The following is a 72,089-nucleotide window of genomic DNA, read 5'->3' as shown; positions in this document are numbered from 1 at the left end:
AGATTTTCATTATGGCGCAAGTCCAATCTTGGGTTTGGTTGAAACACAAAGAAAAGAAAGTTATCTTTTCCTTCTCTGATTGGATATTATCACCATTAACCTGTGTCAACATGGTAAGTAGGTAAGGGTTTAAAAGTGTTTTTATTTTTTCATATGATGATGTATGTATTTTACAGGAGCTATCTTAACCATATTCATATTATGAATGACTGGTTTGGGTGTGGTAGTAAATATGCTATATTTCTTTCAAGAGCATGTTTTTGGACTTTGTTTTGCTTGTTTAAGCCTGTTTGAGAGGTGGGAAAGGTGGTGTTGATGTGTAGGTATAGCTGAAGGGGAGCAAATTATTAATTTAAAAAGAAGATGGAAGTGTGAAAAGATGGTGGTTTGAAGATGTTGTTGTTTCACGAAGGTGGAGATTTTAACATGCTTTATATCACTCTGGAGCTAGATAAAACCAAGAATATCTTTGGTGGTTTTGCTGCTACCAATGGTGATGTTCAAACAGGTGGTATGATAGGTCTTGGTTTTACTGGTGTTTGCTGTTGGAGTTTGCTGCTGCACAAAGCATGATTTGTTAGAGTTTGTAGTAAATTACTTTTGGCTTTAGAATGCAAGTGGCTTTGCTGCTATCGATGGTGATGCTCAAATAGGTGGTATGCTTGGTCTGGGTTTTATTGGAGTTTGCTACTGCACAAAGCATGATTTGTTAGAGTTTGTAGTAAATTTCTTTTTGGCTTTAGAATGCAAGTTATAGCAGCTGGAGTGTGAAGATTTTTGGGATATTGTATTAGAGTTTACCTATTTTGTTGTCAGGACTAGATGGTGTTTAGAAGCATAAGACTTTGTAAGGGGTTTTAAACATGTTTTTTACTTGATGCAATAAGGGGTATGTTTTGTACAGACATCTTAGCCCAGCTTGAATGAGTTTGTATAAGGGTTGGGACACCCCTAAATTGTCCCATTTATTTTATTTCTTTAATTCTTTGCCAAAAAAAATGGTTGCATTCAAAACAGAAATTTGGTCTTTCCAGTGTTAGTTCTCGTGTTGTCGTTAAGAATTCATGTCATGCCCATAACTTGTTTGATGAAATTTCCCAACTAAGTAATCTGTGAACTTTCTACTACTTATGAAGAAAACACTATTGTGGTCTTCTATGTCACGCTAGTGAAAAGTGTTTTTTAATAAAAATAAATAATAATGATTAAAAGAAATAATGTACCCAATTCGAAAAAGTAAAAATGCATTTTTAGTAGCAATTTGGTGATAAAACATCTGGAGTAAAAACAAAAGTGACCTCAGTTTGTGGGTCAAGAATTGGTTGTCCATTGAATAAGGTCACAACGGTAAGCCTCCAAAACTCAAAGGGATGTGTAAAGTGAACAAATACAGTGCAAGATTGAGAATCCTTTAATTTGAAATAACAAAAACAATAATTTGCTATAAACCGTGTTTGGATGGTGAAAACAGTAAAAGGGTATGCCCAAATATAACATCAAAACACTATATTCAAATAAAAAAAAAGTAAAAATATGAAGTTGTGACCATTAGATTAATTTTAAATATATACTCATCGTAGTATCTGTTACGTATATCTAAATAAAAATAATATATTGAATTTGTAATAAATTCTTTAAAGTAGTATTAAATTTAAAGAAAATAAGTGATATTATTATCTTGAAAACTAAACGGTTCTTGATATAAAATAATAAATTTAACTATCACTTTCCTTTTATATATATTACTTTAAATATATGTACGTAGTATCCGTTATATATATCTAAATAAAAATAATATAATAATATTTTATATTAATATTAATTATATTGAATTTGTAATAAATTCTTTAAAACAGTATTAAATTTAAAGAAAATAAGTGATATTATTATCTTAAAAACTAAACCATTCTTGATATTCTTGATATAAAATCTTATTAAAAAGAATAAAATAATAAATTTTACTATCACTTTCCTTTTATATATATATTAGTTTAAATATATATACTAATAGTAATATCCGTTATGTATATCAAAATAAAAATAATATAATAATATTTTATATTAATATTAATTATATTGAATTTGTAATAAATTCTTTAAAGTAGTATTAAAATTTAAAGAAAATAAGTGATATTACTAAACGCTTCTTGATATAAAATCTTATCGAAAATAATAAAATAATAAATTTTACTATCACTTTCCTTTTATATATATTAGTTTAAATAATGATATTTGGTCTTCTAAGTCATATTTTTCTTTCTATTCTCATTTTCTTCATTCATTTTCTACTCAACAATGGGAGAATTAGAACAATCTTGCAAGAAGCTGGTCATAAAAATTTATTCTTCATGTCCTCAAAAGTGTGAAGGTGTATGTGAATTGAAGAATAAGAAGGGTTACGCAAAAACAATATGGGTTGATACAAAAATTCCATTACAATCTGGTGCCAGAAATCAAGAAATTAGGTACAAGGGGTGTGATGAGAGAAAGAAGAAAGAAAGATTGCGCATGGAGTGCAAGAAAAGGGAGAAGCATGCAATGGCAATGGATAAACACAAAAAGATGCAATGTTGGGCAATGTTGAAGCGTTTAATGGTTGGAAGAGATGCATGGATTTTCAAAAAGAGTGATCTTGTTGTCCATAAGAACGTGAAAAAGAAGACAATGAGTTTACGGAAATTGAATCAAAGCTAAAAATATTGGAGTACTCAAAAGTTGATGAGTTTGCGGATGACATGGTGAGTGTCTTCTCTTATCCCTTGGGTTATCCTCCAAGAAGTGAGATACACAAAATTGCAACAAGAATCACTCAATCTTTTGAGTTCACTTGGAAAACCATGAAGAAAAGGTGGATAGTTGAAGAAAATCTTTAATCAAAAAAGATTTTTGTAGAAACTTTTAAAGTTTGTTATATTAGCTATTTTGTAATTTTGGCTACTCAAGAATTGATCATTGTTAATATGTAATTCGATTTTCTTGATCTTATTACTCTTTATCTTTGTGTGTTTAGTCAATTTCAATCAAAAGTAATTACAAAGTTATAAACTTTTACCAAAATATTTTTTGTAGGGTTGTTTACTTCCTATTGCAAATATAATAATGTTACAATAGTATTCTTTTTGAAATCTTCCTGTTATTATTATGTATAAATTTTTAAAATATTATATATAAAAGAAATTATCAAACCAACTCAAGATTCAATGTAATAACAAATTATTTAAAAAAGAAGAAGCTATATATAGATATGCAAGTTTTAGATTATTTATGATAATATTAAATTTGAATTCATATAGTATGTTTACGAAACTAAGTATGAAAAATAATCATATTTTCTTTTAATACAATTAAACTGAATCTAAAAAGTAAAATTGTAAAAGAAATGTTTATTCCCATTAGAAGTGAAAAGTGAATTAAAAATTAAAAAAATAAGGACATTTGGCATTAACTGAATAATAGCTTATAGCCAATAGATCCGTTTAAATCTTTAACTTCATAACAAAAGAAAATTAAGAGACATTAATTTAAAAAAATTCTATGAGTGCTGTCACGCAGCAATCTTTAAAACAATAAAGACGCAAACATCAATAATGAGTACATCAAATCAATAATGAAAGATTTAAATAATATTTTAGTCCTTCAAATTGCTTACCGTAATATTTTTCCTTCTATTAATTTTTTTATAATCCCTTTTTTATTGAGTCTATATTAATTTGGTAAATGGTGGTTTGTTAAGTACTTGTCACTTAGATTTAATTAAGTCACATTTTTTTATAGTTTAATCAATTTTAGTTGACTACTAGTATAAAAAGATAATATTTTGTTCATTTATGACAAATGAGTTAAAAATTCAAATAAAAAGAGTGATCAATAATCATCGTGACTGTGCAACCCACGGTAGTTCTTATAAAATCTTAATTTTAAATTATAATATTAAAAAATTATTAGAAACTATAATTTAGATATTATATTAAATTTGATATTATAAAACATAATATATGTTCTACAATAATTAATAATTTAAAGCATTTAGAAGAAGTGAAAATTACATGAAATATCAATTACATGAAAGAGCAATAATTCTTTTTATATTTTTTTATCAACACAGAATAAATAAATAAAAAAGACACTTCAGGGGTGTCCCAACCCTTATAAAAAAAACAACTCAAAACAAGTTTCCTATCACCCTATCAACTAAGGATCCAACAAACACTACACTACAAACCAGAATAATAAATCAGCTCAAGATATAGAAACTCAACATATACATATAAAACTTGACATCTTACTATGCTCATACCTGAACTACAACAAACAATTTAAATTTAAGAAACATGGAAGAAAAATAATTAAAAAATAAGTATTTTACCAAAAGTAAAATAGTTTGATATTATACTATTAAAAAATTATAATTTAGATATTATATTAAATTTGATATTATAAAACATAATACAAGTTCTAGAATTATTAATAATTTAAAAAATCTAGAAGAAGTGAAAATTACATAAAAATATCAATTACATGGAAGAACAATAGTTAAAAATTAAGTATTTTACAAAAAAGTAAAGTAGTTTGAATTTTTTTTTTAAAAAGCATCAATTATATTTGCATGAAAGAAACTAAACATAATAAAAATCATATTTGCATAAAAGAAATTAAATATAATAGAAATTAGTTAAATAAATCATAAACATTAAGCGTAAACTTAACTTGTTCAAGTGTCAACAACATGAGACATGAATTTAAGTAAATCATTCTTTAAATTTCAATAAAGTAAGAAACAATCATTTTTCACAAAAGAAAAATTACTCGAATTTCATTATTTGTTTCATTGATTTGTGTTTTAGAGATAATCTTGTCACCTCCTTTAAAGTAGTTTAACCTATAAAAGTTGTTCCATCCATTTTCAATATATTTGAGAATTTATTATTATATAATTTTAGAATAAAAATATATAATATAAGTAATAATAATAATTATTATTATTCTTATAATAAAATTTTCAAACAAAGGAATATGTATTATCATAGTTTTGTTGTTTGGTGTTCAGTAATCAATATGTATGTGTTTTAGATCATCATATTCAATTTAATATTTAGAACTCATATAATTAGGAACAATGTAACATGAGTTTACAAATTTTGAACCCTAACATGAAGACTACTATTAACTTATGTTTGAAACAAATCGAACAACACATTTATCTATAAAAAAAGAAATACTATTACAAATCTATAATCACTACAAGAAATTTGATATTAGGATTACATACGGATTTGGATCCGTATGTAAAGTGAGCGTTACATACGGATTTTTACATACGGATCCAGATCCGTACATAAAGTTAACGTTACATACGGATCGAAATCCGTATGTAAAGTGACGTTACAGATTTTTACATACGAATCAAGATCCGTATGTAAAGTGAGCGTTACATACGAATTTTTACATACGAATCAAGATCCGTATGTAAAGTGAGCGTTACAAACGGATTTTGACATACAAATCCAAATCCGTATGTAAAGTCAGCATTACATACGAACTTTTACATACGGATCCAGATCCGTTTGTAAAGTGAGCATTACATACGAACTTTTACAAACGGATCCAAATCCGTATGAAAAGTGAGCATTACATACGGATTTTTACATACGAATCCAAATCCATATGTAAAGTAAGTGTTACATACTGATCTTTACATACAGATCCAGATCCGTATTAAATTAAGTGTTACATACAGATTTTTACCTACGGATGCAAATGCATATGTAAAGTGATAATTACATATGGATTTTTACATACGGATACGGATTTTTACATACGGATCCAGATCCGTATATAAAGTTAGCATTACATACGGATTTCGATCCATATGTAAAGTGAGCATTACATACGGATTTTGACATACAGATCCAAATTCGTATGTAAAGTCAGCATTACATACGGAGTTTTACATACGGATCCAGATCCGTATGTAAAGTGAGCATTACATACGGACATTTACAAACGAATCCAGATCCGTATGAAAAGTGAGCATTACATATGGATTTTTACATACGAATTCAAATCCATATGTAAAGTATGTGTTACATACCAATTTTTACATACAGATCCAGATCCGTATGTAATGCTCACTTTACATACGGATCCAGATCCGTATTAAAGTAAGTGTTACATACCGATTTTTACCTACGGATGCAAATGCATATGTAAAGTGAGCATTACATATGTATTTTTACATAAGGATTTGGATTCTTATAGTTTTTTTATGAGAATTAAAAGTAATGAACAAACTAAAATAAAAGAAAAATAAAAATGAAAATATAAAAGAAGGTCATAGGGAATTGAAATAATTTTAATATTTATTACGTTGTTAGAATTAAATTAGAAAATTAATTTGAGTTTAATTATTTTTTTATTTAATTAAAGAAAATTATAATATTTAAATTATAAAAAAATTAAAAAATGAAAAAAAATATATAAATATTAGTATCAATAATAATATTAGTATACATAATGCATACAATATGATCTTTCAATTATGATTCTCACACATCATATTCGATTATAATAGATGGTAAGCATCAATTTAGATGCAATTGGAATTATGCTTTTGGTAGATGTAACTGGAATTAAATAAATTATATTTAAAATAATATAAAAATTGAGGTAGTCAGGACTTATTCGATGTTATTGACGATACAAATTGAATTATATTTTTAGATAAAATACAAAAAAAGTGAGGTAGTAAGGACCTATTCGAGTGACATGGATTTACGAGGGTTTGGTCAATGTTACACGATGGTGTGTGTGGACTATTAGTGAAATCGAATTACCATGCGAGCCCATTTTCCCTCTTTTCTGTCTCGTCTGTATTATCAATGAATAAAAACATATGACATTTCATCTTAATTGACATTGATGCACATATATAAAAATCATTCATGTTGATTTCTCGCAAACAAATGTCTCCTAAATATCAATTCCTCAAATATTTTTAAAAACTTATCATTATGAACAAATGTTATAAATAATTTAACATTTAAAATTTATTCCTAGCATTCAAATATGACCTAACTGGGTTTGGGTTAGGTGACATCTCTCTCAAGCGAAATATTGCTTGCTTAATCGAGTTTGACGAGAAAAAACTCAACTTCACTGGAGTGAACTCGCTTGAGTCAATCTTGGGCGAGTTCCTCTGTAGTGATCTTGCTTGGGTGAGTTTTCAATGTTCCAACTTTGTCTTTATATATTCTCTTTAAATTGGTCGTTCTTCTTTAGCCCTTTTATCTCCATTTTTTTTCTAGAATCCTGAATTATGACACTTATCAGAGGCCAAATAAGTTGGGGTTATAATGGATGCTAGTTTTGAGTTGAACCTGTATCATTGATTTAAAATGCAAGTTCATTATTTGTTTTGATGAGTTCTGTCTTGGTTACTATACATCTTAAGATTGGATTGCGTTTCTAATTTTCAATGCTTGTATGTCTTTGGATTCAATTGGTGTGGAGGTTGTGTAAAGATTCTGACAAAGAGCTAAATAGAGTTGAAATCCCGACCATCATAAAGGTAAGTTTGAAGAGTTCATTAATTGGAATTTGTATACATCACTTTCTTATTCTCTCTGCATTTTATCTTTTTAAGAGAAAGGGTAAGCTTGTATGTGTTGAAGATGAGAAGCTTTAATGTGTCAAATCCTCATGAAGCCTGAAACTGTGTGATATTTTAGGTTTAGGTTTTGGTTTGGGGTTTAGAATCTTTGTAAGATCAGTTTTGAATCTCAGAGAAAGCTCATTTTCAATTAGTTTTAAAGATTAAAATGTTTTTCCATGCAAAGGGAAAAACAACCGAATAAAGTGTTGAGATAATCGATTGTTTGTAACTTAGCTGGCAAAGAAGGTTTTAAAACTGTTTTATAACTGACAAGAGCATTCAACCGGTTAATTTGTGGTTTTAACCGATTAAATGTGTGTCCTTGTAACAGCTTTTTGAAAATTTGTTTTAACTGATTTGATTGTTTAGATTTTCTTTAACGTTAGCATTTCAAGGATTATAAATGTTTTTGATTCAAACGTTTAAAGATGAAACAAAAACTTTTGATACTCTGAGTTGAGATTTATTTGAGAGATTACAAAACTGTTTTAAAAAAGTTTCTACCAAGTTTTTAGCAAGATTGTTTTGTGTTTTGCTGTCTTTCAAAGAACTTATCAATAGGGTGTTGGTGTATTGTGTTTTACCAGGTGTTTTCTAATTCTGTTCAAGTTCTTGTAATTGTTCATATAACATTCTGTATAACTGTGTAAAATCCTGTAAAGTCAGTGTGATTCTAGCTTGAGGTGGTTGTAATGTGTAAGGAGGGTGAGTAGGCTTTGTGGGATTCAAAGTCACCTTCTTGTGTGTGGTGTTTGTGTAATCTGTGATTGGTTGCATAGTGAAAACTCAGTGGTTTGACTGAGGACTGGATGTAGCTCTGTGATAGAGTGAACCAATATAATCTATGTTTGTAATTCTCTCTATCCCTTCTTTTTATATTTGTTTGTATTTTTCGTTGTCATAAACAACTGGTTAAACTGCTATTTTAACCGATTAAATTTCTACTTCTGTTTCTGTTTGGTAATTTGATTAGCTTTCTGAATTGCTTTTCTGGGTTGATTGAAAAAGTTTTCTTCTAAGCCAAGTATTTGTGAAAATAGTTTGAAAACAATCCCCCCCCCCTCTTGTTGTAGCCATCAAATCTAACAGTATATGCTTGAAAAAAATTCAAAAGAAAACTTGGCAACTATATAAGAAATTGATATGTATGTTCACATCATGGTTGAACCCAAGCTATCAGCGTCCCTTCTAGCGATGGCTAAGCTCACTCTATTAGCGTCCTTTTTAGTAATGACTGAGTCCACTCTATTAGGGTCCCTTTAACAAGGGATACACATCCATTTATCAAGAGTTGAGTCCACTTTACTATCATTCCTATTAGACTGACACAATTGTCTTAACTTTCACGTATATAGCACCCTTTTTTGCCCACACAATACCAACACAAATTTATACTTGGTGTCGATTTTTTAACATTTTAGACTTTTATCAACCAACTCTAAGACTAAATTTTTTTTGTAGTGAATTATAATATTAAAAGGAGTTGTGACTTAGGCACTTGCTTCCTAAATGCCCATGAAAGTAATTATTTTTTTTATAATGTTGAAAGTGTCTCCATGTACCACACACATGCAAGGTTTTACTTTCTAAACATTTAACGTTATATATCTTATTTTTATAGACAATGAATAAATTAAATGACTTGAACATTTATAGGATGTCCAAACCCTAGCATATTACGAAAGTGGACTTTAAGCCTAACTCAACCCCATAAAACCGGCTCATAGGGTTGAGGTTTGCACCCACTTATATACAATGAAAGACTCTAATCTCTAGTCGATGTGGGATCTCCAACAACTTGAAAAAAAAATCAATATAAAAACACAATCCCCCACATTGTTTTGGGTTTCCAATATAACGTTGTATACATAAATGCCAAATTGGATTGTCATATTCAAATTGATGATAATATTTATGTTACTAGTAATGTGACCGTTGTTGGCAATATAACAATTTCTATCATGTGCATATTGATAGTAATTTTGGTAGTAGGGTTGACTTCTCTAAAATGCTTTACCTTTATAGTACTCTTAATTTAGTGGTAAAAGATTTATTTTCCAATGAATATGTCTTATAGTTTTACTGGATCTCTTCCAATGAATGTCTTGTAGTTTTACTGGATTCAAAAGAAAGTTTCATTTCAACTCAAGTGTGTAAACAATAAATTAAATTCACACACAAATATATTTTTGGGTTAAATAATGAAACAATATATTTTTGGGTTAAAGAATGAATGTATATTTAAATTATTATTGATCTCGACTTGTAAGTAATGTAAGACTATTAGATATACTAGAAGAAGTCTCCCATCAAGAATTAAGAAAACAAAACCTCATCTTTAAAATAATTTTTTCATTTTTATAGATGATATCAATGTTCCAATAACATATCCGATAATATCTTCAAAATTAATCACCATATTTAAAGTATTATACAAATAACTTTTGAAGATTAAGGAAAGACACTGGATCAGAAGGTCGGTTCGAGAACGCAGAGGATGGAAAGAGGGCAACGCAGAGGCCGATTGGGTCAGCATGAAGACGAAGGGGTTACATCTTTTTTCTTTTCGAACTTCCCTACCGGAGTTGGAGAGGTAGAAATGTTCAGGGTGTTCCAAAAATGGGCTCGCGTGAAGGATGTCTTCATCTCCCGAAGATTAAATAAATGGGGAAGGAGATTCGGTTTTGTGCGGTTCTACGGAGTGAGAGATGCGGGACGCTTAGAAAGAGAGTTGGACCAGTTATATGTAGGGAATAAGAAGCTCTTTGTGAACATCCCAAAGTATCAGAGGAAGATGGAGGAACAGAGTAGGTTAGAGGGGAGGCTTCGAACGACCCCTTTTAGGGCGCGGCAGAACGAAGATAGCCCTGACCTTAAGAAAGTCACGGCGGCAGGGGGAGAACAGAGAAGGAAGGACATATGGGTGGAGAAGAAAGGAAATAGGTCTTATGCAGAAGTTGCTACTGGTACAAATACAGATCAGTGGAAGGGGGTAAGCTTTAAAACACAACAATGTGTATTACCGTGGATGACTGAGAGTGCGGTGGGGAAACTTAGGGGTGGTAAGAACGTTGATCAGCTGGTGGAGGAGTTGGAGTAAGGGGGCATGAGCACGTTGCGCGTAAGAGCTCTAGGGGACAATTTTGTTATGCTAACACCAAGAGAAGGGGAGAAAATGGAGAATTTCATAAAGGTCAATAATGAGTGGGTTGACTCTATGTTTGAAAGCTTTAAGCCTTGGTTAGCCTCCAGTGGCCCAAGTCATAAATCAGTTTGGGTGAGGTGTTACGGACTGTCGCTCCCTCTGTGGAATGAAGAGTGTTTTACCAAGTTGATTGGAACTCTTGCTCCGTCGGCTATGCTGGTAGGCATTGACAGTTATACGAAGTCTTGGGAGAATTTGGAATTTGCGAGATTACAAGTCCGGATCCTGAAGTGTGAGAGGGCTAGGATGGCAGAATGTGTGAGGATCAACAATCAGTTGTGCAATATCCTCATTGAAGAGGAGACTCCAGGTTGGGTTGGTGACTGTGGTAAGAATGTAACTCCGTCATCTGTGTCGTCGGAGAGTGTATCATCCTCAGAAACCTACATAGAAGAAACAATTTTCACGGGGATGAGCGGTGAGGATGAAAATAGGTTATGGAGGGGGGAGGAGCATTTGTCAAAGTGCGAACGGGAAGGAAAAAAGGCGATGGAAGAAGATGATGAACAGTATCCGAATGAGACAAAACGGCTATTTGTGGGCTCCCCTTCAAATATAAGAGGCTGTCAGTGGAAAGGTGGAAAAACCTTAATGAAAGGAGAAAGTCATGGGCAGAAAGGATGTGCTGATGTTGATTTGATATCTTTCTCTGATGAGGACTGTGGGGTAGTTGGGTACGGCAAACCAATACAAGCTGAGTTGGCAAAATTGGTGATAGAGCTGGAATGTGGAAATTGTTCACTAGGTACATGTGGGCCAACGAACCTTGAAAGGAAGAAAGAGGCCCCTTTCGTAGGGGGCTGGGACGCACACTTAGCCTAGTCGAAAGCGGGAGATGACGTTGATGGAAAGAAAGTAGATAAAGGGGAGTGTGGTTTAAAGGATGCTACACTAACTAGCTTGGTGGATCGAGTAGGCCTGTTAGGGGACCCAGGGGCGGCCCACGGTGAAGTAAAACGTTCGGCCCTCATACACGAACCAATAGAAATAAGTCGTGTGCAGGACAGTGGGTCTTGCTCTAAGAAGGAGGAAAGCATGGGGGAACAAGATGGGTCTCGAAAAGTAACGGCGAGAGCACCATCAGAGCCACTTTCGGGGATGGAGAGAGAGTTCAGCACTGCAAGCCAAACTCACTGCAACGGCTGAGTAAGAAAAGAGAACCTGGTGGTGTGGGGGAATCACGATCATACCCGAGGCAATCGGCAAGAATCAGTGAAAGACGCTCCCAGGAGAGTATCTATCCTTGTAATAGAGCTGGGTTATCTATAGCCTCAATTTCAGATAGAGATATTAGGAACTGCAATTCTCGCATGGTAGCTCGTAGTAACATAGTGGAATCACCGGAGCTGTGGGCAATTGGAAAGAAAATTGGGTTGGGGTGTCGAGAATACGAACAGGAGGTCGTTAAAGATTATGATGGTATGGAAGTACGAGATTCGGAGATGATGCCTGGGCATAAAGAAGGGAATGAGAATAGTGTCTTATGATTATTGTGACCTTCAATATAAGAGGAGTGGGGGGAGGTACTAAGTCTAGGTACCTGAGATATATTATATCGTGTGAAGGAGCTGAGTTTGTGTGTTTGCAAGAAACAAAAGTGAAGTCTATATCTGATGCTAAATGTTACTCTTTGTGGGGGGATAATAAAGTGGGTTGGTTACACTATGAAGGGGAGAATGGAGGGGGAGGAATGTTATCTATGTGGCATCAAGAAGCCTTTATATATGAAACTCATCGTATGGGAAACGGGTACATTGCGGTATATGGCAGGCTCGTTAAAGATAACCTGAGATGTGTTATGGTCAATGTCTATGCTGCCTGTAACTTGAGAGATAAGAAGACCCTGTGGATGGAGCTATCGAATATTAAGTCTAGCTCACATGAGGTGTTATGGTGTTTCTGTGGTGATTTTAATGCGATCAGAAGTCATGATGAAAGTAGAGGTAGTACGAATAGAGTGGATTATACAAGTGAGATTAGAGGTTTTAATAGCTTCATTGATGATAATCTGTTGCTTGACACTCCTATTATGGGGAAAAATTATACTTGGTTCAACTCTAATGGGTCGGCAAAGAGCAAAATAGATAGGGTGCTCGTTACGGAGGAATGGATGGAAAAGTGGCCTACGTGCAAACAGTACGTACAACGAAGGGAAGTCTCTGATCATTGTGCCATAGTGGTGAAATCAGTGGTAAGAGATTGGGGACCTAAACCCTTCCGAACCATCGATGCGTGGTTGTCAGAAAAAGGTTTTGGCGAGATGGTGGAGACGAAGTGGAACTCCTATCTAAATAGGGGGAGCGGGTTTATAAAGATTAAAGAAAATTTGAAGTGTTTGAAAAGGGATCTAAAACTATGGAACAAGGAGGTGTTCGGGAACTTGAACACAAGTAAGAAGAGGATTCTGCAAGAGATTGAGGACATCGACTGTCAAGATTGTAGTGGGATTATGACGGAAGAAGCCAGGTTTAAAAGGTGTGAGTTGTTAAGCCGTCTCAAGGAAGTTGATAGAAAGCTTGACTCGCTTACGTGCCTGAAAGCGAGAGCAAGCTGACTCAAGAATGGGGACTCTTGCACAAGGTTCTACCATTCGACTCTTAGATGGAGGAGTCTAAGAAATGCAGTGAAGGGTGTTGAGATTGGAGACCAGTGGTGTGAGGAACCTGGTACGGTGCGAAGAGAAGCGAAGCTACTTTTTGAGAAGAGATTTACAGCAACGAAGGATTTGGGTGTAAGACTGGATGCAGTTGATTTTAAAACCCTTAGTGGTGAGGAGAACCAGTGTCTTATAGCTGGGTTTACTGAGAAGGAAATTAGAGATGCCGTATGGCAATGTGAAGGCGCAAAGAGTCCAGGCCCAGATAGTTTCAATTTTAATTTCCTGAAGAAGAGCTGGGAAGTCTTAAAAGTGGAGATTGTAGAAGCGGTGAAGCAGTTCTATGAAAATGGGACTATCCCAAAAGGATGTAATGCCTCTTTTGTTGCTTTGGTACCCAAGGTCAGGGACCCTTCCAGGCTCGAACAATACAGACCTATATCGTTAGTAGGTGCGGTATACAAAATTATTGCTAAGCTGCTAGCGGAAAGGCTAAAGAAAGTCCTACCCTCTGTTGTGGATGAAAGCCAATCAGCATTCCTGAAGGATAGAGGAATCCTTGACAGTGTGTTAATGGCTAATGAGGTAGTTGAAGACATAAGGAGAAGAGAGAGAAGTGGGTTGTGTCTAAAGGTAGATTTCGAAAAAGCATACGACTCTGTCAGATGGGAGTTCCTATATGACATGCTCCAGAGGATGGGGTTTCATCACAGATGGATCATGTGGATCTGAGGGTGCTTGGAAAGTGCTTCTATATCAGATCTTGTTAATGGGAGTCCTACGGAGGAATTTAAACCCTCTAGAGGGCTTAGGCAGGGTGATTCCTTGGCACCATTCCTCTTTCTTGTTGTAGCTGAAGGCTTGGCTGGGTTAGTAAGGCAGGCTGTGAAGACAAACATGTTGCATGGTCTTAAGATCGGAAGAAAAGAGGTTGATATGTGCCTCCTACAGTATGCAGACGATACCTTGTTCCTCTGTGAAAACTCGTTTACCAATGTGGTGACTTTGAAGGCTATTCTAAGGGGTTTTGAGATAGCCTCAGGGCTGAAGATTAATTTCCATAAATCAAAGTTGGTAGGCTTTAATGTCCTTAGTAGTGATATGGATTGTTACACAAGGACGTTGAACTGCTCTCAGATGGGAAACAAGTTTAACTACCTGGGACTAGAGGTAGGGGGAAACCCAAGGAAGGAAAAGTTCTGGGAGCCGGTGTTAGGCAAGTTTAAATCACGGCTTAATGTGTGGAAAGGGAGATTTCTGTCAATGGCTGGTAGAATATGCCTTATCAAGTCTGTTATCACGGCCATACCACTGTATTATCTCTCTCTTTTCAAAGCTCCAGAATCGGTATATAGACGTATAATCAGCATTCAGAGAAGGTTCCTCTTGGGATGGGGAAAGGAGAAAAGACCAGTGGCCTGGGTTAGTTGGAAAAACATATGTAAACCGAAGGAAGAAGGGGGTCTAGGAATCAAAGACATTCGTAAGTTTAACGTTGCACTCTTGGCTAAATGGAGATGGCGATGTATATCGGAAGAGAAAGGGAGGTGGAAGGAATGTCTGGACTCAAAGTATGACCTGGAAGACAATGCCAGTCGAACTCCCTTGAAATTACAATCATGGTGGTGGAGAGACATACGAAAGGTGTGTGGGGAGGAAGGAGCAGATGGATGGTTTCAAGAGGAGGTCGGATGGAGCATAGGGAGCAGAGATAAAGCAATATTCTGGGAGGATGTGTGGGTTGGTAATGTGAATCTCAAGTCCCTATTCCCTAGACTGTACTTAATATCGATGAATCAGGGTCAAAAGGTGGAAGAGGTAGGGGAGTGGGAAGATATGAACTGGTGTTGGAATTTAAGGTGGAGGCGAGTGAGATTTGAATGGGAGATTACCTTAGAAAATGAACTTGGTATGCTTATATCTACTGCGTACCTAGAAAGGGGTATAGAGGATGCCCGAGTGTGGAAAAGTGATGAATCTGGAAGTTTCACGGTGAGGTCGGCATATGAATGCTTAGTTAAAGCTGATAGGAGCCCTCAGATTGATGCTTTCAAGTATCTTTGGAAGATAAAAACGTTCCCTAATGTGGTGATCACAGCATGGAGGGTGATGTTGGGTAGAGTATCCACTAGATTGTGCTTGAGGAAAAGAGGGATGACGCTGGAATCTGTGGTATGCGCTTTGTGTCAATCTGAGGAAGAGTCGTGTCAACACCTCTTCCTGGAATGTAAATTCGCCTGGAGTGTGTGGGCCTTATGTCATAGATGGATTGGAATCTTGTCTGTCCAACATAATGACTGCTTAATCCACTTTGAGAGTTTTCACTTGATTCAAAGTAGTAACAAACAAAACCTGGTGTGGAAAGGGGTGTGGGCAACTATAGTGCGGTGTATATGGAAACATAGGAACCTTGTTGTGTTCAACCAAGGTGTGGTAGATGCGGAAGAGGTGTTCCAGAATGCGCAACTTAAGTCGTGATTATGGATGAAGCATAAAGCGCATAATTTTAATTACTGCTTTACAGATTGGGTTTTGAATCCAATGGTGTGTATTAGTAGTTTCAAATAAAAGGGTTTAGTGTTATGCTGCTGGATGCTGCTGATACTGTTGTTAGGTGGGAAGGTTGCACGGGTGCTGGGTGTCTCTTTGGGGGAGTTTAGGTGATGTAGTAGATGGTGGAATGGTTAGCAAGATGGGGTGCAATAGGTCCGTGTACCTAGGGGGAGCACACAAGGAGGACATAAGGGATTTAGTATAGATGACCCAGGTTATTGTCTTGGTCCAGGCAAATCATGGAAGAAGGGATGGAAAGTCAAGCTCAATGATATCTCCAGTTGGCAGTGATCTCTCTGCTTTTGTGAGTGCATCGGTGATGGAAATGGAGGAGCTGGCATGATCTCAGCACATACATGTAGATATGGAAGCATGTGCAGACCGAAAGAGTTTGAGAAATGTCCTGAGGAGAGGACTCTGCTATGAACATAATCTTTTATAAAGGTGAAGTTGTTAAGGAGATGGGCCTTGCTGCAAGGAGAATTACTGTTGCTCAATTTTTGTGGGAGTAGGTGGTGTCTAAGGTGAAGCGAAGTAGAAGAGATACGGGTGGAGGGTCCCAACTTCTCAACTAAGGTGGGTATATGGCGCGGAGTGGAGTTTGTGCTGGGGTTACGAAATCATGGAATCCTAGTTGATGGGCATAGCAAGGGAGATGCATGGAATTGTTAATGATATAACAGAAAGTGCAACTTGGAGCAGCTTTTGTTGCAGAGGTTTTTGAGTCTAATGCAGGGCATGTTATGCTGCTGGTTTTTGTGTTTTTTTGGAATTTGAGGTTGGTGAACGACAGGATTACACCAAGGTGAGGCGCAATTGGAGTGTGATATGCTGCTGGTCGTGGATATGGTGCACTTATTCTGTTATTGAATTGGAAAGTACTATCTTGTTTGCTGTAATGTTGCTCTTTTTAGTTATTATGGGTTGCATGTTTAGCAGGTTCAGGGTGTTCTGAATAGGTTAGGTGAACTCATGATGCATTTCTCATTCTCTTCCTGTTTAAAGCACCTATTGGATGCATACGGGTTGGGACACCCCTGAAGTGTCCCATTTTTATATTTATTCATTCTTTGCTTATAAAAAAAAAATATTTAAAGTATTATCTTCTTTAACATTTTGAATTTCGTCAAAATTTTATTCTTAAAAAAGCTTCCAAAATTAATAAAAAATATTTAAATTATTATTGATTTCCGTCCAAAAATTCAAACAAAAAAATGACAAACATCTTGATTCAGATATTGTGGACCTCAAAATAATTTTGTTAATGAATCAACAGTATAAAGGAATACGGTTGTGTAACCTTTCTTCTGTGTTTATTACACACACCAGCTCTTCAATTTTAACTTAAATTTTGATGGAAATAATATATGATCTTGATATATTAATTAATAAAGAAATTAAGATGGAAGGATTAATGTAGCATTGAGATGGTGAATTAGACCAAGACTGATACAAAACATTAAGTGCAGTTTTTTGGAAAGGGAACTAGAAGAAGTGGAAGCATTCATCTAGCACAGAGATTGTGAGATCAAATTTCAACGAAAAGTGTGCCCAGTGCTCTTTCTCTTCCTTCTTTTATTTTCAAAAAATTTCTCTCATTTCTGAAGAAATTTGGTTGAACCATTTTTTTTTATCAAAAAAAAAATATAATAAATAATCTTAGAAAGTTACACATTCATGTAATCTCTCTCATATTTCATTTTACTGATTAAATTAGCAGGGATATAGAGTTGAAAGAAGGGTAAGTTTTTTAATAAAGCCACGTATGACTTTTTAAAGCTTTTTCTTGGCAAGGTCACTATTCTGACACATTTTCTATGTTTAATTTCCCTCTATACATAAATTAGATCTTTGTATATGGGTTCCCAAAGACTTTATTTATATACTTTTTATTGCTAGTAAAAAAGACATACTACAAGTTATCTATATTTAGAATGAATAAATATATTGTTTTGCTATCATCAAATAAAATTGTAATAATTTGTAAAAATATCGAAGTAACTAATAATGTAATTATTAATTATCACACAATAAGTTATATAGAATTCCATATCCGTTAACTAAAATTATCTCACACCATTTATCCATTTTTTTTAACTTAATTAAACTTATTTTAAGCATTATAAATTCATTTCAACCTAAAATTACTACTTTTCTTCGAAAGCATTTTTTTTACAATTTTTATCTAATTATTTCTTGTATTCAAAGGAAGAAAACAAGAAGTTTAATGTTGTGGCCTGCAGAACAGATATAAAACCAATGAAATTGTAAAGTGGTAAAGTAGCAGGGTGCGCAGTAAACAGCAGCTGCTACTGCTTTGCAGAATAGCTTCTGTTTCTAACCTGATTCAGCATCTCAAGGCTTTGACCTCAACTTCATCTCAGTAAACTTATTCAATTCATTGGATCAATGCTACAAATTTCAATGTTTTCTTATAAAACAAATTATGCACAAATTTGGTTGAGCCAGCTATCTTACAAACTTACACATTCAATTATGCAGAAAACCTAAGAAGTTGCAACGCATGGTCAAAAATTTGAATCTAAGCATGCATGTCTGCCACTTGTGCTGCACCCTGATCCATTTGCAGTGATGCATAGAGATGGTGATCCATTTGCAGTGAAACAGCCCCTGCATGTAAGCCATAGTCTGCATGCTCAGGGTTGGTGCCACCAAAACATTTATTATTATGTGAGACAATCATCATCGCTGGATTCTTTATACTGTGAGATCAAAGATGGTTTTCATTAAACGACATCAAACGTTAATCCAAACATCAGTCACAGAAGTGTTATTGCAAACGACATCAAACTTTCAATGAAAAGTGTGCCCAGTGCTCATTCTCTTCCTTCTTTTATTTTTAGAAAAAATTTCAGATTTCTGAACAAATTTGGTTGAGCCAGCCATCTTACAAACTTACACATTCATATTCTCTCTCTCATTTCTTTTTACTGCTTAAATTATGCAGAGAATAAAAGTTAGAGTTGCAAGTTCCATTTTATATTTTAGAATAAATTAATAAACTGTTTTGCTATCATCAAATAAAATTGAAATGGTTTTAACTACCTAGTAGTGTCGTGCAAGCTGCTACAGGAAGAATGTTGCTGTAACGAATATGAAAGTTAGAGACACAATGTTAAGAAGGAACACTTGCACAAGATGACTGCATTGTTATAAGGGTTAGATTAAATCTTAGATACGCCATTTATTCAATTTATTATTAGTTGATAAAAAATATTAAATTGTATACTTCACTTAAAAGATATTAGATATGTTAAAAGAAATTATGATGTTTCTCTTACCAGTTCAACATGCTAATAGAATGGATTAAAATAATTTAGTTATAGGTTAGGAATAATAACTTTTTTAATTATGATGCTTACGTAATTAAAGGTTACTTTTGTTTTATGTTTCTATGTTCCATTAATATTTGTCATTTTTCCATATGCGTGAATATGCATATGATATTAGTCATCTTCAAAGTTGTGTTTGTTTAACTCAACCATGATAAGCAATAAATTTGTAAAATAAAAATAAAATATAATTAACTTATTATGACAAACATATCTTGAAATTCAATAGAAAATATAGTACAAATTTAAGAAAAAAAATACATAAAAATGGCATAGTTACTCTATATGTAAAGAATCATTTAGTTGTTTTTCTAAGTATTCCCAAGCGATATCACTTGTTGTCTTGTATTCGCAGATGAATGACATGACCTCAAACTGCAAGAGAGGTTCGTACTTTTTGGCATACGCAATCACGTATTGTAGATCATCGTCATCTTGAATGGTCAAGCAACGATAAGATGTCCATAGTCCATTCATTGTTATTGGACAACGATAAAACAAATCAACCGTGTATGATTTGCCGTTGAAAGGGATGAACAAATTTAAAATAATTTGTTTTAGAGTTGTCAGTGTCATACAGTTGTTTACTTCTAGATATCTAGCAACTTCACTCATGAATTGTGATGACATGAGTTCGTCAGTCATAATTTGACCGTTGTAGTAAATCAAAGTCATCATAGATTGAAAAGCCATTATCTGAAAATGAAACATATAAAAAAATTAATTACATACTTAGTCGAAAACCTATATTAATTACACTTGAAAAACAACAACGACTAACCTACAAATTATTACTATGCTTATTCCTGTGAATTGTACAAGCTAAGATTCCGCAAAAACTAATTTCACTCACGTATACAATTTTTTTTATACAAAAAGCATATATTAATAATAAAATTACAAACAAAACTTAATAGCAATTACAAACAAAAAGGTACTTATTAGGAACCGAAGTAAATGATTCAATTTTTGCAAGCTGCGTATGATTCAGAAAGTTTTTTCCTTGTCAAGTTTATCAATGTAAGATGATAATTTTATATTTATCCAGAAATTTAGATGAAGACAAGAACTCTCATAGCTGTGATACTTTAGATATACAGGTGAAACATTTTTTAAGTGTTTTTGTAATTTATTTATTTAATTCTTTTATTGGTAAAAAAATCCAAAACAAAGAAAAGAAAGGTTTTTAGAGAAGAAGCCACTGTCATTCATCAAAATAGCTAGTTTATGTGTATTGTAATCGATAACAGATTTTGCAACTAACATATATCAGATCAAATGAAAGAAAGATATGTTTTTTTATCTCAACAATAAAAAAATAAAATAAAATAAATTTTTTTAAAGACGTTGCAACCCCTATACAAATTCACCAACCTCATCTTCAAACATGCAAGCAGCAGCACAGCAAGTATTTTTTGAAAATAAAAGGAAGAGCATTTACAAAAGCATACCTCTCAAAGGAATGAACTGAAGAAAATGAATATCTGCAAATATTTTTGCTTCAGAGAAAATATTGATTTTGCTAAGTAAAGGTTCCATCTATTTATAATGCAGCAAGGTTTCATTGGGGCTATCAGAAAAGATAAGGTTCTCTTCCTTATTGTTATTTGGGATAATTACATTAAACTACTTAAAAAGTAAAACAAAATAAATAAATAAAAATGGATGACAGTGTAAAACAAGAAAAAATATTGGTAAAAATCTGAAGTTAATTTCCATTTTACATAAACTTGAAACATTTTACTTTCGTTTTTGAAAAAAAAAATGCTAAGACTAAAATAGAACCATTTTTCTGAATTATTTGAAAAAGCATGCAGAAAACGCCTATGGAAGAACAATGCATTTATGGTTTATGTTGTCATCTTCCAAAACTGCATATCAGAAGAAGACACGTGTAAATTAATGTACTTGGATTTCCTATGATATATTAATGCTTCTACATGTCAAATTTATTAAAAATAATAACTATTTCAATTAATTCAAATATTCATCACTTTAATATTCATCACTTTAATTATTTAAATTAAAAAAGCACTTAAGATATCCTAACCCTAATATAAAAAATCTAACATAATCTCTACTATAAAGATTATTTCAAATAGAATTTTTATATAAGAGTTGAAACATGCATCAAATACTTTCTTTAATTTAATTATTTTTTGTTGATAAAGTAAATTATTAGATTTTAGATACAAAGATTAATTTTGAAGGATAATGTTTAAGAAAATTGATGTGAAAAATTTACATTCCAACATTATCACCTATTTTAACATGCACTTACTTAACACTTTTTTTAATGTCTTCTCCTGACATAACAAAATTTGCATACAAAGTACATTGCTGTCAAAAATTATTTGCTGCCTTCTTCTGTCTTACTACTTTAAAAAAAATTGTTTTGCAAATTATTTCAATTCCAACTGTGATGCACTCAAATATTCCTCAAGACAAAACAAAGAAAACTTATACTAGAAGAAGAAAAGAAATCTGTTACTTAAACTTTTTTAAAATAATAAATAAAATAATTAAATTTTTCTTAGAAGAGTAGAAAACTATAGTAACATTCTGTAATTATTATTGTTATTGATTTATACTCTTCTAAAGAAAAATTATTTATTTTATTTAGTATTTTCAAATAACAGAAAAAATATAAAGTGATTAACTCTCACCTCTTTTCTTTTCTTTTCTATTTTTTTTTCTATTGGAAGCTTTCTTTGTTCTGTTTTGAAGAATTTTTAAATGCATCACAGTTAGAACTGGAATTCTCTGCAAAACAATAATTCTTTAAAACCAGAAAAAAAAATTGTAATTATTTTCATAGGTAGGGAGAAAATACATCTCTGACAATAATACTTTAATACTTTGCATGTTACGTCAGATTAAAAGAAAAAAAAAACAATGTTAAATATAGTGCAAATTGAAATATTTTTTTATAAATATTCTTCACTTTTTTTTAATAAATAGTCATAATAATTAGAATACACTATAGGGTTTATCTATGTTTTAGACATGCATGCAAATTTATCACTGAATTTTCCACACTTCTAACGTTGTATAGGTAAATGTAAAATTGGATATGTGAGATATAAAACAAATGCATGCATTCGTGTAACTTATCTCAATGCATAAATATATGAGTATTTAATCTTTCACACCAATAAAAAGTCACATAATATAAAAAATCTCATTAGATTAGAATCCAAAACTAATGCAACATAATAAACATGGTTTATTATTATGTTTAACTTTTTAATATTTCTCACAAAAATAACATTTATATAATTTTCTTACTTCTTATATTATTATTATGTTGCATATAGTTTTGGGATGCTAACCTAATAATATTTCTTATACTATATAATGTTTTTCACTGATTTTTTATGCATTGAGATAAGATAAATGCGTCATGCATTTATATCTTACATTTACCTATATAAACTTTATAAAAGTTTAGAAGTGTGGAAAGCATAATAATGAATTTGAATCTGAACCTTGCATGAGTGTCATTTGTATTGAAGTTGCTGCATGACTCAATTTGCAAAAAAAGGCCTATGGAAGAGCGATGCATTTATGGTTTGTTGCATGCCATTTTGTCATCTTGCAAAGTTGTATATCAGAACAAGACATGAAACGTGTAAAACAAAAGAAACAATAATTTTTCTTGATGTGTCTTCATGGATAATGTTGTGTGAGGTATTTTGATTCATGACGACGTGCACAATCACATATATTAGATAGAGATGATGATTAATTAAATCTAACCATATACAATTTTATAATTATTTCGTTCAAAACATGTGACTAATGACTTGTTCTCATAATTTTATAAAATGATGAAATTTTGAAGTTTTTTTCTTTATAATAGATTTTCATCCTCTCACAATAGGATATTTTAGAAAATGACAAGCATAATCCAATAGTTACATGATTGGAATCGTTTAATTATTAAATCCTCCATAAACTTTGATAAAATTTATGTACAAGAACATACCTATAAATATCAAGGCTTTGGGTGCATTGTTATAGAAATTTTCTTTGTTTTGTCTTGAGGAATTTCTTTGTTGCATCACAGTTGGAAGCATAAAATGCATCTCTAACAACAATGCTTTGCTACTTTGCAAACCTTTTGTTAAGGTGAAATTGGAATCACCTGCAAACTCACCACCTTCTGCTACCATCGTTGCATCAGATCTTATATTCAAAGGAATGTCCTGTTTAAGTCAAATTAGTATAAGCTTTACATTCTAACATTAATAGTATTAATTATATTGTATTATAGCATTAATAAAGTATAATATATGAATTGAATTAATTGTAGTGATTTATCAAATTTTGCTGGTTTAAACCATAAAATTGAATCACTGCATCATCTGAGAATACATATACAATACTTAATGTCTTACAACACAATACATTAATCAATATCCAGAAAAACTGTTAATTAATTAAAATGGGTATCAAATCCAGCAATACTTAAGTAGCCATAAGTTAGAATAGATTGCAACAACAAAACATATGAAATAAAGATAAAGTACGCTTTCAAATTAAAGTTGATAAAAAAATTACTTTTAAATTAAAAACACATGAAAGTACTAATTACACAAAACAATTTTCTCATGAACTGTGATGCAACAAAGAAACTTGGGTGGTGAATAAATAAACATAATGCTTAATATTAAATGAAAATAAGTGTTTAAGTAGCTGTAATATATAAAATAATTTTTCATAATATACAGTATAGCTATATGAACAAGATCCATTAAAGTTAAAGAAGTTTTTTAGCTATAATGATATAAGTATCATTTACTGATTTCACTAGTGCAAAAAGATTAAAAGAATACTCCTTATTAAATGCGGGTTTGCGATTAAACGCATTTGTAAAAAACGCGGTGGCATTTTTGAAATTAATTTGATTTACAAATGCAGTCATATGAAAAACCGCATTTGTAAATCATTGGCATTGATTTACAAATGCGGTTTTACTCTAGAACTGCATTTGTAAATTCTTTTTACCCTAAAATTTGAAGCGCGCCACTCAGTTTCAGACTTTCACTTTCTTCTCCGCTCTTCGTTTCCACTGCTCTTGCGCTCGCGTCCTCTCTGCATTTTCACCATTGTAAGTTTCGTTCGTTCGTTCGTTCATTCATTCATTTTCGTTCCTTACTTTGTTGGCATTGGCATTTTCGTTCCTTACTTCGTTGGCGCATTTGCATTTTAGCTAGCTTACTGTTCCATTGGTCTTCGCTGGTTTGTCCCTGCTCCGCCACCGCCACCGCTTCTGCCGTCACCGCCACCGCTTCGCTGATCACCAGCAACTTGGTTCACATTAAGGTTGGTGTTGTATTTTAAATTTTTTGAATTTTTATTTAATATTTTGAATTTATATTTGTGTATTATAATTTATATATTATTATATATAAATTTGTATTATATAATTTGTATTTTCTTAAATTTATATTATATATTTAGTTAGTTGTTAATTACATTTTAATAAAAGTTTAATGTTATGTTAGTTGTTACTTTTAGAATAGAATTATCGTGTTTGGATTGAGTTCGAGGGTGTTCGACCCTCCGCAAATGTGTGAGATAGAATACTAATTATTAGAAAATCCTAACTATTCCAGAATATATAATGGATCGAGGTTAGATTAATGTTGTTCGTATAAGTGATGAGTACGAAAGGGGAGTAGAGGAATTTATACAATTTGCGCAGCGTAACGCGATTATTAGTGGTCATGATGGAGCAAAGATCAGGTGTCCGTGCGTTAACTGTTTGAATGGAAGGATACTGGATGTGAATATCATGAGGGAACACCTGCTATGTGATGGGTTTCTTCGATCTTATACAACTTGGACATGGCATGGTGAATTATTAAATTTACCATGTGTTTCCGTAACTGAAGAATATGTGGGTTCTACCATGGATGAAGCAGTACACGATGATGGAGATGATGATCGATTGGAGGACACGATTCGTGATGTGGGAGCTGAGTGTTTTGCAAAAGCGCATGGATATGGAAGTATGTCAAGAGATGCAGAGACTCATTTGTATCCTGGATCAACTAACTTCACACGGTTGTCGGCGGTGTTAAGATTGATGAATTTGAAGGCAATAAACGAATGGACTGATAAAAGCTTCACGGAATTGCTCCAGCTATTGAAGGATATGCTTCCAGAGGGAAATACTCTACCTAATCGTAATTACGAGGCCAAAAAGATTCTTTGTCCAATGGGTATGGAGTACAAAAAGATACATGCATGTCCTAATGATTGTATATTATACCAGAAAGATTTTGAATTGTTGAAAAATTGTGCGAGGTGTGGGTTATCACGTTATAAGTTGAAACAAAAAGATGATGATTCTATTGATGAGATGGAAAAGCATGGACCCCCAATGAAGGTTATGTGGTATCTTCCCATCATTCCAAGGATGAAGCGTTTGTTTTCAAACCCAGAGGATGCTAAGAATCTTAGATGGCATGCAGATGAGAGGAAATGCGATGGCATGTACCGACATCCAGCTGATTCTATCAATGGAAGAAATTTGATGATGACTTTCCAGAGTTTGGTAAAGAATCAAGAAATATCCAACTTGGTTTAGCTACAGACGGAATGAATCCGTTTGGTAATATGAGTACAAATCACAGTTCATGGCCTGTATTACTAGTTATTTACAACTTACCTCCTGGATTGTGCATGAAGCGAAAATACATGATGTTGTCTATGATGATATCCGGTCCGAAACAACTAGGGAATGATATTGATGTTTATCTAAGTCCCCTAATTGAAGATTTGAAGTTAATGCGGGACCAGGGTGTTGAAGTATTTGACGGATTTGCTAATGAAACTTTCAAGCTTCATGTCATGTCATTTTGCACTATCAATGACTTTCCGGCATATGGTAACTTATCAGGTTATAGTGTTAAGGGTCACAAAGCGTGTCCAATATGCGAAGAAGACACTGCTTCTCAACAATTGAAACATGGAAGGAAAACAGTATATCTTCGGCATCGGAGGTTTCTTCGAAGTCATCATCCTTACCGGAGGCTGAAAAAAGCCTTTAATGGACACCAAGATGGTAGTGGTCCACCAACTCCATTAACCGGTGTTGAGGTTTACGAAAAGATAAATAACATAGACCACACCTTCGGTAAGTAAAAAAAAAAAAAGTCATTTGTGACAAATATTTGGAAGAAGAAATCAATCTTCTTTGATCTTCCGTACTGGTCGAGGTTAGAAGTCAGACATTGTATAGATGTAATGCATGTTGAGAAGAATGTGTGTGATAGCTTAATTGGTACACTTCTTAACATTAACGGGAAGACGAAGGATGGTCTAAATGCTCGTTTAGATTTGATTGAGATGAACATACGCGATGAGTTGGCACCCATAGAAATGGGTAAGGGTACATATTTGCCCCCAGCCTGTTACACAATGTCAAAAGATGAAAAATTAGTTTTTGTCAATGTCTAAAAGGTGTGAAAGTGCCACAAGGACATTCCTCAAATGTGAAGAGCCTAGTGTCAATGCAAGATTTGAAGTTAATTGGGTTGAAGTCTCATGATTGTCACATCTTGATGCAACAGTTGTTGCCGGTAGCTATCCGTGGGATCTTACCAAAAAATGTTAGACATACCATAACCCGTTTGTGCTCATTCTTCTCTTCCATCTGTTGTAAAGTCATTGATCCCTCAAAACTAGATGAACTTCAAAATGAAATTGTTGTTATCTTGTGTGAATTGGAGATGTTTTTTCCTCCGTCTTTTTTTGACATCATGGTTCATCTAGTGGTGCATATGGTAAGAGAGGTTAGATTGTGTGGACCAGTGTACTTAAGATGGATGTACCCTGTTGAGCGGTATATGAAAATTTTGAAAGGTTATGTGAAAAATCATTATCGTCCAGAGGCTTCAATGATTGAAAGGTACATAGCTGAAGAAAGTATTGAATTTTGTTCAAAGTACATGACAAAAGCAAATCCAATATGATGGAAGAGGCCCAAGCACAAGCCCACATGCAAGCCCACCAAAGGGTAGATTTGGGCCAACCATAGAGTTATGGCCAAGAGGATCCAAGAAGACGTTCTTTTACATAATCAAATGCCATAAACTCTAGTGTAGAGTAGACTTTAATTTCTTGTCAAAATTAGCATAGGAACTTTATTTGTAATTTTCTTAGAATTAATTTTGGCACCTAAAACACCAACCTAGGTAAACTTAGAGTTTCTAAAAAAACCTCTAAATTTACCAAGGCCGGTCTAGAAAGCCCATGGAGGGGGTGAGCATAAAAACTAGACACACCCCTCCCCATGTGCTCATTTGTGCACCCATGTGCTTCACATTTACATTTCATTTGGCTAGCATTAGGGTTGCATTATGGTCCTCCTTAGCCTATAAAAGGAGGAGCCTACACCTTGTATTTTCAAGTTTATTGTGAGTAAAGTTATGCTGCCATTTTGTGCCAAACTTTGCTTCTCCCTAGAATCCTAGGCTCTAAACTTCAATTCCTTCATCTTTTCCCTTGGGCTGGCCGAACCACCCAATAACCACACATAGCATGCACCTACAAGATCAACACCACTCCTAGGAGGATCTTGCTCACCTTCATTCATTGCTTCCGCCCCATTACTCTACATTGATTCAAGAAGAACTTCATGAAATGCCATCACAATAGGTGTTCCAGCTAATTCATGGCACCACAGGCGTTCTACAAGTAAATGTTTACATGGTGTGAATATTGTAAGCAAATCTCGATCAGAAGTCTTGCAAGCACATTTGAACATATTGAATAACACAGATGAAGTTGTACCTTACATAGAAGCTCATAAAGCCATTGTGAAGGCAAATAACCCAAGATAAGCAGAGAAATGGGTCTTGATGGAACATAATAGAACTTTCATGCCTTGGTTTAAAGACGAGGTGTTCAAGGATTCAACGGCATCAGAGACCTTGACCTGGTTGGCTGCTGGATTGAAGTTTGATGTCATCTCATGTACAGCGTACGAAGTGAATAATTGTATATTTTACACGAAGTCCATGGATGAAAAGAGTACAGTTCAAAATTCTGGTGTTACTCTTAAAGCCGAGTCAATGCAGTTTTCGACTTCGAAAGATACAAATCCAGTACTTGGATCAATGGCATACTATGGTTTTATAGAAGAGATATGGGAGATTGACTACACTAAGTTTTTCGTTCCAGTTTTCAAGTGTAAATAGGTTGACAATAAAAGTGGGGTTAAAATTGATGATTCAGGATTCACACTAGTGGACTTTCGAAAGATAGGGTATCGAGATGACATAATGTTCCTCTCTCCCCTGATGTGGCGAAGGTAATAGTTGAAAAAGTACGATTTCCTGATGCTCGTGTTCCACTACCTTCAGATGAGGTAACCACTGTGGCCGATGCATTTCAGACATTCGTTGTCTGGCCCAAAGAGCTCATTCGATCTATGCCCAAACCTCATGTAATAATTTCATTTCATTATATTATTTTTTATTTATATTTATATATTACATATAATTTAATACAAATGTTGTTTATCTTGTAGAAACCTTTTCGGCCACTAAGTCCGAAAAAGAAGCGTGAGGTTCCAGTTGACGATCCTCTAGCTTCCTTACGTCTCATTGCTAGTCAGATTGGCAATGAACCTTTTCCAGTTCCGTGAGATGATACATTTTTTCAAATAAACACTGAACTGCCACTGATGATTTACAACACAGATTTATCATAATTTATATCTGGAAAACAGGAGCTCAATATAAGTATAATTCAGTTTTTTATGATGTAAGTATCTTTACCTATTATTCAATTTACTTTATGTTAAATTATTATTGATTATGCTTTAACTAAAAACTTGTAGGTTTTTGCATAGAGTCTGTATCACTGAGGGGAAGGAAAATATGTATGGATTCTTAGATCCTGCATATACTAATCACGTTGGACCAAACTCATCTGAGACTCAAGCATACATCACTAACACCCTGGAAAAAGAGGGAAAACAAATTTATTTATGCCCTTATATTATTGAGTAAGTTTAATTATATGTCATCAATTATTATTATTTTATGTTTTAAATATTTAATAACTCTTTTCATTGATGATATAGACATCATTGGCAGTTACTTGTCTTATCAATGGTTGATAAGACTGCTGTGTGGTTTTGTTCTCTACACAAGAAGATTCCCACAAAATTTAAGGATATCATTGATACGTAAGTACATTATAAACTGAACTTTGTATATGTTACTAATTAACCATCTACTAACGAGGTTTTTTGTATTAACCAGTTCATAGCGTGGATATAACATCCTAAAAGGTCGATCAAGTTCAAATAATTTGAACTGGATAACAATAAAGGTTTGTAATTTTTTTCTTACTCTATTATCATTGTTTATCAATATACTATCATATTACTTTTTATTCAATTATAGTGTAATAAACAACCAGGAAGCTATGAGTGTGGCTATTACATTATGCAATGGATGATTACCATTATAAGACTAGGTGTTAAAACTGGTTGGAAAGAGGTACTATATATGTTAAATCATTTTTATAATTCTTGAACATATATATATCTAAAAACTAATTTATGTCAACTTTGCAATGCAATTATTCACAGAAGAAACACTAATGAATGAGGGAGGCATTTCATATGTTAGAGATTCTTGGTCCACATATTTCATAAATTTTTATAACTCTAGCATAGGTAAACAATAATGGTTTTATGTAAATGCAATTTGATTACTTGTAAATGTACATTTGATGATCTCAATTGATTACTATATTTCTGTATTTGTCTGGCTGGGTTTGATCATTATGCAGGTTATTAATTTATATGGTTTATGCACAATACAAATTGCACTTTAAAAAAAAACACTATTTACAAATGCGGTCATTTACCAAAACCGCATTTGTAAATGTGATTTACCTATTTACAAATGCGGTTATTACCAAGACCGCATTCGTAAATCTTAAACCCCTAAACCCTCATCCCTCATTCAGAATAATATACAAATGCGATTATTTTAATTAACCGCATTTGTAAATCAAATTTATAAATGCGGTTCTATGACCGCATTTGTATATCTCCGATTTACGAATGCGTGCTGATCAAATGCGGTTCTATAACCGCATTTGTAAATGTAAAATAACCGCATTTATTTTACATGTATGCGCTAGTGTTTGTCTGGAACACAAAAAAATTATAACAAATAGATAACATTTAGATGAAGAATTTGAAATATATATAAAAGTATCTAAACTTTTTACACAATAATTTAACATTGAAGATGAAAACCTCTTCCATCAAAACTCACAGATTCTTAGCCTCGGCGCAACAGCAACGATGAGAGTGTGATAGTGAAAGAAGAAGAAAAGAGACGCCGAGTGAAGTTAAAGTCTTTAGATTAACCCTTATATAGAGGAATGTGAAGACCTAATTTGGAAAAAAATCTATCAATATTTAATTATTTTTATTAAATAATATTAGTAAGTGAATTTCTTGAAAAGTGCAGATAAAATTATGACATAATAATTTGTTTAAATATGTATAAATATACAAACAATTTCTAACATTAGAATAGAATATGCATAAATTTATATGAACAATTTTTTAAGATTATTAATATAAAATATGTATAAATTTATATGAACAATTTTTTAATAATATTATTATAAAAATATATATAAATAATAATGGTAAGCATCAATTTAGATGCAAATGGAATGATGGTTTTGGTAGATGTAACTGGAATTAAATAAATTATATCTAAAATAATATAAAAAATGAGGTAGTCAGGATTTAGTCGACGTTGTTGGTCGATACAAATGGAATTAAATGAATTATATTTTTAGAATTTGGTCAATGTTGCACGATAGGGGTGTGTGGACTATTAGTGAAATCGAATTACCTTTATGGACACGAGCCCCTTTTCCCCCTTTTCTTTCTGAAAGCAAATCTCTAACTCATGAGAAACCCAAATTGTGCCCCCTATTCCTTTTTTTGCTATGGTTAGTGTAGTAGGGAGAAGTTAGAAAATGAATAATTGTTTGCATTGGTGAGTAAGGAGAGAAACCAAAATCAATTATAGTGTTCCAAATTGGATTTTGTCTTGGTTGAGCAAATCGAGTTCCAAACGGATTCTAGTGGGTAGGAGGCTGATGACTATTTTACAGTAAGTGTTCCGAGTTAAAAATAATAAAATGTCCCTAAGAACGGATATCGAACCCACAAGGAACAATTCTAAATCTCATGTATAATATTTACTAAATATGAAGATTTGTCAAAGTTTGTTTGAAAGGTTTGTTTGTATCAGGAATTTGTAAGAAATTAAATAAAAGCAAAGTAAATGATTTGGATGTGTCAATTAGAAAAATTGGGATTGTGATTCATCTTTCTCACTCGTTTGTATTATCAATGAATAAAAACATATAACATTTCATCTTAATTGACATTGATGCACATATATAAAAATCATTCATGTTGATTTCTCGCAAACAAATGTCTCCTAAATATCAATTCCTCAAATATTTATAGAAACTTCTTATCATTATGAACAAATGTTATAAAGAATTTAACATTTAAAATTTATTCATAGCATTTAAATATGTCTTAATTGGGTTTGAGTTAGGTGACATCTTGCTCAAGCGAAAAATTGCTTGCTTAATCGAGTTTGACGAGAAAAAATCCAAGCTATCAGCATCCCTTCTAGCGATGGCTAAGCTCACTCTATTAGCATCCATTTTAGTAATGACTGAGTCCACTCTATTAGGGTCCCTTTAACAAGGGATACACAACCATTTATCAAGAGTTGAGTCCACTTTACCTGCATTCCTATTAGAGTGACACAATTGTCTTAACTTTCACGTATATAGCACCCTTTTTTTGTCCACACAATAACAACACAAATATATACTTGGTGTCGGTTTTTTAACATTTTAGAGTTTTATCAACCAACTCTAGAGACCAAATTTTTTTGTAGTGAATTATAATATTAAAAGGAGTTGTGACTTAGGCACTTGCTTCTTGGATGCACATGAAAGTAATTTTATTTTTTTTTACAATGTTGAAAGTGTCTCCATGTACCATGCAAGGTTATACTTTCTAAACATTTAACGTTATATGCATTTTTTTTATAGACAATGAATAAATTAAATGACTTGAACATTAATAGGGTGTTGAAACCCTATTACCAGAAAGGTAATTTTGTCAATGCAGTTGAAAAAAACTCAATATGCATATGGAACACAATTCCCCCACATTGTTTTGGGTTTCCAATATAAATGCCAAATTGGATTGTCATATTCAAATTGATGATAATATTTATGTTACTAGTAATGTAATCGTTGTTGACAATATAACAATTTCTATCATGTGTATATTGATAGTAAATTTGGTAGTAGAGTTGACTTCAATATAACAATTTCTATCATGTGCATATTCATAGTAATTTTGGTAGTAGAGTTGACTCCTTTAGAATGCTTTACCTTTATTCTTAACTTAGTGGTAAAAGTTTTATTTTCTAATGAATTTGCCTTGTAGTTGTACTGGATTCAAAAGAAAGTTTTATTTCAATTGAAGTGTTTGTAAACAATAAACTAAATTCACACACAAATATATTTTTAGGTTAAATAATGAATGTATATTTAAATTATCATTGATCTCGATTTATAAGTAATATAAGATATATTAGAAGAATTCTCCAATCAAAAATTAAGAAAACGAAAATTCATTTTTAAAATATTTTTTTTTAATTTTATAGACAATATCAATGTTCCAATCACATATCCCTTAAGAGAATATCTTCAAAATTAATTACCATATTTATAAGGTATTATTTCCTTTGACATTTTGAGTTTCGTCCAAATTTTATTCTTAAAAAAAACTTCAAAAATTAATAAATAAATATTTAAATTATAATTGATTTCAGTAAAAAAAAAAATACGAAAATCTCAATTCATATATTGTAGACTTCTAAATAATTTTGTTAATGAATCCAACACTATAAAGAAATACCGAAGTGTAACACCTTTCTTCTGTGTTTATTATTACACACGATACAACACCAGTCTTCAATTTTTACTTTGAATTTTCTTGTAAATAATATATGATCTGATATATTAATTAATAAAAAAATTAAGATGGAAGCATTAATAAAGCATTGAGATGGTGAATTAGACCAAGACTGCTACAAAACAATAAGTGAAGTTTTTTGGAAAGGGATGGAAGAAGTGGAAACATTAATTTAGCATAGAGATGCTCAAATAAGTTATTATACTGTGAGATCAACTTTCAACGAAAAGTGTGCCCAGTGTTCTTTCTCTTCCTTCTTTTATTTTCAAAAAATTTCTCGGATTTCCGAAGAAATTTGGTTGAACCATTTCTCTTTTATCAACAAAGAATATAAAAAATATAATAAATAATCTTAGAAAGTTACACATTATATTCTCTGTCTCTAATAATCTTAGACACTTTTTTTTTATCAGCAAAGAATGAAATTAAAATTAGAGGAGATACAAAGGGGTATCTCAACCCTTTTACATAAAACACCCTCATAGAAACAAGAGGTTGAGTTGTTTGCAATAAAACGCTGCAAACGCTAGCACTAAAGCAACACCGTACCTCTAATAACGCTAGGAAAGCAAGAACACACAGAATCAACAACGTCAACAATCATCCCCACATGCCACAACACCTCCTTCCTCCTCTCACACTACATAGCCTAGCAACAGAAAACATAGGCCAGAGCTGCATAAGTCGGAGATTTGTGTTTTTTGAGTAATGCCCACCAGCCAATCTCTTGTTTTTGCTATTCATCTGTATTGACTCGTCAGTATAGAATTGTGGCCAAAAGTGGCTTCCCAGTGTTGGCATTCCTCATTCTCCTCGCCACGCAACGAGTTACCCATACACGTTGCATAATTTCGGCGACCACCAACTCCACACAGATGGAGAACGCCGCTTCCTCGACCGGCGATCTTGTTGACCTTTGCATATCTTCGACGAGCACCGACTACGCACACATGGAAATCGCCGTTTCATCGACCGGCGATCATGTAAACCTATGGAGAACGCCGCTTTATCAACCGGCGATCATGTTAACCTTTCAATACCTTTGGCGACCACCGGCTACGCGCGCATAAAGATCGTCGTTACATCGACTGGCGATCATGTTGACCTTTGCATAACTTTGACGACCACCGACTACGCACGCATGATGATCACCGTTTCATTGACCGGCGATCATGTGACCTTGTATAACTTCGGCGATCACCGACTACACCCATATGGGGAGCGCCACTTCATCGATCGGCGATCTAATCTTAGACACCGTAACTATCAAAATTATGATTTTTATTACCTTTTCTTTCTCCAACCACACACATTACTTTTCTCTGTCCAATAAGTTGCAATCTTTATTTGTTATCAATATTAATAATTTAATTAGCAATAATCAATAAACCTTTGGCATATTTAGATTCAATATTATTATTTTTAGTGTTATATAATATAGTTGTCGTATTAGTATTATTATGAGTCCAACACTATAAAGAAATACCTAGGTGTAACCTTTCTTCTGTGTTTATTACACCCGATACAGCACCAGCTCTTCAATTTTCATGGAAATAATACATAATCTGATATATATAATTAATAAACAAATGAAAATGGAAGCATTAATGCATTGAGATGCCCAAGACTGCTGCTGAATAACTGGTGAACTGCTGCATCCACATCCATTTGCAGAGATGCTCATCCTTCAATGAAAACTGTGCCCACTGCTCTTTCTCTTCCTTCTTTCTCATTTCTGAACAAATTTGGTTGAGCCAGCTATCTTATAAACTTACACATTCAATTATGCACAAAAACTAAGAAGTTGCAACGCATGGTTGAAAATTTGAATCTAAGCATGCATGTCTGCCACTTGTGCTGCACCCTCATCCATTTGCAGTGATGCATAGAGATGGTCATCCTTTTGCAGTGATGCATGGAGTTTGATTGGTACAACGTTGAAGGCATCTACATATGTGAAACAGCTCATGCATGTAAGCCATAGTCTGCATGAGGGTTGGTGCCAGCAAAATATTTATTATTATGTGAGAGAACCATCATCGCTGGATTCCTTATACTGTGAGATCAAAGATAGTTTTCATTAAACGACATCAAACGTTAATCCAAACATCATCACAAAAGTATTATTGCAAATCACATTAAACTTTCAATGAAAAGTGTGCCCAGTGCTCATTCTCTTCTTTTATTTTCAGAAAATTTCTCTGATTTCTGAACAAATTTGGTTGAGCCAGGTATCTTACAAACTTACACATTCATATTCTCTCTCTTTTCTTTTTACTGGTTAAATTATGCAGAGAATAAAATTCAAAGAAAAACCATCAACTACGTGTAGCTATTAAACACAAATCAAGGTAACCAAACAGTTTCTTTTTGTTGTTGATGAGGAAGACATAATAAAAGTTAGGGTTGCAAGTTTCATTTTATATTTTATAATGAATTAATAAACTGTTTTGCTATCATCAAATAAAATTGAAATGGTTTTAACTACCTAATAGTGTCTTGCAAGCTACTACAGGAAGAATGTTGTTGTAACGAATATGAAAGTTAGAGACACAATGTTAAGAACGAACACTTGCACAATATGACTGCATTTTTATAAGGGTTAGATTATGTCTTTGATACGCCATTTATTCAATTTATTATTTGTTGATAAAAAATATGAAATTATATACTTCACTTAAATTAAATTTTTAAAATTATTGGATTTTGTCTTAGATACGTACATTTATTTAATTTATTATTTGTTGATAAATTAAAAGATAGGTTAAAAGAAATTATGATGTTTCTCAATCCACCTCAACATGCTAATAGAATGGATTAAAATAGTTTAGTAATAATAATTTTTTTAATTATGATGGTTATGTAATTAAAGGTTACTTTTGTTATATGTTTCTATTTTCCATTTATATTTGTCAGTTTTTCATATCCATGTAGTATGTTATATGCATATGATATTAATCATCATGATAAACATACTACAATGATAAACAATAAATTTGTAAAATAAAAATAAAATATCATTAACTTATTATAACAAACATATATTAAAATTCAATAGAAAACATACTACAAATTTAAGAAAAAAATAAATAAAAGTTGCATAGTTACTCTATATCTAGGGAATCATTTAGTTATTTTTCTAAGTATTCCCAAGCGATATCACTTTTTTTTTCAGCAAAGAATTAAATAAATTAAATTAAAAGGACACTTCGGGGTGTCCCAACCCTTATACAGAACTAACAACAGCAAATCTAAAAAACAATTAAAACAGAAAAATAAGAATAAAAATCTGCATGATATACCCGGAATAACGACGAGGCAAGCCTAATCTTTTCATCAAAGCTTGGGCTCATAACAATAAGCATGAGTCAGGTCTACTTCCTCACCACAGCACCAAAAAGATTGGGCCCTGAAAAGCAAAACCAGCTCACATGCATAGCTGTACATACAACTTGCATATTTCATCCTTCCCATACACCACCCAAATCTGCTCAAGAGTACATAATCTGCTAAGTGGTGATAATTATCTAATGACTCTTCTCTTGGAAAGAAGAATCCATGTTGATAGAATATAAACCTATATCAGACATAAATGTTAAAGTTTCACCCATTGAGATGCTCTCTTCTTGAGTTTCTTGAGTTTTATTTTCTTTCTCGTACTGTAATATTGTTGCATCTCCAACTTCTTTCCATCTAATATTTCACTTGTATCTACTACCACCTCTGGAACTTTAGTTTTTCCTTCAAGCATGCATACAACAGAAGCCATGGTGGGTCTATGCATTGGGGAAACTTGCGTACATAATAGAGCCACATTAATCATTACCACTACTTCATCTTTTCTGAAATCCTTACCCCGCCTCTCATCAACTAGGTCCATTAGATCATTTTGTTTTTTCAAGAGATGCACCACATGAACGAGAGAGAAACATCCTTCCATTGGCCAATTCATGTTATTACTTTTTCCGCTAACAATTTCTAGTGCAACAATACCAAAATTATACACACCTGCTTTATCAGTTAAATAACCATGCATTGCATATTCTGGAGCCATGTATCCATAGGTGCCAGCTACTCTGGTAGTTATGTGTGTGTTGCCCTCTTCATCAAGTTTGTCCAAACCAAAATCAGATATCTTTGGGTTGAGATCTTTGTCTAGTAACACATTAGTGGCCTTGATGTCTCTGTGAACTATCTTTAGCCTTGACTCTCCATGGATGTAAGCCAAACCTCTAGCAATACCAACACAGATCTTTTGCCTTGTTGACCAATTCAGCTTCAATTCAGATTTTTCTGGTTCAAATAAAGCACGAGCAAGACGTGCCATCTGAGAGAACACCCTTGTATACAGGACCAAAACCTCCTTCTCCAATCTTGAAGCTAAAATCAAAGTTTTTAGTTGCAGCTTTGATTTTTCTTAAGCTAAATAAGCCCGTTTGGAAATCTACACCCATTAATTCTTGCCAACATCAGCTTCGTCAATCTGCCCCCTACCAACAACATAATCAAGCCAAGAATACCAGCCTTTGACATGTGTTCTTCTAACACTTTAACCTGCACCACTTAACACTACCTTCCAAACCTTTCAGCTATTTCAAAAAATAATACATACCCATAACAGTGATCATAGAATAAATCATTGACAGATTTATAACAAAACCAGCAAACCATGTACTTAATTGAGAAAACAGTAATTATGCTTATCTCTTTTTATTTTGTTGCCATATTAATGCATGTTAAAGGCGATAAGATCCAATCAGAGAAGGAGAACTTAACTTTTCTTTCTTAATGTTTCATCCACACCCATGTTTGTACTTGTGCCATAGTAAAGATTTCATCTACATCTATCTTTGTTTGGTTAAAAATAACCTTGTTTCTATGCTTCCAAATGCACCAAATCACTGAGACCCATAGACTTTTCCATAGTCTGTTGCCTTCTTGGTTAAAACACATACAAGAAAATTGTTCGAAATAATGAATCAAATCATTATGATCTACCGAACTAATTCCTGTCCAGTTAAAGCACATATTCCAAACCTTGGTTGATACATCACAAGTAACAAGAATGTGTGAGGTTGACTCCTCCTCCCTTCCACATAAAACACATATTGTATCCCCCAATAAAACTCCCCTTTTATGCAAATTCAACTTAGTTATTATCCTATTCGATAGGGCCCTCCACACATAAAACTGAGCTGATGGCATAACCTTTAAATTCCAAAGATACTCGAATACCCCTGACACCCCCCCATATGTCTGCTTGATTAATTTATTGTAAGCAGATTTAACCGAAAACGTGTATGATGGAGGATCATTCCATAGTCGTAAGTCCTCTTTGTTTGGATATAGTGACACCTGTGATAAGTTTTCCATAAACTCCTCTATCATCGTTCTTTCCCACTCAAACCATTCTCTTCTCCAGCTAAATTTCCACTCCCACCCCTATGTAGACCAACTTCCAAAGTTACCAATAGTTTTGTCTTTAAGATCAAAATTATTATATATTCTTTCATACCTACCTTTGAGTTGACCATTGGCTAGCCACTCATCTTCCCAGAATTTTATCTTGTCCCCGGATCCAAGTTGTCAAACCATATTTGAATTGACCCAATTGTCCCCTTGATCTGAAAGGCTAACCTTGAATAAATCATTCCACCATCTAGATTTATACCTATTTTGATCCGGTGTAAATGAGCTTGTCATACTCCACAATCCATACTTCGATTCAAGAACATCCTTCCAGAGACCCTTCTCAGTGGAACCCATTCTCCAAAACCATTTTGCCAAGAGTGCCTTATTGAATAAATCAATACTTTTAATACCTAACCGGCTCTTTCGCTTTGCATATGTTCTCCCAACTAGTCCATGCAATTTTCCTCCCTTCTGCTCCCCATCCCCATAGGAACTTCCTTTGTAATTTTGTGATCTCCTTGCATACTCCAACCAGGACTTTAAAAAAGATAGAAAAAATAGTGGTATGGCATTGATGACAGATTTTATAAGGCAAACTCTTCCCGCGAAGGAGAGATTCCTCCCTTTCCATATCGAGAGTTTCTTTCTTATCTTCGATAATACCGGATCCCAAAAGGAGCACCTAGCCTGATTACCACCAATAGGTAGGCCTAAGTATGTGAATGGTATATCCATTAGGCTGCAATGAAGTATCTCTGAGTACATTTTTACCTATCACTTGTTGTCTTAGGCTGCGAATGGTATATCCATTAGGCTGCGATATCACTTGTTGTCTTAAATTCGTGAATGAATGTCATGACCTCAAACTGTATGAGAGGTTCATATTTTTTGGCATATGCAACCACATATTGTAGATCATCGTCATCTTGAATGGTCAAGCAACGATATTAAGTCCATAGTCCATTCATTGTTAGTGGACAACGATAAAGCAAATCAACCGTGTATGATTTGCCGTTCAAAGGGATGAACAAATTTAAAATAATTTGTTTTAGAGTTGTGAGTGTCATACAATTGTTTACTTTTATATATCTAGTAACTTCAATTACGAATTGTGATGACATGAGTTCGTCCGTCAAAAATGAACCAAAGTCATCATAGATTGAAAAGCCATTATCTAACAAAAATTAATTACATATTTAATAAGTAATTGTTCAAAACCTATATTAATTGTACTAAAAAAAACAACGACTAACCTACACATTATTACTATCATCGATGAATTCCTATGAATTGTGCAAGCTAAGATTCCGCCAAAACTAATTTCACTCACGTATACAATTTTTTTTTTTATAAAAAAGCATATATTAATAAAATTACAAACAATACTTAATAGCAGTTACAAACAAACAAAAAATGTATTTATTAGGAACTCTCATAGCTGTAATACTTTAGATATACAGGATTGCTGATAAAAAAAAAAACTTTAGATATACAGGTGAATAAATAAATAAATAAAAATGGATGACAGTGTAAAACAAGAAATAATATTGGTAAAAATCTGAAGTTAATTTCCATTTTACATAAACTTGAAACACCTGCATCACTTACAATGATTCCTTGACTAATTTTTTCACATGAAATTTCTGAACAATGCTCGATAGAACAACCTTTATCTGTAAACATTCGAAATTAACTTAATTTAAGATTCGAAGCTTAATTAAATTCTTCCACTGAACTTTCTTTATTTCTGCATTGATAAAAGATCTGTTAATGGTTGAGATGTGTGATACATCTGTTGAGTGCATTGGGATGCTAATTTGGCTTCCATTTGTATTCACTTTCTGTCATTATTGCATAACTTCAACCTTCCATGTCTGTCATACATTGCATATCCAAACATTTTTCAGTACCAAAATATTTATATATTTCTAAGTTTTAAAGAAAAACACAAAAATGCCTAGAATAAATTTGTTTATTATTTTTAAAACAAGAGAAGAAGAAAAAGAAGAAAAGCTCGATTTAAAATATGTGGTTCCTGGCAAATCCAATGCAATATGAACAGTCAAAAACGCTTCAAGAAAAATGGTTATTTTTCTAGTTTCAATCAATTCTCCTTTTTACAAAAAGCAAAGCAAAATGATTTTATTTTTGCAATATATCATGTAAAAATGGGATATTTTGATTTGGTTTTTGAAAAAAAAAATTGGTTGAAACTAGAAAATGATATTTTTTTGAGTTATTTCAAGAAGCATGCAGAAAAGACCTATGAAAGAACAATACATTTATGGTTAGTTGCATGCCATTTTGTCATCTTCCAGAGCTGTGTATATCAGAACAAAGAACAAGACATGAAACGTGTAAAAATTAGTTAAAAATAATAACTACTTCAATTAATATATAATATCAAATATTCATCCCTTTAATCATTTAATTTACAGTTTTATACTTAGGTTATTACTTAAATCATATCTATGTATTGTTATTAATAAATTAATCAAATATACGAATTTTCGTGGTGTTGCAAACAAAAGTCAAGATATATATATATATATATATATATATATATATATATATATATATATATATATATCCAATAAATATATATAAATACTTTTGTCCATTAAAAAAAGACAAGGAGATAAGATAATGTGATTTTTTTTATAAAAAATAATTAAATTAAAAAAATATATCTCAACCCTAATATAAAAAATCTAAGATAATCTCTAAAGATTATTTCAAATAAAAAAAAATATAAGAGTTGAAACATTCTTCAAATACTTCCTTTAATTTTATTATTATTATTTTTAGATACAAAGATTTAATTTTAAGGTTTTTTTGACCATGATGGGTTATTTTTTTTTTGTTTTTTTTCAAAATGGGGTCCGTTTAAAAAAAATTATAAATTTAGGCAAGTCGTGTCAATTCAGTACGACTTCATATGCAGAAATCGTTCCAATTAGGCACGACTTCTGCCATGTCATACTGAAGTCGTGCCAACTTGGCACGACTTCTGCCCTGTCATATAGAAGTCGTGTCAAGTTGGCACGACTTCTGCCACGTCATATTTTTTTTTAATTTTATTGTTTATATATTGGATAGTAAGTTATGTAATGTTAAAAATTAATTTGATACATAATTTTCTAAGAGTGTTAGTTTTAAGGAACAAAAAATTGGATAATCGTGTATGGATCATGTTTGATGGTAATGTAATACAATAACTTGATTATTTGATTAATTAAAAAATGAAGAAAATTGTTATTGAATTTGAAAATAAATAGATAAATGAAAAATTATTATATTTGGAAAATAAATAGAGAATTATTGTTGTGAATTTGCAAAATAAATAGCTTGAGAAGTAATGATTTTACAAAACACGTAATGATGAGAAGAAATTAATTTTTAACATTACATAACTTACTATCCAATATATAAACAATAAAATAAAAAATTATGACGTGGCAGAAGTCATGCCAAGTTGGCACAACTTCAGTATGACGGGGCAGAAGTCGTACCAAGTTGGCACGACTTTAGTATGACATAGCAGAAGTCGTGCCTAATTGGGACGACTTCTGCATATGAAGTCGTCTCAATTAAGTACGACTTGCCTAAATTTGTAATTTTTTTTAAACGGACCCCATTTTAGTAAAAACAAAAAAAAATAACCCAATCATAATAAAAAAACCTAATTTTGAGGGAGAATGTTTAAGAAAATTGATGTGAAAAATTCACATTCCAACATTAGCTTATACATTATCACCTATTTCAACATTCACTTACTTAACACTGTTTTTTTAATGTCTTCTTCTGACATAATAAAATTGGCATACAAAGTACATTGCTGTCAAAGATGCATTTGCCTTCTTCGGAAAATAATTATAAGAAAAATTGTCTTACTACTTTAAAAAAAAATTGCTTTGCAAATTACTTCAATTCCAACTGTGATGCACTAAAATATTCCTCAAAACAAAACAAAGAAAACTTATACTAGAGAAGAAGAAAAGAAATCTGTTATTTAAAATAATAAATAAAATAATTATTTTTTTCTTAGAAGAGTAGAAACTATAGTAACATTATGTAATTATTATTGTTATTGATTTATACTCTTCTAAAGAAAAATTATTTATTTTATTTAGTATTTTCAAATAACAGAAAAAATATAAAGTGATAAACTCTCACCTATATTCTTTTCTTTTTCTTTCTATTGGAAGCTTTCTTTGTTCTGTTATGAGGAATTTTTAAATGCATCACAGTTTGAACTGAAATTTCCTTGAAAACAATAATTCTTTAAAACTAGAAAAAAAAATTATTTTTAATTATTTTCATAGGTAGGGAAATACATCTCTGACAATAATACTTTGATACTTTGCAATGTTATGTCAGATTAGAAGAAAAGAAAAGACAATGTTAAATATAGTGCAGATTGAAATATTTTTTTATCAGAAAAAAATAAATATAATTAAAGATATTTAAAGAGTGTACAAACCCTTTTGACAAAGAAAACCAATTCAAAGTGGACTTTTTTTAATTCAATATCTTTGATTATTATTTTACTTCATTTAACATATTTTTTTTATATTTATTAATATATGTATTGTGAAACTATTATGATTAATTGGTACATATGTATAAAATTAATGTCATGATTAATTAAACTAAACATGCAATATTTTATAACCAATTGAATCTGATGTGACTAATTACTTTTAGTTAGATTTTTATAAATCATATTAATTGTAAAAGGATTAACTTTTAAATCTCTTTATTCTTATTTTTTTTAATAAATAGTCATAATAATTAGACATGCATGCAATTTAAGATTCAAATTTATCACTGAGTTTTCCACTTGTATAGCTAAATGTCAAATTGAATATGTGAGATATAAAATAAATGCGTGTATTATCTCAAATCATAAAAAAAATATGAGTATTTGATATTTCACATGAAAAAGTTACATAGTATAAAAAATCTCATTAGATTAGCATCTAAAAGCTAATGCAGCATAATAAACAAGTTTCTTATTATGTTTAACTTTTTAATATTTCTCACAAATAATGTATTTATTTTACTTCTTATATTATTATGTTGCCTATAGTTTTGGGATATTATTATATTGCGTAAAGTTTTGGGATGTTAAGCTAATAACATTCTTTATTATGTAATATTTTTTACTGATTTTTTATGCATTGCGATAGATGAATGCATCATGCATTTATATCTTACATTTACCTATAAAACTTTAGAAAAGTTAAAGTTTAAAAAGCATAATAATGAATTTGAATCCAAACCTTGCATGAGTGCCATATATATTTTTATCCTCTTAAATGATTGGAATCAATTAATTATAATCCTCCATGACCAAATTTAATTAATAATAAAATCTAAACCATGACTCAAAATATAATAACACAATGCATATTACGAAGTGGACTTTAAGCCTAACTCAACCCCATAAAACCGGCTCATAAGGTTGAGGTTTGCACCCACTTATATACAATGAAAGACTATAATCTCTAGTCGATGTGGGATCTCCAACAATGCATGAGATTAAAATCAAGAAAAAAATTATTAAATTAATTAAAATGGTTATCAAATCTTACCAAGTAGTCACAAAGGATTGGTTCAAGAACAACAAAACAAAAAATAAGATAAATTACACTCACAAATTAATTATGACATGCATGTAACTTAAAGTAATAATCTCAAAACGCAATTTATTCAATTCACAATAATGAACAATAACTTCCCCCTATACCAGTCAGTGTTAGAAAATAATTTTGGTGAATTAATATGATGATAATGTAATGTTTTCTCCTTCACAATGGTGTTTCTCTTCTTACCTGTCTGCAAAAATGGCATGGTTTAGAAGATAGAATAATAGAGAATATCATTTGTGAATAATAGGGAACAGAACATAAATATCATTTGACTATAACACATAAATATGAATTAATTTTTTTTTATTTCATAAATTTATTAGATTGAACAAAATGATATATATATATATATTAATCCTTTATTTACAATAAATAAGAAAGAATATTTGCTTATTAAAGAATTGAAATTGAAACAAATAAATATTAGACCAAAAATTTGCAGAAGATTTTGGAAATTTTGAGAGGATGTGAAAAATGTTTACTTACTCCAAATGAAAACTCTACATTTGCAGCTTCTCCGCAGAGAATCGAAAAAATATTATGAAAGAAATGGAAATTAAAGAAGACACATAAATATGAGATCCACCATCTTATTTATGTGGTTGAAAATTTTTATTATATATTAATTAATTAATTTTATAAAAATTACTTGTGAATAATGTTTTAAGAAATCAATAAATTATGAAATAATAATTTTTCAAACACGCATAAATATTAACGCCTTGAAGTATAAATTGTTAAATAATATCTTTTTATGATATACATAAATATTAATTAACATTTTTTAAATCATATTTTAAAAATAGATATTTAATATCGGTTAGAGTAGGCACTTAACAGATTTATATAAAAATTGGAAAAAAATTATAACAAGAGATTTGTTATCTTTAAATTTTAGTTGTTGAATTAAAAATAATACACAATTCACATTTATTATCAAAAAGTGAAAATTCATAACATATAAATTTTAATTTATTAAAAACAGTTAAAAAGTCTGACTTTAAAATTAACTAAATTAACTCTGTGCTTCTCTTTTTAAAGAGTTGGTCAGCTACAAATAGGTGACAAAAATATCATTTGACAGAAATAAATATAAAAAAAAACATTAGTTAAAAGAAAAAATGGGAATATAATTATCTAAATTTTTTTGACAGAGTTAATTTAAACATGAAAGATGAGAACGTGTGCTATGAGTCCCACAGCAGCAGCTTCCCTTCGAAAGTGAAAGAATATGATAGTAAAATATTTGATTCACGAATCACTAGCTTCATTCTTTCACGATGAACTGAAAAAGAAGAACAGTGGATTGCTTTATCTTCACGTGGATTGCGAGCTTGCAGGCTACGTCATGTATTCTTGGTCTTCTTCCATCACCAAGCTTGCAGGTTCCAACCCCACTACGTTTTTTCGCTTACATCTAAATCATGAAATCATGGTTGCATTCAAAACTGAAAGTAGGTCTTTCAAGTGTTAGTTCTCGTGTTGTCGTTAAAAATTCATGTCATGCCCATAACTTGTTTGATGAAATTCCCCAACTAAGTAATTTGTGCCCTTAACTTGTTTGATGAAATTTCCCAACCGAAGTAGTGCTTTAACTTGTTCAATGACAACTACGATGTTGAAAACATTGCTGGGATTGAATCTTCAATTTTTGGTTATAGAGAGAAATGCAGGACAAGAAAAGTTTCGTTTACAAGATTTACTCCTTTGGAAGTGGAATTTTCCGTTTACAATGCTTCCAAAATATTTCCAAGCACACCCTAAATCATCTTTTCTATCTTTTGGTCATCAATCAATTCCCCTCATTCATTTTTAGTAGCAATTTGGTGATAAAACATCTGGAGTAATAACAAAAGTGACCTCAGTTTGTGGGTCAAGAACTGGTTGTCCATTGAATAAGGCCACAACGGTAAACCTCCAAAACTCAAAGGAGTGAATAAATACAGTGCAAGATTGAGAATCTTTTAATTTGGAATAACAAAAACAATAATTTGCTATAAACCGTGTTTGTATGGTGAAAACAGTGAAAGGGTCTACCCAAATATAACATCAAAACACTATATTCAAATAAAAAAAAGTAAAAATATACTATATGAAGTTGTGAGCATTAGATTAATTTTAAATATATACTCATCGTAGTATCTGTTACGTATATCTAAATAAAAATAATATATTGAATTTGCAATAAATTCTTTAAAGTAGTATTAAATTTAAAGAAAATAAGTGATATTATTATCTTGAAAACTAAACGGTTCTTGATATAAAATAATAAATATAACTATCACTTTCCTTTTATATATATTACTTTAAATATATGTACGTAGTATCCGTTATATATATCTAAATAAAAATAATATAATAATATTTTATATTAATATTAATTATATTGAATTTGTAATAAATTCTTTAAAACAGTATTAAATTTAAAGAAAATAAGTGATATTATTATCTTAAAAACTAAACCGTTCTTGACATTCTTGATATAAAATCTTATTAAAAAGAATAAAATAATAAATTTTACTATCACTTTCCTTTTATATATATATATTAGTTTAAATATATATACTAATAGTAGTATCCGTTATGTATATCTAAATAAAAATAATATAATAATATTTTATATTAATATTAATTATATTGAATTTGTAATAAATTCTTTAAAGTAGTATTAAAATTTAAAGAAAATAAGTGATATTACTAAACGCTTCTTGATATAAAATCTTATCGAAAAGAATAAAATAATAAATTTTACTATCACTTTCCTTTTATATATATTAGTTTAAATAATGATATTTGGTCTTCTAAGTCATATTTTTCTTTCTATTCTCATTTTCTTCATTCATTTTCTACTCAACAATGGGAGAATTAGAACAATCTTGCAAGAAGCTGATCATAAAAATTTATTCTTCATGTCCTCAAAAGTGTGAAGGTGTATGTGAATTGAAGAATAAGAAGGGTTACGCAAAAGCAATATGGGTTGATACAAAAATTCCATTACAATCTGGTGCCAGAAATCAAGAAATTAGGTACAAGGGGTGTGATGAGAGAAAGAAGAAAGAAAGATTGAGCATGGAGTGCAAGAAAAGGGAGAAGCATGCAATGGCAATGGATAAACACAAAAAGATGCAATGTTGGGTAATGTTGAAGCGTTTAATGGTTGGAAGAGATGCATGGATTTTCAAAAAGAGTGATCTTGGTGTCCATAAGAACCTGAAAAAGAAGAAGACAATGAGTTTACATGATATTGAATCAAAGCTAAAAAGATTGGAGTACTCAAAAGTTGATGAGTTTGAAGATGACATGGTGAGTGTCTTCTCTTATCCCTTGGGTTATCCTCCAAGAAGTGAGATACACAAAATTGCAACAAGAATCACTCAATCTTTTGAGCTCACTTGGAAAACAATGAAGAAAAGGTGGATAGTTGAAGAAAATCTTTAATAAAAAAGATTTTTGTAGAAACTTTTAAAGTTTGTTATATTAGCTATTTTGTAATTTTGACTACTCAAGAATTGATCATTGTTAATATGTAATTCGATTTTGTTGATCTTATTACTCTTTATCTTTGTGTGTTTAGTCAATTTCAATCAAAAGTAATTACAAAGTTATAAACTTTTACCAAAATATTTTTTTAGGATTGTTTACTTTTTGAAAATCCTCTTGCAAATATAATAATGTTACAATAGTATTCTTTTTGAAATCTTTCTGTTATTATTATGTATAGATTTTTAAAATATTATATATAAAAGAAATTATCAAACAAACTCAAGATTCAATGTAATAACAAATTATTTAAAAAAGAAGAAGCTATATATAGATATGCAAGTTTTAGATTATTTATGATAATATTAAATTTGAATTCATATAGTATGTTTACGAAACTAAGTATGAAAAATGATCCTATTTTCTTTTAATACAATTAAACTGAATCTAAAAAGTAAAACTGTAAAAGAAATGTTTATTCCCATTAGAAGTGAAAAGTGAATTAAAAATTAAAAAATAAGGACATTTTGCATTAACTGAATAATAGTTGTAGATCCGTTTAAATCTTTAACAAAAGACATTAATTAAAAAAAATGGTATGAGTGGTGTCACGCAGCAATCTTTAAAACAATAAAGACGCATAATGAGTATAACAAATCAATGATAAAACCGTAAACAAAATTAAATAATTTATTAAATATATTTTTATCTAACTGAATGAAATGACACTAAATGACCATTTTAATGAAGTTTCTCTGCACACTAGTCAACAATGATTTAAAAATTTATGAAAGATTTAAATATAATTTTAGTCCTTCAAATTGCATATAGTAATATTTTTCCTTCTATCTAAATAAAAATAATATAATAATATTTGATATAAATATTATTTATATTGAATTTGTAATAAATTTTTTAAAGTAGTATTAAAATTTAAAGAAAATAAGTGATATTATTATCTTGAACACTAAACCGTTCTTGATATAAAATCATTATTAAAAAGAGTAAAATAATTAATTTGACTATCAATTTCCTTTTATATATATTAGTTTAAATAATAATGACGTAATTTTTAGAACAATAAAGACGCAAACACCAATAATGAGTAATTTTTTCTCATTAATATCTTGGACATTTGAAAAAAAAAATTATATTACATGACTATTCTATATTATATTATTATATTTACTTCAATATGTTTTTTTTGTCTTTACTTTAATATTTTTACAATTATGGATCGTGATAATGATTTAATATGTAAGGTGGTTTATATATGGAGAGTGCATCTTATACAAAAATATGTAAAATAAGTTGTAAAGAGAGAATCACATTTTAAACAATATAAATTCAAAATTTGTAATCAATTTTAAAATTATACTCTCTATGAAATTGTGCAGATGAATCACATTTTAACCACTATTATTATTCAAATTTTAATGTAATTAATTTCTTATTAAACTTTTAGGTTTTCCCCACCGTTAATAATATCTTCTACACATGATAAACAACAATCAAGTTAAAATGGAGACAAAGTGAATAATTTAACCTAATTATTTTATAATTTAATCTAACTTGATGAAATCATTGATCTTCAAAAGGCTTAGTGAAAATATCAGCAATCTGATTTTTTGATCTACAATATTCCAATTTGATCCTGTTCTGCCTAACTTGGTCTCGCAGGAAATGATATCGAATATCAATGTGTTTACTTCTTTGATGAAAAACCGGATTCTTTGCAAGATTAATTGCAGAGACATTGTCAACATAAATCTTAATTGGAACATCTAGATTAAAACCAATTTGAGTCATGATATCATTTTTCTTAATCGCCATCCATTTTTCATTCATAGCCTTTTGTCATTTTGGGTGTTGGATGACATCTGCAAGTCTCACAGGTTCTGAATCTACAAGAAAAACAAATTGAACTAAATCTCCATTGTCATTAACTTCATCATTAAGATTTACTTTGCAATCTTGAAGGTGTACAGGTTGTCTGCTGCCTTTTTGGTCGCTCCATCATAGTTGCAATTGGAGCTGCAACTTCAGGTTGAATTACAGCTTCAGGTTGAACTGCAGGTGCTTCAAGAGTGACTCCATCTTCCACATCATCGTTCAAAACATAAATATATCATTTTTTCGAATCTATTTTCGTTGCTCCATTCCATTGCCATTCCTCATCTTTAGCAAATATAACATCACGACTAACAATCACCTTCTTTTTCATTGTATTGTACAGTTTGTATCCCCCATGCTTATATCTAATGAAAATGGTCTTCATTGCCTTATCATCCAACTTCGATCTTGCTGCCTTGGGGACATGAGCATAAGTAATTGACCCAAATACCTTCAAGTGTTGCACATTGGGTTTGAATCCGCTCCATGCCTCAATCGGATTTGTGTTAGGAACACTCCGAGTGGGTGATCTGTTTATCAAATATACCACACATGTTACGGCCTCAGCCCAAAAATAATTTGGCATACCTTTCGCTTTAAGCATGCTCCTCGCCATGTCCATGATTGTTCTATTCTTTCTCTCAGCAACTTCGTTGTGTTGAGGTGTGTAGGGACATGCTATGTTATGTTGCAACCCAAGTTCTTCACAATGCTTCTTGAATTCATTAGACTTGTACTCACCTCCTCCATCACTACGCACCATCTTAATTTCTCTACCACTATCTCTTTCAACAAATGCTTTAAATATTTTAAAGCAGTGGAATACCTCATCCTTGCTTTTCAATAGATAAATTCAGGTTTTCCTTGAAAAATCATGAATAAAGGTTAAAAAATACTTATTACCTCCAACTGATGATAAGTTCATCGGGCCACAAACATCTGTATGAACAAGCTCTAAAGGAAATTTTGCACGCCAAGGCTCCTTAACAAATGGTATCCTGTGATTCTTTCAAAAAATGCAAGCCTCACACAATTGATCAGAGTGATAAATATGGGGTAAACCATTCACTAAATTTCGTTTGGAGATATTTTCCAAACTCTGAAAATTTAAGTGCCCAAAGCATAAATGCCATAACCACAATTCATTATTCACTATTGCATTCAAGCACTAGAAATCACCCATATGAATATCTATTGGAAACATGCTCTTTTTTGATAAAAAGGTTTTAAGAATCAAATTACCTTTTTTTTTATCAAAAAGTGAGAATTTATTTTCAACTATGTGCATCACGTAACCCTTCTTGGCCAGCTGTCCCATACTCAACAAATTACTTTTCATATCAGGTACATAGAAAACATCATAAATGTACATGTGATCACCATTCTTCAATGTGATAAGAATTCACCCTTTTCCAGTCACCGGAACGAACCTGCCGTCACTGAATTTCACTTGTGTGCGAAATGAGTCATCCAAATCTGCAAACAACTCCTTCTGACCACACCTATGATTTGTGCAACCTATATCCAAATACCAAATCTGATTGTTTGGTGTTTCATTTGATGTGGTTGCCATTAGTACTGCATGATCCTCTTCATCTTGTATGTGATTATTGTCTTCTTGAGCATAATTGACAGCATGATTATCACCTTTTGATTTGCACTCATTTGCACAATGGCTACGTTTATGACAGTTATAACACTCCACATTTGATTTATTATAAATGCCTTCTCATCCTCTGCGACCACGTCCTCCGCGCCAATAGTTATTTGAACTTGGATTGTGATTGGAACCAAAGTTGTTTTGCTCATCGCCTCCATGATTTTGACAACCACGACCTTTACTACAATAAGTACCATGTTTATAATAGAGCTACCAATTGAGGTTTGTGCTTGTAAAGCCTGTTCAATTGGTTTTACAATCTTATTGTCAATAACCTTACTGTCATTTTTGAAATGTCATTGGCCTCTTCAATTGCGGCAACATGTTCAAATCTGGGAGTTAAAGATCTCAAAATCTTTTCCACCTTTGTATGCTCCGAAATGTGTTTCACCATTGGTCTTCATTTGATTTGTTAAGGCAAGAACTTTATTTATATAGACATCAACAGTCTCTCTGTGGTTTCCATCTGCATCAGTTCATATTGGCGTCTTAGGGTTTGAAGACGCACCCTCTTGATCTTGTAATCACCTTTATAATTGGTTAATCTCACTCGCAGTTGTTGCTCCTTCTATCTCCTCAAACGTCTCGTCATTCATCCCTTGATGGATGAGATACAAAGTCTTATTGTCCTTCTTCTTCTGATCACGATGCTCTACTCGTTGCGCCTCAGTTGTATTATCACCTAATGCAGACACTCCACTCTCAATGACATCCCATAACTCATGATAATCAAACAAAACTCTCATCTGCACACACCACCGATTGCAATTTTTTCCATCAAGTATAGAGACTGATAATTAGGTAGAGTTCATGATAACAAACTGGCTCTGATACCAGTTGTAGGAACTAATTGAAGGAAATAAGAGAACACAAAATATTGTAGAAACTAATTGAACGTAATTGCACAAGATCGCAAAACTGCTGAACTGATCTCATATATTTTGATTTACTACTCAATCATATATAATAAAATTACAATTACTAGAAACTATAAAATATAAATACTAACAGACCTGTAAACTGACCATTAATGCAATAATAACAGGGTAAAATAATTTAAGGATAATAAAATTAGAATTAATAATAATAAAATCAAAATTAATAACCATCTGTGAAGTTTTTCAATTTGAGTTATCAAATACTTTGCAATGTAAATTCTTATTGTTGAGCTAATAATCTTTACCACCGTGAATGCGTAGATGATAGTGTTTATACTTTTCTGAATGTGTTTAAACTTTTTTACAAATCAAATAAATTCAAAATTCACTTTTAAATTTCAAAAAATTTATTTATCCATTTTAAGATAAGATTGAAAATAATAATATAAATTAAACCAAATTTGAAAATTTTATGAGAAAACTTTAATATATTTATTATATAATTTTTGTTTTTAATATATATTATGATGTTGTCTAAAATATATTTTTCCAAAATAAAATCTTAAAAAATATATTATAAATGGTAAGAAATATACAATTATTTATTTAAAATTATTTTTAGACACTATTTTTTAAAAATAAATTGTGATGATTTGAATAGTTATTATACATAATTAACTTTTTTAAAAAGTTATAAAATATTTATGGTCAAGTAAATTTAAATTTTTATTTTATTTTATAAAATTAATTTAATATTTATGTGTCATAAGTAGTATACTTTGTCTGATAATTTAAATTTTACTTTTTAGTAAAGTGTATTTATTCATTTTAAAATAATATTGAAAAAAATTATATAAATTAGATAAAAATTGAACATTTTTGTACTAAAAATTTAATATATTTATTAAATTAAAAATATGATATATATATATATATATTATTTGCATATATATAAAGAGTAAATTAGATATATTTTTAATTATATTATATATAAAGAGAGAATTCATATTTTTATTATATATAAATATAATTGTTTTTTTTTAGGATTTAAGCTTATTTTACGGATTTCGTTTCCGACGAGGTTTCTACAAAATAAAGAAGATTTTTATTTAATATAAATTAATATAATGAGATATAATTCATCACCAAATCCGTCAATTACTTCAACATCCTAATCCTACAATAATTTTAAATCTTCAATTAGGGGACTTAGATAAACATCTATGTTATTATTTTCTGTCTGTCTTGGACTGAATATCATCATAAACAACATCATGTATACCGTATGTGAAAAGCTTATTGAAACTATAACTTCAGTTTTTAGTTAGGTGAATAAGCAGTTTTTTGGTGTGTAGATGCTTTTGTGCTTAGTAGGATGCCTGAATGTAAATTTGTCTCCTTTTAAGTCCTTAGGCAGACATATGCTTCATCTTCATACTTGAAGCATTAATGTTGATTGTTTTGCTTGTTTATTTTTTTTTTTTTTTATATGGGTTGAAGCATAGCATGTTGCACAATTCTCCACTTAAAATTTTAAACTCTTTCTCAATTCTAGATATCATATATGAGAGTAGTGAAGCAAATCCTACACCAAATCCTTCACATTTAATGATATAGTAAAAATATAAATAATAAGTGTACAAAACCAAATCAAATATGCAACAAATCTATTTTGCATGCTTTTGTTAATTTCTCTTTCACACTCTTTCATTCACTCATTTTTCTGTCACCTCTATTTCTCTATTCATCTCCCATTCTTATTTCTTCATTTTCTCAACCAAAACCACACCCCTAGGAATAAACTGCTTCACCAAAGAATAAACAGTTATCCGCGTGTGATTTCAAATGATATTTCAAAGAATAAACTGCTTCATCCTATAACAACAATAAATATTAATATTTGTAATTAAAAAAAATAAAAATAAAAATAAACATCCTTAATAAAAATACAAACAAAATACAAAATGTTAGAATTTATTTTAAAATTTAAATAATTATAAATTACTATAAATGATTAAAATATTAATATTTATTGGGTTGTAGACTTGAGATTGTCAAATAAACATTTTTAATTTGAAATTTCAATACATTTACCTTTTTTAACTCACTGCTCTCTCTGTCCAAAGCTGCAAATTTGTTAACATCCTATTTTTGACTAAAATATGAAATTGCATGACTATGAGAAAATAGTGGTTGTGTACTTTGCTTTTGGGAGGAGAAAAGCATGAACAAAACAAAATTTGAATCAGATTTCAAAATTTAAAATTAAAATATACAAAATACATTAATTCAATACACTTTTACCTTTTTTAGCTCATTGTTTTTCTATCCACTGCTGCATATTTTTCAGCCCTCCAATTTTTTCTTGTGTGGGAAAAGAAGGAACCACCATATAATCTTGTACCTCAAACTTTCATACTACTACAATACAATTTATTTGTATCCATAACAGTACCAATTTTATATTCATGTTCAGGTAAATTAGTGACTATGTTTTTTTTGGTAAATAGTAATGAAATTAAGTTAGACCACTTTACTGGTGATTCAACCCTTATACATGTTCATAAAGTACCTTTTCATTTACATATCAACCAAAAAGACTTCCAAGTCATCTCTATCAATAATAAAAAGAATCACAATGATCAACCCTTTATAAAAATCACTGACTATGTGATCACTGTGATGACTACCGTGAAATTTTCTAATTTGGGTTATCAAATACTTTACAATAATGTAAATCAAATATTCAAATTCTTATTATTGTTGAGCTAATAATCCTTGTAGGAACTAATTGAAGGAAATAAGAGAAGGCAAAAGGTTGTAGAAACTAATTGAACGTAATTGCACAAGATTACAATACTGCCTAACTGATCTCATATATTTTGATTTAAAGAGCAAAGATCCAACCATAGGATTTAAAGAGCAATAATATATTTTTGAAAGGTGGAAACTATGCTCCAAATTTTCTCAGATGAAGGACTGACATAATAGGAAGGAAGAACTTTTGATTTTTGAACAAAGGAAGAAAATCATGATAAGAAAAAACAACAAAAAAAAGAAAGTTGTTAAAAAGCAGTATACAACTTCTCTTGCCAAGCTTAGCCGGAGAATAATCACTTATTCGCTTGTGATTTCAAATGACATTTCAAATTTGAAAATACAAAACTTTTAATTTCTATACACTTACTTTGTTTAACTAACTGCTCTATCTGTTCAAAGCTGTAAATTTTTCAACATCCATTTTTGGCTAAAATATGAAATTTGCAGGTATGTGAAAAAAGAGTGGTTGTGTACTTTGCTTTTATGAGAAAAGCATGAACAAAACAAAGCTTGAATCAGATTTCAAGATTCAAAATCGAAAATACAAAATACATTAATTCAATACACTTTTACCTTCTTTAACTCACTAGTTTTCTATGCAGTGCTGTAGATTTTTCAGCCCTCCAATTTTTTCTTGTGTGAGAAAAGAATAAACCACCATATAATTTTGTACCTCAAACATTGTGAGTACTACAATCTAATTTATTTGGATCCATAACAGAGTACCAATTTGATATTCATGTTCATATTAATCACTAACTATGTGATCACTGTGTGATGGCTAGTGTGAAGTTTTCTAATTTGCGTTATCAAATACTTTGTAATGTACTTGATTTAATGGTGTATTGTTTATTCTTCAGTTATTAATGTTGGGAAAGAAAGTAGATGATTAATCTGTGAGTTTTAAATACAGAGGTGAACTTTTATCTTTTATTCTCTATATGAGGGTTGAAGCACCTCTTAAGTAACCAATTTAATTTAATTATTTATTGTCGATGAAAAAAAAACTCTACAATGTAAATCTAATATTTAAACTCTTATTGTTGAACTAATAATCTTACCGTGGATGCGTAGATGATTTTGTTTATACTTTTCTGAATGTGTTTAAACTTCTTTTTATAAATCAAATAAACTCAAATTTCACTTTTTAAAATTTCATAAAGTTTATTTATCCATTTTAAGATAATATTGAAAATAATAATATAAATTAAACCAAATTTAAACATTTTTATGAGAAAAGTTTAATATATTTATTATATAATTTTTGTTTTTAATATATATTATGATGTTGTATAAAATATATCTTTCTGAAATAAAATATTAAATAATATATAATAAATGGTAACAAATATATAATTATTTATTTAAAATTATTTTTAGACAACAATTTTAAAAAATAAAATTTGATGATTTAAATAGTTATTATACATAATTAAATTTTTAAAAAATATATAAAATATTTATGGTGAAGTAAATTTAAATTTAAATTTTTATTTTATTTTATAAAATTAATTTAATATTTATATGTCATAAGTAGTATACTTGGTCTGATAATTTAAATTTAAATTTTACTTTTTATAAAGTGTATTTATTCATTTTAAAATAATATTGACATAATTATATAAATTAGATAAAAATTGAGCACTTTTGTACGGAAAATTTAATATATTTATTAAATTAAAAATCTGATATGTATATATATATATATATATATATATATTATTTATTCATATATTTTATTTCTTATTTAAATTTTAAGAAATAAATGTTTTAATTATATACTAAGAGTTAATATATATATATATATATAAATAAATAAGAGAGTAAATTAGATATATTTTTTATTATATTATATATATAGGGAATTCATATTTTTATTATATATAAGTATAATTGTTTTTTGGTGTATTCTATTGGTTATTAATTTGAAAGTCCAAAACATGTCCTTACCTTGCACTTGATCTCTTAGTAATGACATTTTTTTTTTATGTTTCAAGAAAGATCTTTTGATAAACAATGAAAAGAGGAAGTCAAAATTACGAACTTTTAGGTTCAACCATGTCAGCTTTTGAAAATTTGTAGTGGGTCGACCTCTGAGTATGATATATTCACGTCATGCCCTTATTAATAGAAAAAACCTTAAGGTAAGTTTATAATGTAATTACACATCAACTATTTGTTTTTGATGTTTGGATGACTTCTTGTGTAGTGAACAAAACCACACATTAGTGTTATAAAGTACCGAATAACACAAGTAACTGCCAGTGACCCCTACATCATCCACGAACACAATAAGTAAATATTTAAAACATGAAATAATAATAAATGATGACTTATAAAAGATATATTTTTTCCCTCTTCAATCAAAGTGTTGGTGATATATGACTAGGTTCCAACTTTCTTTGCTTCAATGGGATTAATGAAATAGGAGTCCAAGAATCCATAAACATCTTGATTCTCGTCATTAGTAGAAACTCCAAAAAAAAATACCTACAAGTTATTAGTTAAAGCATAATCAATAATAATTTAACATAAAATAATAAATTGAATATAGGTGAAAGATCCTTACATGATAAAAAATTGAATGATGGTTATACTGAGCTCCTAGTTCTGAGTACCAAATTCTAACACATATGACATGTATATGTCAGGAAAATGTCAGTGTTTCTTAAAAAAAAAAAGTATCATCCCATGAAACCTCAAGTGAGTTTGTACCAATAGCCTTAGCGATTGATAATTAAGAATGTATAGGATCGTTAATGGGAACTAGAAGCTTATTTTACGGACTTGATTTCCGACAAGGTTTCTACAAAATAAAGAAGACTTATATTAAATTAGATATAATATATAAATATAAATTGATACAATGAGATATAATTCATTACCAAGTCCGTCAAATACTTCAACACCCTGATCCCACAATAACTTTAAATCTTCAATTAGAGGACTTAGATAAACATCTATGTCATTTCCTAACTATCTTAGACTGAGTATCTGTTGATTTTGGCTTAATCCCAAGTCCCACATCGGTGGGTTCATTGTTTGGGAAGGAGGTTTGAGGGTTATAAATTAAACTCTCCTCCTTCACTGTTATATATCCCAATTTGTAATATCTTCTCTCATAATAATAAAAGTGAGTTGTTTTTGCTGTGCTCGGAGATTAGGCTAAACATATATATCCCAATTTGTAATATCTTCTCTCATAATAATAAAAGTGAGTTGTTTTTGCTGTGCTCGGAGATTAGGCTAAACAGGCCGAACTCCGTTAACAATTTTCGGGTGTGTTTTTTCCTCTTTATCTCTTTTATTATTCCGCTTTATTTATTCAATATTATTTGTCGGGTAGCTCTGTTAGAGTTCTGTTTTAGTGGAAAAATTACACGTTTTTCCCAACAAGTGGTATCAAGAGCCGAAGTTTCGCCTTGGGTTGTTTGAAATTATTTGTAATATTGAATATTATATTTTGAGTTTGTAATGGCAAATCAAGAAGAAGAAGCATTGGTGGCAAGAGGTCGTCAACAAAGTCATACAAAGGGGAGAAGAGGGAGGTCTAAGTCTAAAGGTCGAGCCGTTGCTAAAGATGAGTGTGCTTTCTGTCATGAGAAAGGACACTGGAAGAAAGACTGTCCAAAACTGCAGAAGAAAGGGAAGGCTCCGCAAGATGCAAATGTTGCAGAATGCAAAAATGATGTGGAATCAGATATCTCTTTAATTGTCTCACTTTCAGCATCATTGTATCCAGATGAGTGGATATTAGATTCAGGTTGTACCTATCATATGTGTCCCATTCGGGAATGGTTCTTTGAATTTCAAGAACTCGATGGCGGGGTTGTTTACATGGGTAATGATAATCCATGTAAGACAGCTGGGATAGGTTCAATCAAGTAGCGGAATCATGATGGATCCACCAGAATTTTGCAGGATGTACGGTACGTGCCAATGTTGAAGAAGAATCTCATCTCATTGGGGGCTTTAGAATCTAAAGGCCTAGTTGTGACGATGCGAGATGGAATTCTTAAAGCAACTTCAGGAGCATTGGTGATGTTGAAAGGCGTGAGGAAGAACAATTTGTATTACTACCAAGGTAGTACAGTGGTGGGGACAGTAGCGGTAACAACTTCTAGCACTAAGAAGGATGACGAGGCAACGAAGTTGTGGCATATGAGGCTGGGACATGCTGGAGAGAAATCCTTGCAAATTCTTACCATGCAGGGATTGTTGAAAGGTACGAAGGCTTGCAAACTTGAATTTTGTGAGCATTGTGTTCTGGGAAAACAACGAAGAGTGAAGTTTGGCACTGCAATTCACAATACCAAGGGTATTTTGGATTATGTGCATTCAGATGTGTGGGGACCTGCCAAGACTCCGTCAATCGAAGGTAGGTATTATTTTGTCACTTTTGTGGATGATTTTTCCAAGAGAGTTTGGGTGTTTACTATGAAGAACAAAAATGATGTGCTTGAAATTTTCCTTAAGTGGAAAGCTCAAGTTGAAAACCAGACAGGAAGGAAGATTAAGGTTCTCCGAACAGACAATGGAGGAGAATACAAGAGTGATCCATTCCTGAAGGTATGCCAAGATTGTGGCATAGTTCGACACTTCACTGTTAGAAAAACACCACAGTAGAATGGGGTTTCGGAGCGTATGAACAAGACACTTGTGGAGAAAGTTCAGTGTATGTTGTCTAATGCTAAGTTAGGCAGAGAGTTTTGGGCTGAGGCTGTGACATACGCTCAACATCTCGTCAATCGTTTTCCATCATCTGCTATAGATGGCAAAACCCCGTTAGAGGTATGGTCTGAAAAACCTGCAACTGATTATGATTCTTTGCATGTTTTTGGTTCTATTGCATATTGTCATGTGATTGAATCAAAGTTGGATCCACGGGCAAAGAAAGCTCTTTTCATGGGTTTTAGTCCTGGAGTGAAGGGATACCGTTTGTGGTGTCTAGAGGCAAAGAAGACGATTATCAGCAGGGATGTTACCTTTGATGAATCTGCCATGTTAAAGAAGGTAAATCCAGAAGGAGCTGATAGTACTTTGCAACAGGTGGAGTGTGCCCGGAAGCAGGTGGAGTTTGAGCAGACAGTGGTGATCCCAACAGGAAATTCCACAAGTGACTCTCCTATGGCAGAAGAAGAGTCAGATGAGGAAGAGGTTCCTACCCAAGAATCTCAACTGCAATCAGCGCCAATTGCAGTTAGAAGACAGAGACGAGATATTCAGAAGCCTGCTCGTTTCATGGATATGGTTGCCTATGCACTTCCAGTTGTTGACGACATTCCATCCACTTACTTAGAGGTCATTCTAAGTTCAGAGAGTGGTAATTGGGCAGGTGCGATTGAAGAGGAGATGCAATCTTTGAAGAAGAACAAGACGTGGAAGTTAGCACAATTACCAAAAGGTAAGAAGGCAATTGGGTGCAAATGGGTATTTGCAAAGAAAGAAGGATTTCCTAATAAAGAAGATGTTCGCTACAAGGCAAGGTTGGTTGCTAAAGGCTTTGCTCAGAGGGAGGGAATTGATTATAATGAGGTATTTTCTCCAGTTGTTAAACATTCCTCCATTCGAATTTTGTTGGCCTTGGTAGCACAGTTGAATTTAGAGCTTGCTCAACTTGATGTAAAGACCGCGTTCCTACACGGTGATTTGAAGGAGGAAATCTATATGACTCAACCAGAAGGATACAAGGTTGATGGTAAAGAAGATTGGGTTTGTAAACTTAGCAAATCATTGTACGGACTGAAACAATCTCCGAGATAGTGGTACAAACGATTTGATAAGTTCATGAAGGATCAGAAGTACAAGAGAAGCAAATATGATCACTGTGTGTATTTGCACAGACTTGAAGATGGTTCCTACATTTACTTACTCTTATATGTTGATGATATGCTGATTGCAGCAAAGAGCCAAGTTGAGATTGACAGGTTAAAGGCTCAGTTGAGTAAAGAGTTCGAGATGAAGGATTTGGGGGAAGCCAAGAAGATTCTCGGCATGGAGATAAACAGGGACAGGGAGAGGGGAAAACTTTGGCTGTCACAGAAGCAGTATTTGCAGAAGGTACTACAACTTTTTGGTATACACGAAGATACAAAACCTGTAAGTACCCCACTTGCTCCTCATTTGAAATTGAGTAGCCGTTTATCTCTGACGACTGATGAAGAACGAGAATACATGGTGAAAGTCCCATATGCAAATGCAGTTGGAAGCTTGATGTATGCAATGGTGTGTACAAGACCAGATATTTCACAGGCTGTGAGTGTTGTTAGCAGGTACATGCATAATCCTGGCAAGGGACATTGGCAAACTGTGAGATGGATTCTACGGTACCTCTAAAATACCTTAGATGTTGGATTGACATTTGAGCAAGATGAATCACTTGGTCAATGCATAGTTGGATATTGTGATTATGATTATGCAGGTGATTTGGATAAGCGACGGTCTACAACTGGCTATTTGTTCACTTTAGCAAAAGCGCTAGTTAGTTGGAAGTCTACCTTGCAGTCTACGGTGGCTTTGTCTACGACAGAGGCAGAGTATATGGCGATTACAGAGGCTGTGAAGGAAGCAATTTGGCTTCATGGGTTGCTTAAAGACTTGGGAGTTGGTCAGAAACAACTTGAGTTATATTCTGACAGTCAGAGTGCTATTCATTTAGCAAAGAATCAAGTCTTTCATGCACGGACGAAGCACATTGATGTTCGTTATCACTTTGTGCGTGAGATTCTCGAAGAAGAGGAGATTGTTCTCCAGAAGATTCACACTACGGAGAATCCTGCAGATATGCTCACCAAGGTGGTTACAAGGACCAAGTTTGAACACTGTTTAGACTTGGTTAATATCTTGCACATTTGAAGTTGGCGCCCAGAGGCGCAAATTTGAAGCACTGTAATGTTTGTTTTTTGTTATGTTTTGAGAAGATTTGTTTTAGGTGGGACTTGAAATTAAGCCAAGGTGGAGATTTGTTGATTTTGGCTTAATCCCAAGTCCCACATCGGTGGGTTCATTGTTTGGGAAGGAGGTTTGAGGGTTATAAATTAAACTCTCCTCCTTCACTGTTATATATCCCAATTTGTAATATCTTCTCTCATAATAATAAAAGTGAGCTGTTTTTGCTGTGCTCGGAGATTAGGCTAAACAGGTCAAACTCCGTTAACAATTTTCGTGTGTGTTTTTTCCTCTTTATCTCTTTTATTATTCCGCTTTATTTATTCAATATTATTTGTCGGGTAGCTCTGTTAGGGTTCTGTTTTAGTGGAAAAATTACCTGTTTTTCCCAACAGTATCATCATAACAACATCATGTATTTTTGTTTTATGCATAATTCAGGAGGTAAGCTGTAAATAGCTAGTAAACATAGTCTATCAATTGTGATTCATAATCATATTACCAAAAAATTCATTCCGTCAGTAGCAAAACCAAGTTAGACATTTCTTGACTCTTTACCAAACTCGGGACACTCGTCATCAAATTTCTTCCATTGAATTGAATCAGCTGGATGACGCTACATGTCATTATATTTCCTCTCATCTGCATGTCATTTAAGATTCTTAGAATCATTTGAGTTTGCAAACAAATGCTTGATCCTTGGAATGATGAGAAGATACACACAACCTTCATTGAGGATCCATACTTTTCCATTTCTTCAATAGTATTATCGTCCTTTTGTTTCATCTTATAACGTGATAACCCACATTTCGAACAATTTTTCAACAATTCAAAGTCCTTCCTGTGTAATATCTTTTATACTCCATATCCACCAGACAAAGAATCTTTTTGGCCTCATAATTACGATTAGGTAGAGTATTTCTCTGTGGAAGCATCTCCTTCAACAATTGAAGCAATTTCATAAAGCTTTTATCAGTCTATCCATTTATTTCCTTCAAATTCATCAATCTTAACACCGCCAACAATGGTGTGAAGTTAGTTGACCCATGATACAATGGATTTTCACATCGCTTGACATACTTCCATATCCATGCACTTCTGCAAAAGACTCAGCTCGAACATTATGTCCTCTAATCGATCATCATTTACTGCATCATCCATGGCGAACTGAACATATTCTCGGGATACGGAAAAACTTGGTAAATTTAATAATTCACCATGTCATGTCCAGTTGTATAAGATCATAGAAACCAATCACATAGAAGGTGCTCTCTGATTTTGTTAACATCCAATCTCCTCCGTTCAAACAATTAACGCACAAACACCGAAACTTTACTCCATCATAACCACTATTGTTGGTGTTACGTTGCGCAAATTATATAATTTTTTCTACTCCTCTCTCGTACTCATCACTGTGAACAGAGTTAATCCAATCTCGATCCTTTATGTTCCGTAATGGTCATTGAGGTGTTCACTAATGAGTTTGAAATCTCACGTTTTTATTATAGGTATGAACCTATCCCATTTAAGAAGATTTACTTTTATTATAATTTAATAGTACATAACTTTAATCAACATTCGTTATATTTAACAAAATTCCAACAACACTTCACAATGGTCTTTAGGTGGCACGAAATGAAAGTGGTGACACGAAATCTCCATAATCAAATATGCACCCGAAGAACAACACGAAAAACTATGAACCAAAATTACGTAAAATATATGCATGTCAATTACAAGTTACGTTCAACTGAAATACAAAACAAGAAAATTAGTTGGTGCTTAGGTCCAATAATTTGGGCTCTGCTCCTGGTAATTCTCTGAGGCATAATAGGCTCTCTTTTGCTATCACGGTACGCGATTTTGTTTCCACAGGGATGGTAAATCAATGTATCCAAAAATACATCGTCTCTAAAAAGCCTATTGAATCAATAACTTTAGTTGCTAGTTAGATGAATAAGCAGTTTTTTTGGTGTGTTCATGCTTTTGTGCTTAGTAGGATGCCTAAGTGTAAATTTGCCTCCTTTTAGGTCCTTTTGCTGACATATGCTTCATCTTCATACTTGAAGCATTAATGTTGGTTGTTTTGATTGTTCATTTTTTGTTTGTATGAGTTTGAGCATCTCAAGAACCCTGTTTGATTTTAATTAATTTGTTATTGCTGATAAAAACAATAAATTTCTCTAGCATGTCAATTATCGACGAGATGTATGTGAAAAGTGAAGTGATGGCAATGAAAAGTTAAGTGATGTCAATGAAAAATGAAGTGATATCAACGATAGTAAATGTATAGTTGAGCTTCTCAAGCCTACTCTAAAGAAGTCGACTGCGAAACCAGTTAAAAAATTATATACTTGAACGATGCCCACTATCGACAATAGTTTGACGAACTACTTTTGTAATGTCTATCACATGAAGAACAAAAGAACATACGTACTATCCCACACTACGTTGTGTTCTGATGGATTATGAAAATATTTTATGACATATTTATATACTATTTCATATTTATTTCAATAAATTCTTCAAAATAATTTGCAAATAATACTTACACAAATCACTAGGTTGATTCTTTCACGATGAACTGAAAAAGAAGAACAGTGGATTGCTTTATCTTCACGTGGATTGCGAGCTTGCAGGCTACGTCATGTATTCTTGGTCTTCTTCCATCACCAAGCTCGCAGGTTCCAACCCCACTACGTTTTCTCGCTTACATCTAAATCATGAAATCATGGTTGCATTCAAAACAAACCTTCATCATAACTTTAACTCCATATTCATTCATCACATAACCCTTCTTTTCCGGAGTGAGAACAATGAATGAGAGAGGAACACCTTTCTTCTTCTCTAAATTCCCCTTTGATATCAAAGAGTCTGATTTGTGGAAATTTTCCAAAGATGGGGAAGGGTGAGTGATGTTTTCATCTCTAGAAGATTAAATATAAAGAAGCAAAAGTTTGGTTTTGTTAGATTTCTGGGTGTACAGAATGTTAGGGAGTTGGAATATCATCTGAATACAATTTGGATTGGGAGCTGGAAACTGAATGCTAATAGACCTAAATATATCAGAGCAGCAGAAACAAGAAAGGAGTGGAATGCAAAGCAAAAAGAGAAGGCATTAGAACCAGAGAAAGAAATTAAAAAAGTGTGGCGGGCAAAAGGAGCAAACACGTATGCTAACACTGTTAAGTATGGTAATGGGAACAGAGCACAATCGCAGAACAGGGGTAGTTTACATGTTATTCACTTTAAAGCAGAAGAAACTCCCAGAGAATGGTTAAAAACTTGTCATATTGGAAGGGTATCGGACCTGAGCAAAATATCAGGTTTGAATGAAAGTTTTATTATGGGCGGTCTTGGCTTTATAAAGGTTAAATTTCTGGGGGGTTCCATGTGTTATGAAGGGAGAAAACGAAATGACGATCAAAGACGCCATAGAGGAGAACAAAGAATGGTTCGAAGAAATTTTTGATACAATCATTCCGTGGAATGAGCAATTTGTAGCGGTAGACAAACTGGTATGGGTGAGATGCAGAGGTTTACCTTTGAAACTATGGAATTATGATTGTTTCAAGCACAGAGCTGCGTTATTGGGAACCCTCGTTGAGATTGATGAAGCAACTCTAGCATTGGAAGAGATGGAGTACGCAAGGTTTAGAATTAGAGTATCAGTGGGGTGCGAGGCGAAGACTACTAGCTATATGAACATCAATGACGTTTTGTATCAGGTTTCGGTGGAGGAAGAATACACAGTTCAAATTATAAACTTTGTCAATGCCATTGGAGCGAAGAATCCGATGGTCTCGGAACTGAGGTTGACTCAATAGTGTCTAATGATTCTGTGCGATCGGGAAGCAGGGATTTCGAAGAAGTTAGAAAGGTCGATGAGGAGATTTCGAAGGTGGACGCGAGTTTGGCGTTGCCACCGACAGCACAAGGCTGCCAGAATTTAGGACCCAGCGCACCGGAAAGCTGTTGCAAACCCATCATGGCTAGAACCGTAGGCTCTGTCTCTACGCCTAGGTCAATCATAGGTAGTGATAACCTAGGTTCTGAAACCCCAACGGCTCTTACTAGGGTTAACGTGGAAAAGTTTTGTGGGCCTTCAGAAACGGCCTAGTGTTTGGTGCATTGTGAAAAGGAGGAAGGGAGGTGCAGTAATAAAAAACAAGTTGAGGTTTTTTCGAAAACAGGCCTAGATGCCCGTAGGGAGGTGCGGTTATGGAATGGGTTGCCTGGAAGCCCAGTTAATTCAGAATGTTTCCTCAATCTTCACAAATCAGAAAAGAATGAACTCCCTGGGGCTGCCATTGACGCCGCACATCAGGTGGTTTCTGGCAACGGAAAAATCAACGCACGTTCCAATATTTTGATCGAGGTTACGCATGGGTCAGCAACACCTACGTTCAGTGCTCTGATGCCGACGGTAATGGTGAAGGGGGGGACGCAAGGTTTCCCGAAATCAATTTCGAGGGTGGGGGACTCTCTATGTGGGTCACAAACAGGGGAGGCACACCATTTTTCTCTCAAACAGAATTCAAAGGAGACGAGGCACCTAAACACGAACACCAATTTTCAATCTGGAAGGTGTTTATGCAGAATAAGGGACACATATGCTCCGTTCGTAAAATCAACAAATAACGGGGATCATTTGGCTGCGGATGCTATGGTCAATCAAACAAAACAAGACTCAGAACCAGTCACATCTAATTCATCTTCTGTTGCAGATTAAAGAATTTTCTGGAAGGGTGATTCAAGTAAAAACAGCTAGAGGGAAGAACGCAAGAATGTAAGGTCATCTATATCTCATATTAGTAATTTTGTTTCTGATATGGCAATAAATAACTGCAATCGTTTGTTCTGGTTAAAACATGGTAGTCTAGAAACGATTCGAGTATGGGAATTGGGTAAACAAATAGGGGCTACATGTGGGGTTGAAGGAAATGTCATGATTAGCCTAGAAGAATTAGAAAAAAGGGACAAGAGTATGAAAATCCAAAGGGAGGTGAGGGAGGTTACGGGTTATCTATGAAAATTCTTACGTTAAATGTGAGAGGGTTTGGGAGTCCTGTGAAATGGAGGTATATCAAGGATTTGATCAGAAAGAAAGATGTTAGAATGTTGTGCTTGCAAGAAGTAAGATTGTCATCTTTTAGTTTAAATAATTGTTGTAAGTTATGGGGAGATAATGACATTGATTATTTTTATAGCAATCCAACTAACGGGTCAGGGGGTATTCTTACGATTTGGCATAAAAAGTTTTTTCAATGTTCCAATCATATCATCAACAAGAGGTTCATAGTGTTCTCGGGGGTACTTTAAGGAGAAAAATATTCCTGTGGTTATTGTAAACGTATACTCTTCCTGCAATCTGCAAGAGAAAATACAAATGTGGCCAACTTATTAGAGATTAGGCAAGGGGAACCGTGTAACTCTTGGTGCATTTTGAGGGATTTTCAACTTAATAAGGAATGAAAGGGAGCGTAGGGGGATAAATAGTTCCAATGGTAATGGTTACAAGAAAGAATTACAAGAGTTTAATAGTTTCATTGATAATATGGAGTTGGTGGATATACCCTGTATTGGAAGAAAATATAGTTGGTATAGACCTAATGGTAAAGCTAAAAGTAGGCTTGATAGATTTTTAATATCCTTTGAATGGTTACAACATTGGCCAGGAAGTAAACAATATGTTTTAGATAGACAAGTATCTGACCACTGTGCTTTAGTGCTAAAATCAAATGTGGTGGATTGGGGTCCAAAACCTTTTAGGTTTCTTGACATATGGCAGGAAGATAAGGAGTTTTAAAAATTTTTATTAAAAGTAAATGGGTAGTTATTTGGTTCAGGGCAATGAAATCTTTGTGTTAAAAGAGAAACTGAAAGATGTTAAAGAGCGATCTGAAAGGATGGAATAAAGATGTATTCGGGTATGTTGACAAAATCAAACTCGAAATCTTGAGGAAAATACAAGAGTTAGATATGAGAGATTATGCAGATGGCTTGGACGAAAACAAGATTAGGGAAAGAAGAGAACTTTTGAGCCAACTACGGGACATAAATGAGAGGAACGAATCCTTATTACAACAAAAGTCAAGAGCATTATGGATTAAACAGGGGGATTCAAACTCCAAAAAATTTCCATGCTTCCATCAAATGGAGGAGGATGAGAAATGAGATAAAAAGGAGCACACTGTAATCTCTCTAGTATTTGGGTGGAAGAACCAAATAGGGTAAAGGAGGTGGTCAAGGAGTTTTACAAGAATTAAGATGTCGGCCATCGAAGATATTGGAGTTAGGTTGGACAATGTGGATTTTAAGGAGATTTCTGAATCTGATAATAGACTATTGACTGATCCATTCGAGGAAAAGGAAATAAAGGAAGCCATTTGGAATTGTGATAGTCATAAAAGCCCTGGACCTGACGGAGTAACTTTTAGTTTTATTAAAAATAAATGGTGTCTACTAGAAAAGGAAGTGTTAGGAGTAGTAAAATTCTTTCACAAGGAGGGGAAGATTCCGAAAGGCTGTAATGCCTCATTCTTAACTTTGATCCCGAAGTCTGAGAAACCCTCAATCCCTTGAAGAATACAGACCTATATCACTCGTCGGTTGTCTTTATAAGATTTTGACAAAGGTTCTGTCTAATAGGATTAAAAAAGTAATTGAGAAGGTTATTGATGGTTCACAGTCATTTTTTGTCCAATAGAGGTTTGTTAGATAGTGTTCTTGTTGTGGATGACTTGAAAAGGAGAAAGAAAAAGGGGGTGATTGTGAAACTTGATTTTGAGAAGGCATACGATTCGGTAAGTTGGGAGTTCTTATTTTATATGATGAGAAGACTAGGGTTTTGTGGAAAGTGGGTGCAATGGATTAGAGCTTGCCTTGAATCGGCTACAGTCTCGGTTTTGGTAAATGGTAGCCCGACAAAAGAATTCAAACCAACTAGAGGTCTTAGACAGGGGGATCCCATGGCACCGTTTTTGTTTCTGATTGTCGCACAAGGTTTATCTGGGCTTGTAAAACAAGCGACAAGAAAAAAACTGTTATCAGGAATCAAAATAGGGGTTAAAAATGTGGAGGTGGATCTACTCCAATTTGCAGACGATACCCTTTTCTTATGTGAATCAAACATGCAAAATATTAGGTGTATTAAGGTTATTTTAAGATGTTTTGAATTAAGTTCGGGCCTCAGGGTAAACTTCTTTAAGAGTAAGTTGGGCGCAATTGGAGTAGACAGTTATGAGGTGAAATTATACTCTGAAATACTCCATTGTAGTATAATGGAGATACCTTTCTCATACTTAGGTTTAACTATAGGAGGTAATCCATCTAGGTGTTCCTTTTGGGAGCTTGTGGTATCAAAGATAAGGAAGAAACTTTCTGTATGGAAGGGGAGGAATCTGTCTTTCGCGGGAAGAGTGTGCCTTATAAAATCAGTTATCAACGCTATACCACTATTCTACCTATCCTTTTTTAAAGCACCAATTGGAGTGTGCAAAGAGATTACAAAATTACAGAGGAAGTTTTTGTGGGGGTGGGGTACGGAAGGGAGGAAAATTGCTTGGACTAGTTGGGATAATATTTGTAAAGAGAAAGAGGTGGGAGGTCTTGGTATTAGGCGTATTGAGCATTTCAATAAGGCACTTTTGGCCAAATGGCTATGGAGACTGGGTTCAACAGAATATGGTCTTTGGAAGGAGGTATTGGAATCAAAGTATGGTTTGAGGTGGTTGTCAAATTCATATGCACCGAAACAAAATAGATTTACATCTAGATGGTGGTTAGATTTATTCAAAGCTAGTATTTTAGACCAGGGAGTTAATTGGTTCAATCAGAATATGGTCTAGAAAGTTGGGTCAGGGACGAAGATCAAATTCTAGGAAGACGAATGGCTAACCAATGGTCAACTCAGAGCAAGATATGAAAGAATATACAATAACTCTGAGCTTAAAGACAAGACTATGGATAATTTTGGTAGTTGGAATGTAGTTGGGTGGGAGTGGAATTTCAGTTGGAGAAGAGACTGGTTTGAATGGGAAAAATCTATGGTAGAGGAGTTCATGTCAATAATATCACAGGTGTTACTACAACCTGACAAAGAGGACTCAAGGATATGGATTGATCCTCCATCTTATACTTTTTCGGTAAAATCCGCTTATAATAAGTTAACTTACCACGAGTGTGGGGGGCTTTCCATGTTTGGTTCGCTTTGGAATTTAAAGGTTATGCCGTCGGCCACGTTTTTGTGTGGAGGGCTTTCTCGAATAGGTTAGCAACAAAACAGAATCTGCACAAAAGGGGAGTGTTTTTAGGAGATACTTTATGTGCTTTATGTGGAACCGAAGAGGAGACTACAACACACATCCTTCTTTCTTGTAGGGAATCAAGTAAAGTTTGGAACATGTGCTTTAGATGGCTGGGAATTAGTTCTGTGAATCACAAAGAATTGATTTTTCATTTTGAACAATTCTATTGTATGTGCTCTAACAAAGAAGGCAATAGATTATGGAAAAGCCTTTGGGTCTCCATAGTATGGAGCATTTGAAAGCACAGAAACAGGGTTATCTTTAAACAAGCAAAGGTAGACGCAGTGGAGATTTTCATTATGGCGCAAGTCCAATCTTGGGTTTGGTTGAAACACAAAGAAAAGAAAGTTATCTTTTCCTTCTCTGATTGGATATTATCACCATTAACCTGTGTCAACATGGTAAGTAGGTAAGGGTTTAAAAGTGTTTTTATTTTTTCATATGATGATGTATGTATTTTACAGGAGCTATCTTAACCATATTCATATTATGAATGACTGGTTTGGGTGTGGTAGTAAATATGCTATATTTCTTTCAAGAGCATGTTTTTGGACTTTGTTTTGCTTGTTTAAGCCTGTTTGAGAGGTGGGAAAGGTGGTGTTGATGTGTAGGTATAGCTGAAGGGGAGCAAATTATTAATTTAAAAAGAAGATGGAAGTGTGAAAAGATGGTGGTTTGAAGATGTTGTTGTTTCACGAAGGTGGAGATTTTAACATGCTTTATATCACTCTGGAGCTAGATAAAACCAAGAATATCTTTGGTGGTTTTGCTGCTACCAATGGTGATGTTCAAACAGGTGATGATAGGTCTTGGTTTTACTGGTGTTTGCTGTTGGAGTTTGCTGCTGCACAAAGCATGATTTGTTAGAGTTTGTAGTAAATTACTTTTGGCTTTAGAATGCAAGTGGCTTTGCTGCTATCGATGGTGATGCTCAAATAGGTGGTATGCTTGGTCTGGGTTTTATTGGAGTTTGCTACTGCACAAAGCATGATTTGTTAGAGTTTGTAGTAAATTTCTTTTTGGCTTTAGAATGCAAGTTATAGCAGCTGGAGTGTGAAGATTTTTGGGATATTGTATTAGAGTTTACCTATTTTGTTGTCAGGACTAGATGGTGTTTAGAAGCATAAGACTTTGTAAGGGGTTTTAAACATGTTTTTTACTTGATGCATAAGGGGTATGTTTTGTACAGACATCTTAGCCCAGCTTGAATGAGTTTGTATAAGGGTTGGGACACCCCTAAATTGTCCCATTTATTTTATTTCTTTAATTCTTTAAAAAAAATTCTTTTTTGCATCAAAAAAAATTAGTTTCTATTATTGTTAAATAGTTTCTAAATTGGTATCTAATTAGCAACCAAGGTTTTAACTACCAATTATTTAGTTACTAAATTTGGTAGCAAAAATCTTGGTTGCTAATTAGATACCAATTTAGAAATCATTTAACAATAATAAAAACTAATTTAAAAACCAAAAATTTTCTAGTCTCCAAAATGGTCTATAATTTAGTTACTATAACAACTAATTATTTTTTGTCACTAAAAATTAGTTTCTATTTTATGATTTTCTTGATATTTGCAATTTATAAGTTTCACGTTTTGTTATAGTTTCTAGAACTAGATGATCATTTTTTGTAAAAAAAAAAAGAAGTAAAAAAGTTAGACTAAAATTCT

The 72,089-nt window shown here is 32.4% G+C and overlaps 4 protein-coding genes and 1 pseudogene across 4 annotated transcripts; 4 read left to right on the top strand and 1 right to left on the bottom strand.

Moving 5' to 3' along the window:
- The first annotated feature begins 2,295 nt into the window (after positions 1-2,295).
- On the top strand, positions 2,296-2,694 carry LOC137834375 (uncharacterized). The gene has a single exon (XM_068642431.1). The coding sequence runs from the start codon at positions 2,296-2,298 to the stop codon at positions 2,692-2,694; it is 399 nt and encodes a 132-aa protein (XP_068498532.1).
- Positions 2,695-10,148: 7,454 nt separating this feature from the next.
- LOC137834368 (uncharacterized) lies at positions 10,149-10,751 on the top strand. The gene has a single exon (XM_068642425.1). It carries the CDS (start codon positions 10,149-10,151, stop codon positions 10,749-10,751), a length of 603 nt encoding a protein of 200 aa, XP_068498526.1.
- A 26,202-nt stretch (positions 10,752-36,953) lies between these two features.
- Positions 36,954-37,882, bottom strand: LOC137834361 (probable leucine-rich repeat receptor-like serine/threonine-protein kinase At3g14840; annotated as a pseudogene).
- A 9,466-nt stretch (positions 37,883-47,348) lies between these two features.
- On the top strand, positions 47,349-47,930 carry LOC137834348 (transcription factor GTE11-like). The gene has a single exon (XM_068642409.1). It carries the CDS (start codon positions 47,349-47,351, stop codon positions 47,928-47,930), a length of 582 nt encoding a protein of 193 aa, XP_068498510.1.
- A 20,451-nt stretch (positions 47,931-68,381) lies between these two features.
- LOC137834343 (uncharacterized) lies at positions 68,382-71,463 on the top strand. Its single transcript, XM_068642404.1, has 5 exons — positions 68,382-68,671; positions 68,821-68,917; positions 69,632-69,828; positions 70,093-70,258; positions 71,317-71,463. The coding sequence occupies exons 1-5, from the start codon at positions 68,382-68,384 to the stop codon at positions 71,461-71,463; spliced, it is 897 nt and encodes a 298-aa protein (XP_068498505.1).
- Positions 71,464-72,089: the final 626 nt, after the last annotated feature.

This window comes from Phaseolus vulgaris, chromosome 11, assembly GCF_000499845.2.
Source record: "Phaseolus vulgaris cultivar G19833 chromosome 11, P. vulgaris v2.0, whole genome shotgun sequence".
Taxonomy (NCBI): domain Eukaryota; kingdom Viridiplantae; phylum Streptophyta; class Magnoliopsida; order Fabales; family Fabaceae; genus Phaseolus; species Phaseolus vulgaris.
This window is presented reverse-complemented; position numbering and strand designations above follow the sequence as displayed.

Bases quoted from the DNA above. Each gene is read 5' to 3' on its own strand.
- LOC137834368 (XM_068642425.1), top strand. From the start codon at position 10,149: ATGGAAAGAGGGCAACGCAGAGGCCGATTGGGTCAGCATGAAGACGAA.
- LOC137834375 (XM_068642431.1), top strand. From the start codon at position 2,296: ATGGGAGAATTAGAACAATCTTGCAAGAAGCTGGTCATAAAAATTTAT.
- LOC137834343 (XM_068642404.1), top strand. From the start codon at position 68,382: ATGTCGGCCATCGAAGATATTGGAGTTAGGTTGGACAATGTGGATTTT. The intron at 68,672-68,820 runs GTCTGAGAAACC...TTTGTCCAATAG, and splicing joins TTCTTAACTTTGATCCCGAA to AGGTTTGTTAGATAGTGTTC. The intron at 68,918-69,631 runs GTAAGTTGGGAG...ACAAAATTACAG, and splicing joins TTGAGAAGGCATACGATTCG to AGGAAGTTTTTGTGGGGGTG.
- LOC137834348 (XM_068642409.1), top strand. From the start codon at position 47,349: ATGGGAGAATTAGAACAATCTTGCAAGAAGCTGATCATAAAAATTTAT.